General features: G+C 36.3%; 1 protein-coding gene, 1 non-coding gene and 1 pseudogene across 2 annotated transcripts; 2 read left to right on the forward strand and 1 right to left on the reverse strand.

Annotated features, from left to right (window-relative positions):
• Positions 1-6,180: 6,180 nt before the first annotated feature.
• Positions 6,181-6,299, forward strand: LOC132915392 (5S ribosomal RNA; annotated as a pseudogene).
• A 5,164-nt stretch (positions 6,300-11,463) lies between these two features.
• On the forward strand, positions 11,464-11,582 carry LOC132915393 (5S ribosomal RNA). The gene has a single exon (XR_009659846.1). It is a non-coding gene; the product is annotated as a 5S ribosomal RNA (ribosomal RNA).
• Positions 11,583-28,897: 17,315 nt separating this feature from the next.
• Positions 28,898-31,692, reverse strand: LOC132915301 (E3 ubiquitin-protein ligase XIAP-like). Its single transcript, XM_060975106.1, has 4 exons — positions 31,305-31,692; positions 29,375-29,607; positions 29,208-29,292; positions 28,898-29,088 (listed from the first exon to the last, which is right to left on the reverse strand). The coding sequence occupies exons 1-4, from the start codon at positions 31,690-31,692 to the stop codon at positions 28,898-28,900; spliced, it is 897 nt and encodes a 298-aa protein (XP_060831089.1).
• Between the last annotated feature and the right edge of the window lie 40,397 nt (positions 31,693-72,089).

Consider the following 72,089-nt stretch of genomic DNA (forward strand, 5'->3'; position numbering starts at 1 on the left):
ATTAGAAACTGGCTAGACAATGAAAGCACACACTACAAAAGAAACCTTTACAGCTCCGAGCTATCCTCTGACCCAAAAGGATGCTCATACCTGGACATATGCCTAGCAGACGCGAAGACCTAGCAGAAGACTTGGTTTTCCAGAAAATCATTTATGAAGTTCCGTCCACTTGACACGCTATTCTTTTTAAGTATACGCGTATCTACATGACGGAACATCACAATCCATTATCTGGGAAACGAAGACAGGAAAAATATTATACATTTGAATACACATCTAAAAATACCATTTATCCTCGTACATACATGCACGTTTTTTTATATTTTTGTCTATTCAATAACATGAAATAACAAAACTGACTACCTCAGCCAACGCCCATACCGCGTTGAGAATACAGTCGACTGCGAACCTCCGAGCCAAACGGACCTCTCAGCCCTAAAAAAAAAAAAAGGGACAGCTGACCCAGACCCGAACAGTGCGCGCGCCAACTAGACAATCTTTCGCGTAGAGAAAGTCTAAGTGGAAAAAAAAAAAAAAGAGAAAAAAGTGACAGAAAGTGGAAAATTGATTAGTGACACCATCGCTATAAATAGGGAAAAAAAATAATAACAACAAAATAAATAAAAAAATAGGCGACATCGATAATGAAGCAGAAAGCAAAAAAACGGAACCCTCCGTAATCCCAACAAAAAAAACAAGTAAAAGAAAAGCAATCTCGCCAAAAACGGACAAAGAAAACAACATTAGCATAAGACTTTCCGCGCAAAAAACGCGGAAACTCAACCCACAACCAAACCTAGTGGGAAGGTCCAAAAGACTACCAGACAACCCGGAAAACACAGAAGAAGATCTCGTTCTAATCCAAAAAGAGAACAATACACAAGATCCCACCATCAAAGAAAGCAAAACCATGAAAACTACAAGAAGCCCTCCCTCACCAGTGATACCAACAAAAAACAGATTTGAAGTGTTACAAACACAGGAAACCACCATACCGCAACAACAGAATCACACTCAAACAACATCAACAAAAGAATCAACAATACAAAATGCGATCGTGGAAGCCATAAGAAAGAAGAACAATGAAATGCGAATCAAAGCAAACAGGAGGACGACGTCCACATTGGGAACACCACACACCCAAGAAAAATCAAACAACACACGAACAAACAGCCCCCTCGCCCCACCTAGGAGGCCGCCGACACCACAAAATCAACACACTCATCTGATCAAACCAAAAGAGCAACCCCCACCGACAAAGACACCGATGGAACAAGCACAACAGGTACAGCCCACCAACCACCCCACACAGGAACAACAGGACGCCCCCTCACCCACAAAAGGTAACAGGCCCCCGCCAATCAACATAACTCATCAAGACCCAAAAGACACCATTGCTCTCTTACAAGACGCGCTCAAAATCAAAAACTTTCACATTAACAGAATACACGCGAACAAACACGCTCTATACCTACATAATCTAAGCGACTACGTTAAAGCAAAAGAATTACTGATATCAACAAACACAACGTTCTACACATACACACCAAAAGCACAAAAACATCACACGTTCCTATTAAAAGGACTAGACATTAACCTTACAGAGACAGAAATACTAGAAGACTTACAAGCATTAAAAATAGACGACATACAGTTTACGAAAGTATCGCGCTTCTCGACAAGAAAGTCAAGGGAAAGTAACAGACTGCTCCCAATATACATAGTACAGGTATCCCCCAATAGCAACGTCGTGAAATTACAAAAAATAAATAGACTAAGCTACTATAAAATAACTTGGGAAAAAATAAGAAAAAATGACATTACCCAATGCCACAAATGCCAACGATTAGGCCACACAGCACAAAACTGCAACCTAATCTACCGCTGTGTAAAATGCACCGAGCCCCATGGCCCAGGCGAGTGCAAAATAAAAAAAGACGATACAATCACAAAGGATAAAATATTCTGCGTCAACTGCAAAAGCTACGGACACCCCGCGTCATACAAAGGGTGCCCCAAAATCATAGAGCTGCGACAAAAACTTTCAGAAAAAATTAAAAAAGACAAAGAAACAAAAATCAAACGACTAGAACAGATAAGCCGAAAATACACCCCAGAACTAAAGTTCTCGGACGCAGTGAAACAACAAGCAAGACCAAAGCAGGAAATCGAAAACCCCCCTCACACAATAAACCCAAAACTAGATTCGCGGGCAAACCAAATCCCAATTACAACCGAGATCATCCCTCAACAAATAATATTAAACGCCTTCGAAGATTTTAAAAAATGTATCATCCAAGCACTAAATCAACAACAAATACAACTCAACGAATTAAAAAATGCAATATCATCGCACGAAGACAGGTTCAACACCATCTTCAACTCCTTAGATATCGAAGTCGACAATTAACCAAAACACACCAAACCAACAAACACAACATAAAACATCCAAATTAGATTTAAAACACCTGAAAATAATTGCAATAAATGCAAACTCTCTAATCTCAAACCAAAAAAGATACAGTATGCTAACCCTAATAAACAAAGAAACCCCCGACATCGTACTCATCTCAGAAACAAAACTGAACAAAAGACACAAAGTATCCTTCAAAAACTACTCCATAATAAGACACGACAGACCAAACGCTATCCAAGGAGGAGGAACGGCAATCCTCATAAAAAACCCCCTGAAATTCAAAGAAATCCAAAACGACAAAATAACAAATTTTAAAACCCTGGAGACGACAACCATAAAAATAAAAATAAACAAAAAGGAAAACTTACTCATCACCGCAGCCTACGCATCCTACGGAAACGAAAAAGAATTTAACGACGAATTCAATAACCTCTTCGAACTTTTACAGCTCGACAAACAAGAAAACTTCCACATAATAGCCGGCGACCTTAACGCAAAACACACAAGCTGGAAAAACCCACTAAACAATACGAGAGGAAACTTCATCAGAAACTGGCTAGACAATAAAAGCATACACTATAAAACAAACCTTTACAGCTCCGAGCTACCCTCCTACCCAAAAGGAGGCTCATACCTCGACATATGCCTAACAGATGCGCGACTAAAAATCCAAAACTTACGACCAAATAACACGCTCAAAACCCTAGACTACGACAGCGACCATAAAGCCATACTCTTACAGATAAACAAAAACACATCCGACTACCTAACACTTGAAACACAAACCGAAACCCCCAAGTACAACTACAAAAAGACAAACTGGAAAAAATTCCAAAAACTACTCGATCAGAAATGCGACCTAAATATCTACAACAACGTCAACCTAACAAACAGACAAATCGACACATACATAGACGAAATCGAAAAACACATACAAAGCGCACTCCAAAAATCCGTCCCAACCTACAAACAAAAAAACTCCTGCGATCTATATATCAACAACAAAATAAAAGAACTACAACGAGACAAAAGCTACATACTCTCCAAAATAAACAATATAAAACACAACTACTCTTACGACAAAAGAGAGGAATTAGAATACCTAAAATACCTACTACACAAAATAAAATTACAACAGAAACAAGAATTCGCAAACTCTATAAACCTCTACTGGTCAAACAAAATAAAAAATATCTCCAAAAACGACTCAGCCAACATGTTCCCACAAATAAATCAAATCTTCAGACCGAAAGAACAAAACCCCAGCACCCCGCTCAAATTGCCCCCAGAGAAAGCTCCCCTCATCCAAGAAGCAGGTATAGAGATACACAACACCAGCAAAGACACCGAGAATAACTTCATAATAACTAAAACAACAGAAAAACTAGACATCATAGGCACCCACTTCTCCAAAACACATACCCAAAACGAACACATGGGCCGAGAAGAATTAAACAGAATCATCATCGCAGAAACGAACAAACTCAAAAACGAAATAGAACAAGACATAACGCTAAACAAAACAGTCTGCACGTTCTCAAACGAAAACACCTCAGACAATCCCAAACAACCAGAAACAGAAATAAATTACTTTACAAATTATAACCAACTAAACAAAATCTTCGCCAAGCTAAATAATAAAAAATCCTCCGGCTTCGACGGCATCCCGAACATCTCACTTAAGCACCTACCAAACAAAATAAAATGGTACTACACAGTAATATTCAACAATGCGCTAAACAACGCATACTTCCCGAAAAAGTGGAAAAAAGCCAAAATAATAGCAATCACAAAAAAAAATAAAGACGGCTCATCACTCACAAACCTACGACCAATAAGTCTCCTCCCCAACATAAGCAAAGTATTTGAAGTAGTCATCAATAACCCCCTAACTACATTCTGCAAAAAAAAAAACATTATACCAGAAAACCAATTTGGCTTCCGACACAAACACTCCACACTACACGCGACAAACAAACTCACGTCAGACATCTGCTGGGCACTAAACGCAAAACAACGAGTAGCCGCCTGCTTAATAGATCTCGAAAAAGCCTTCGACACAGTCTGGACCACAGGCCTCATTTATAAATTAATAAAAAAAAACTTCCCGAGATACTTAATCAAAATAATATGGGACATGATTACAAACAGAACATTCCTAATGACCGAGGACTCCCATACATCGAACAAAGAATACACCATAAAAAACGGACTCCAACAAGGAACTGTAAACTCCCCGCTACTCTTCAACATATACAACAGTGACATATTAAACCTGTTCGACATGAACAAATCTACCCACAAACGCTCCATAGCCTTCGCAGACGACCTAATCATCTACGTAACAGGCCGCAAAACTAAAACAATAAACACAGACCTCCAAGAACTATTCGACAAAATCAATGATTACTACCACACATGGAAACTAAGAATTAACGCAAACAAATGCGAAAGCATACTGTTCAAACCCAAAACCAGCGAAATCGGCCCAGCAGAAAGAAAACACTGCAAAAATTTCCAATTAAAAGAAAAGTCATCCGAAGAGACAATCATACCACACAAAAACTGCGTAAAGTACCTAGGCATAAACATAGATGACAAACTAAATTACAAACAACACATAGAAACCCAACTCGCCAAGGCCAATAAAGCATTCTGGAGATCAAAGAGACTATTTTACTCGAAACAGCTCAAGAATAATGTAAAAACATTATGCTACCAAGCTCTAATTAGACCAATTATAACATACGGTTGCCCAATCTGGTACAACATACCAGCATCGCTAATGGAGAGAATCCGCGTTTTCGAAAGAAAATGCATTAGAGCTTGCCAAAATGCGTACAGATCCGAACAGAGCGGATACAAAAAATATATAAAAAACAAAAAAATCTACGACCTAGCCAACATTCACCGCATTGACTGTCACATACTAAAACTAGCAAGAAATCATTTCGCACAAGCGTCAAAAATAAAAGAAAACAGCCTAATCTTCAGCGGCTTATACCCAAACGTACAATATTACAAAAACACAATGAAAACAGGCTACATCCCCCCAGAAGCGTTCCTATACCTAGACGAAAAAAATTACCTCCAAGACCAAAACAATATCCCGATAATTTTCCACATAAAAAGAAAAATAGGGATAAAAACGATACTCTACGAGGAAAACCTAAACGGACTGACTGCAGACACCAGGTGGAGGTACAACATGGCCCTCCCCCAAAAAGACACTAAAGACAAACACAGAAGAAACACAAAAAAATATTGGTGGATTCCAAACCCATAAGAAAATATAAGTGAAAACTACCAATTTGACAAAAAAAAAAAAAAAAAAAAAACCATTCTACCACCGTATAACCTAGATGTAAATACTGTAAATATGTAAATACTATAAACAATTGTAAATAATATAATTTAACACCCCCCTCCCCTTCCCACTCATCCCCCCCCCCAAAATCCCACAACGCATAAAAGTAATACACCGAGGAGTCCTGTTTTGCGGCCAAGTTTCAGGACAAAATACAACACACACAAGAATACACAAAAATCACGCACCAATGCGACTTAAACCAAAAAAAAAAAAACAAAAAAATAAACGCAAAAACCTAAAACCCACGACACATATTAGACCATGGCTACGTCGTACCGACGCGTATCGGTACTTTTGCCTAATCCACCCTACAACCGAAATTCATTGTTTATTGTGAATAACATACACATGTAATACTCATCTTCTTGGACAATAAACGTTATAAAAAAAAAAAAAAAAAAAAAAAACCGCGTTGAGAATACTCGTTCTCGTCCGATCACGAAAGTCAAGCAGCGCCGGGCACGGGTAGTACTTAGATGGGTGACCGCTTGGGAACTCCGTGTGGTGTTGGCTTTTTTACTTTTTTTAACACTTATCCATCAGAACGGGCAGATCTCTCTGCGAAGAGAACATCGCTGAATGACCGAAGGGAGTGATCTCCCTTTTTGACTTTAGCAACGCGTTTTCTTTTTTGTTGTTATCGTTATTATCAGCTATTGTTTACCTGGAATTATTCCCAATTGATTGCAACTCTACTTCCGCTTTTATAAAGTACAATATGTAATAAAATACACCAATTTAGTGGTCATACAGTTAATTAAAAAGTTACACTATCAGTTATGACTAAATAAAGTTACAGTGCAACGATATCACACTGTAAAAAAATATTAAAATGCATTATGAATTTTTAACTTCACGTTCAAGTCGTGTCATTTATCTTTAGTCAAGTTTAATGTTTTTAATTTTACCTATATCTTTTTTATACTTTTAATACATACTTTTAATTTGGTATTTTGTATAAACAATATGTGAAATCGTTAAAAAAAATCATTACCGTAAAATGTAATTGACCAGTTGAATAATTTCTAGACTCCTTTATTTTTCAAGTATTAGTGAATATTAATCCTTGTTACTTGCAAAAATGCACGGTGAACAGTGTACTGGTTGGCTTGTGCGGGTGCGGTAGACAAAGAAGCGTATACCTCGCTCTGGTGCGCGCGGTTGACTAAGTGTTAATAAGCTATGATGGTATACACGAAGAAAGTATCTTTTTAGCATCAAACGATAGTCACCATACGTTGTTTCATTCTCTCATATGTACTTACTTATATATTGCTTTGTTTATATTTTTCGATAATGTTACATGTATTCAATATTCGCAATTAGAGAATGTACAAGTATTATACATACGTATGTCGTTTGAAAGAATGCAAAAATACATGTGCCGAAAATTGTGACACAAACCGAAGAGCGATGATTCCCTGCGCGCGGTGAAAATGAAGTAGAAAATGTATAATGACATTTTCCGCTTTGTTTTCGTGAAAATCAATTATGAAATTCTCTTTACTCAACTTCACAATCCATTTTCTTCAAAACGAAGCCAGGCAAGATTTTACATATCTTTTTTATCCTCCTACATAATTGTATGTCAATTTATATTGTAATATTCAATAACGAAAAGTGCTAAATAAATAATAAACTGATAAATGCTCACCATAAAAACAATCAAGGAAATAAGAGAAGGAAAGAAGATAGACACAGTGAAAGGAGAAACGAAAAGAAAAATACTATTACTAAAATCGACCACGGACCTTCTTAGCTACACAATCCTGGTTTCATGCTATATTATTTTTTATTTATATTTTTTTTTTCTTCACCAACAAGATATAACACTTTACCAAATGTTCGCAAGGACAAATTGTAAAATAACCAAAATAAAATAAAAAAAAAAAATATATTTTACGATGAAAAAAAAAAAAAAAACAATCCTGGTCTCCTTAAAGACGCAGAAACGTGACTCTCCGTCAGACCTGGCGAACAGAAACGAAAGGGCAGATAGTAGTAAAGAAAGTAAAAGCATAGAAGAGAACACACCAGGAGACACAACAGTCAGTTTCCAGTAACAAAAATGCCAACAAGAAATGGATTCGATGTGCTGCTATTACAATGGACCTCACTCTCGCAGGCAACATTCTCAAATAATAGATATAAAAGAACCCACAAGTTCAAACTGTACCTTGAAATTTCCTTTAATGTCTTTTAACGTCAATTTTGTCCCGTCGTACCTAAAATTCCATCAAATTATTATTTACGATAGCTGAGATTATGCTAACCTACTATAAAACTGTGAAAACATCTGTCTTTAACAGATATCTCATAACAAGAAAATAAAGAATATAGATAAAACTTTAGATGGAAATTAAGAGTCTATAGTATGATATTGAATTTTAAAAAGTTATAAAGGTAATGGTAGATATCAGTTGATTGATCTCTTTAACATGTGTTTTTAAAGGAACGAATAAGTAGTAAGTGCTTCGTTTACTTTGAATATGTTAATATGTTAGTTAAACCTGCCAAACCAAAGAATTGTGTAAGGACAAAACTAATTGGTCCAACACGATGATTCATCTTTTTCTTCCAAGGTTGTTCTTTCTAAGAAAACCAGAGATGATAGCTATTACAGTCCAGTTTTTAAAAATTGTGATGTAAGAATTAATCGTTGCTAAAATGATTTTGGTTATAAGTAACCAATATTGATGACAGGAATTCTTTTTTGGTTATCGATAACCATTCCAGATGACGGAAGTCTTATTTTGATTACCAATAATCATTACCAATGGCGAAAATCTTTTTGATTTCATTCGACGATATGAATAATGATAACAATAACAATAACACATGTACAGTAAGTCTTACGAAATTACAATTGAAATGTTCTTATTCCAGTTGTTCTCTGATCCATGTTCAGTACTGCCTTTTTTATAAATAATGAGAGAACGCATCGATGGGAATACAAAAAAATATATAATCTCATTTAAAAAAATCCTGCTTACTAAACAGTGTTCAAAACATTGAAAGCTCGAAGAAAAATAATCTTCAAGTAGGAGAATCATCAAGGAGAAACATAATGTTGTATAATAAATATTGTATATTTTGAATACCATTCCCAAACAGTTATTCGCATATATGCTGAATTGTACAAACCGTCGCCGATTTAAAAGGCACTATAAAATGTAAAGAATGTTGAGAATTTTCAAATGTACATGTGGCGTACAGCTACCTGGTTAGGAAATGATGCTACAATACTGTTTATTGTGCAGCAACGCAAAATGAAGGTTCTTCTTTATTTGATCCCGTTCACAGTTGAGCAAATTTAATGATAAATTATATGTCCTTTTAAATGCTTATTTACGCGAAGAACGAGACTTGCTTACAGTCCGTGAAAGTAGCCGATAATATTACGAATAACCAGGCAATAAGTAAATATGATTGCAACAGCAAGCAGTAACACACCAACGGAATTCGAATTTCGATCGTGGAAATGATAAGAAGGAAGAACGAAGAAATGCGAAACAAAGCAAGCAGGAGGACTACGTCCCTGGTGGGAACACCACACACTCGAGATAAAGCAAACGACACACGGATAAACATCCCCCCGCCCCACCTAGGAAGCCGACGATACCCCAAGAACAATCTACTCATCCGGTCAAATCAGAAGAGCAACTCCCATCGACAATGTCACCAAGGGAACAAGCACATCATGAACAGCCCACCAGCCACCCTACAGAGGAACAACCGGACGCCCACTCACCCGCTAAAGGTAACAGGCTCCCACCAATCAACATAACTCTCCAGGACTCAAAAGACACCGTAGCTCTTATACAAGACACGACATCAATAGAATACACGCGGGCAAACACGCACTATACTTGCATAATCTAAACGACTACATCAAAGCAAAAGAAATACTGATCACAACCAACACAACATTTTACAGATACACACCCAAATCACAAAAACAACACACGTACCTATTAAAAGGACTAGACATTAACTTCACAGAGGCAGAAATACTAGACGACTTACAAGCATTACAAATAGACGACATACAGTTCACGAAAGTGTCGCGCTACTCGACAAGAAAATCAAGGGAAAATAACAGACTGCTCCCAATCTACATAGTACAAGTATTCCCCAATAGCAACGTCGGGAAATTACTAAAAATAAGTAGACTAAACTTCTACAAAATAACGTGGGAAAAAATAAGAAAAAACGGCGTTACTCAATGCCACAAACGCCGACGAATAGGCCACTCAGCGCAAAACTGCAACCTAATTTACCGCTGTGTAAAACGCACTGAGCCCCATGGCCCAGGCGAGTGCAAAATAAAAAAAGACGACGCAATCACCAAGGATAAAATATTCTGCGTCAACTGCAAAAACTACGAACACCCCGCGTCATACAAGGGGTGCCCCAAAATCATAGAGCTGCGCCAAAAACTATCAGAAAAAATTAATAAAGACAAAGAAACAAAAATTAAGCGATTGGACCAGATAAGCCGAAAATACACCCCAGAACTAAAGTTCTCGGACGTAGTCAAACAACAAGCAAGGCCAAAACAGAAAATCGAAAACTCTCCACACACAATAAACTCAAAACTAGATCCGCGGGCAAACCAAAGCCCAAGTACAACCGAGTTCATCCCCCAACAAATAATATTAAACGCTTTCGAAGACTTTAAAAAAAGTATCATCCAAGCACTAAACCAACAACAAAAACAACTTAACGAATTAAAAAATACAATATCATCGCACGAAGACAGGTTCAGCATCATCTTTAACTCCTTAGATATCGCAGATGTCAATTAACCAAAACCCACCAAACCAACAAACAAGATACAGATACCAAAAAAGATACAGTATACTAACTCTAATAAACAAAGTAACCCCCGACATCGTACTCATCTCAGAAACAAAATTGAACAAAAGACACAAAGTATTCTTCAAAAACTGTTCCATGATAAGACACGACAGACCGAACGCTAACCAAGGAAGAGGAACGGCAATCCTCATGAAAAACCCTCTCAAGTTCAAAAAAATTCAAAACGACAAAATAACAAGTTTCAAAATCCTGGAAACGGTGAACATAAAAATAAAAATAAACAATAGGGAAAACTTACTCATCGCCGCAACTTACGCAACCTACGGAAACCAGAAAGAATTTAGCGACGATAATATGTAATGTAATAAATAATATTTAATTTAGAATTACAGCTCAATAAACGGAGCAACTATTATATAATAGCGGGCGAGCTTAATGCAAAACATATCAATCTGGAAAAACCAACTAAACAACGCGAGAGGTAACTTCATTAGAAACTGGCTAGACAATGAAAGCACACACTACAAAAGAAACCTTTACAGCTCCGAGCTATCCTCTGACCCAAAAGGATGCTCATACCTGGACATATGCCTAGCAGACGCGAAGACCTAGCAGAAGACTTGGTTTTCCAGAAAATCATTTATGAAGTTCCGTCCACTTGACACGCTATTCTTTTTAAGTATACGCGTATCTACATGACGGAACATCACAATCCATTATCTGGGAAACGAAGACAGGAAAAATATTATACATTTGAATACACATCTAAAAATACCATTTATCCTCGTACATACATGCACGTTTTTTTATATTTTTGTCTATTCAATAACATGAAATAACAAAACTGACTACCTCAGCCAACGCCCATACCGCGTTGAGAATACTCGTTCTCGTCCGATCACGAAAGTCAAGCAGCGCCGGGCACGGGTAGTACTTAGATGGGTGACCGCTTGGGAACTCCGTGTGGTGTTGGCTTTTTTACTTTTTTTAACACTTATCCATCAGAACGGGCAGATCTCTCTGCGAAGAGAACATCGCTGAATGACCGAAGGGAGTGATCTCCCTTTTTGACTTTAGCAACGCGTTTTCTTTTTTGTTGTTATCGTTATTATCAGCTATTGTTTACCTGGAATTATTCCCAATTGATTGCAACTCTACTTCCGCTTTTATAAAGTACAATATGTAATAAAATACACCAATTTAGTGGTCATACAGTTAATTAAAAAGTTACACTATCAGTTATGACTAAATAAAGTTACAGTGCAACGATATCACACTGTAAAAAAATATTAAAATGCATTATGAATTTTTAACTTCACGTTCAAGTCGTGTCATTTATCTTTAGTCAAGTTTAATGTTTTTAATTTTACCTATATCTTTTTTATACTTTTAATACATACTTTTAATTTGGTATTTTGTATAAACAATATGTGAAATCGTTAAAAAAAATCATTACCGTAAAATGTAATTGACCAGTTGAATAATTTCTAGACTCCTTTATTTTTCAAGTATTAGTGAATATTAATCCTTGTTACTTGCAAAAATGCACGGTGAACAGTGTACTGGTTGGCTTGTGCGGGTGCGGTAGACAAAGAAGCGTATACCTCGCTCTGGTGCGCGCGGTTGACTAAGTGTTAATAAGCTATGATGGTATACACGAAGAAAGTATCTTTTTAGCATCAAACGATAGTCACCATACGTTGTTTCATTCTCTCATATGTACTTACTTATATATTGCTTTGTTTATATTTTTCGATAATGTTACATGTATTCAATATTCGCAATTAGAGAATGTACAAGTATTATACATACGTATGTCGTTTGAAAGAATGCAAAAATACATGTGCCGAAAATTGTGACACAAACCGAAGAGCGATGATTCCCTGCGCGCGGTGAAAATGAAGTAGAAAATGTATAATGACATTTTCCGCTTTGTTTTCGTGAAAATCAATTATGAAATTCTCTTTACTCAACTTCACAATCCATTTCCTTCAAAACGAAGCCAGGCAAGATTTTACATATCTTTTTTATCCTCCTACATAATTGTATGTCAATTTATATTGTAATATTCAATAACGAAAAGTGCTAAATAAATAATAAACTGATAAATGCTCACCATAAAAACAATCAAGGAAATAAGAGAAGGAAAGAAGATAGACACAGTGAAAGGAGAAACGAAAAGAAAAATACTATTACTAAAATCGACCACGGACCTTCTTAGCTACACAATCCTGGTTTCATGCTATATTATTTTTTATTTATATTTTTTTTTTCTTCACCAACAAGATATAACACTTTACCAAATGTTCGCAAGGACAAATTGTAAAATAACCAAAATAAAATAAAAAAAAAAAATATATTTTACGATGAAAAAAAAAAAAAAAACAATCCTGGTCTCCTTAAAGACGCAGAAACGTGACTCTCCGTCAGACCTGGCGAACAGAAACGAAAGGGCAGATAGTAGTAAAGAAAGTAAAAGCATAGAAGAGAACACACCAGGAGACACAACAGTCAGTTTCCAGTAACAAAAATGCCAACAAGAAATGGATTCGATGTGCTGCTATTACAATGGACCTCACTCTCGCAGGCAACATTCTCAAATAATAGATATAAAAGAACCCACAAGTTCAAACTGTACCTTGAAATTTCCTTTAATGTCTTTTAACGTCAATTTTGTCCCGTCGTACCTAAAATTCCATCAAATTATTATTTACGATAGCTGAGATTATGCTAACCTACTATAAAACTGTGAAAACATCTGTCTTTAACAGATATCTCATAACAAGAAAATAAAGAATATAGATAAAACTTTAGATGGAAATTAAGAGTCTATAGTATGATATTGAATTTTAAAAAGTTATAAAGGTAATGGTAGATATCAGTTGATTGATCTCTTTAACATGTGTTTTTAAAGGAACGAATAAGTAGTAAGTGCTTCGTTTACTTTGAATATGTTAATATGTTAGTTAAACCTGCCAAACCAAAGAATTGTGTAAGGACAAAACTAATTGGTCCAACACGATGATTCATCTTTTTCTTCCAAGGTTGTTCTTTCTAAGAAAACCAGAGATGATAGCTATTACAGTCCAGTTTTTAAAAATTGTGATGTAAGAATTAATCGTTGCTAAAATGATTTTGGTTATAAGTAACCAATATTGATGACAGGAATTCTTTTTTGGTTATCGATAACCATTCCAGATGACGGAAGTCTTATTTTGATTACCAATAATCATTACCAATGGCGAAAATCTTTTTGATTTCATTCGACGATATGAATAATGATAACAATAACAATAACACATGTACAGTAAGTCTTACGAAATTACAATTGAAATGTTCTTATTCCAGTTGTTCTCTGATCCATGTTCAGTACTGCCTTTTTTATAAATAATGAGAGAACGCATCGATGGGAATACAAAAAAATATATAATCTCATTTAAAAAAATCCTGCTTACTAAACAGTGTTCAAAACATTGAAAGCTCGAAGAAAAATAATCTTCAAGTAGGAGAATCATCAAGGAGAAACATAATGTTGTATAATAAATATTGTATATTTTGAATACCATTCCCAAACAGTTATTCGCATATATGCTGAATTGTACAAACCGTCGCCGATTTAAAAGGCACTATAAAATGTAAAGAATGTTGAGAATTTTCAAATGTACATGTGGCGTACAGCTACCTGGTTAGGAAATGATGCTACAATACTGTTTATTGTGCAGCAACGCAAAATGAAGGTTCTTCTTTATTTGATCCCGTTCACAGTTGAGCAAATTTAATGATAAATTATATGTCCTTTTAAATGCTTATTTACGCGAAGAACGAGACTTGCTTACAGTCCGTGAAAGTAGCCGATAATATTACGAATAACCAGGCAATAAGTAAATATGATTGCAACAGCAAGCAGTAACACACCAACGGAATTCGAATTTCGATCGTGGAAATGATAAGAAGGAAGAACGAAGAAATGCGAAACAAAGCAAGCAGGAGGACTACGTCCCTGGTGGGAACACCACACACTCGAGATAAAGCAAACGACACACGGATAAACATCCCCCCGCCCCACCTAGGAAGCCGACGATACCCCAAGAACAATCTACTCATCCGGTCAAATCAGAAGAGCAACTCCCATCGACAATGTCACCAAGGGAACAAGCACATCATGAACAGCCCACCAGCCACCCTACAGAGGAACAACCGGACGCCCACTCACCCGCTAAAGGTAACAGGCTCCCACCAATCAACATAACTCTCCAGGACTCAAAAGACACCGTAGCTCTTATACAAGACACGACATCAATAGAATACACGCGGGCAAACACGCACTATACTTGCATAATCTAAACGACTACATCAAAGCAAAAGAAATACTGATCACAACCAACACAACATTTTACAGATACACACCCAAATCACAAAAACAACACACGTACCTATTAAAAGGACTAGACATTAACTTCACAGAGGCAGAAATACTAGACGACTTACAAGCATTACAAATAGACGACATACAGTTCACGAAAGTGTCGCGCTACTCGACAAGAAAATCAAGGGAAAATAACAGACTGCTCCCAATCTACATAGTACAAGTATTCCCCAATAGCAACGTCGGGAAATTACTAAAAATAAGTAGACTAAACTTCTACAAAATAACGTGGGAAAAAATAAGAAAAAACGGCGTTACTCAATGCCACAAACGCCGACGAATAGGCCACTCAGCGCAAAACTGCAACCTAATTTACCGCTGTGTAAAACGCACTGAGCCCCATGGCCCAGGCGAGTGCAAAATAAAAAAAGACGACGCAATCACCAAGGATAAAATATTCTGCGTCAACTGCAAAAACTACGAACACCCCGCGTCATACAAGGGGTGCCCCAAAATCATAGAGCTGCGCCAAAAACTATCAGAAAAAATTAATAAAGACAAAGAAACAAAAATTAAGCGATTGGACCAGATAAGCCGAAAATACACCCCAGAACTAAAGTTCTCAGACGTAGTCAAACAACAAGCAAGGCCAAAACAGAAAATCGAAAACTCTCCACACACAATAAACTCAAAACTAGATCCGCGGGCAAACCAAAGCCCAAGTACAACCGAGTTCATCCCCCAACAAATAATATTAAACGCTTTCGAAGACTTTAAAAAAAGTATCATCCAAGCACTAAACCAACAACAAAAACAACTTAACGAATTAAAAAATACAATATCATCGCACGAAGACAGGTTCAGCATCATCTTTAACTCCTTAGATATCGCAGATGTCAATTAACCAAAACCCACCAAACCAACAAACAAGATACAGATACCAAAAAAGATACAGTATACTAACTCTAATAAACAAAGTAACCCCCGACATCGTACTCATCTCAGAAACAAAATTGAACAAAAGACACAAAGTATTCTTCAAAAACTGTTCCATGATAAGACACGACAGACCGAACGCTAACCAAGGAAGAGGAACGGCAATCCTCATGAAAAACCCTCTCAAGTTCAAAAAAATTCAAAACGACAAAATAACAAGTTTCAAAATCCTGGAAACGGTGAACATAAAAATAAAAATAAACAATAGGGAAAACTTACTCATCGCCGCAACTTACGCAACCTACGGAAACCAGAAAGAATTTAGCGACGATAATATGTAATGTAATAAATAATATTTAATTTAGAATTACAGCTCAATAAACGGAGCAACTATTATATAATAGCGGGCGAGCTTAATGCAAAACATATCAATCTGGAAAAACCAACTAAACAACGCGAGAGGTAACTTCATTAGAAACTGGCTAGACAATGAAAGCACACACTACAAAAGAAACCTTTACAGCTCCGAGCTATCCTCTGACCCAAAAGGATGCTCATACCTGGACATATGCCTAGCAGACGCGAAGACCTAGCAGAAGACTTGGTTTTCCAGAAAATCATTTATGAAGTTCCGTCCACTTGACACGCTATTCTTTTTAAGTATACGCGTATCTACATGACGGAACATCACAATCCATTATCTGGGAAACGAAGACAGGAAAAATATTATACATTTGAATACACATCTAAAAATACCATTTATCCTCGTACATACATGCACGTTTTTTTATATTTTTGTCTATTCAATAACATGAAATAACAAAACTGACTACCTCAGCCAACGCCCATACCGCGTTGAGAATACTCGTTCTCGTGAAAAGCAATCTCGCCAAAAACGGACAAAGAAAACAACATTAGCATAAGACTTTCCGCGCAAAAAACGCGGAAACTCAACCCACAACCAAACCTAGTGGGAAGGTCCAAAAGACTACCAGACAACCCGGAAAACACAGAAGAAGATCTCGTTCTAATCCAAAAAGAGAACAATACACAAGATCCCACCATCAAAGAAAGCAAAACCATGAAAACTACAAGAAGCCCTCCCTCACCAGTGATACCAACAAAAAACAGATTTGAAGTGTTACAAACACAGGAAACCACCAAACCGCAACAACAGAATCACACTCAAACAACATCAACAAAAGAATCAACAATACAAAATGCGATCGTGGAAGCCATAAGAAAGAAGAACAATGAAATGCGAATCAAAGCAAACAGGAGGACTACGTCCACATTGGGAACACCACACACCCAAGAAAAATCAAACAACACACGAACAAACAGCCCCCTCGCCCCACCTAGGAGGCCGCCGACACCACAAAATCAACACACTCATCTGATCAAACCAAAAGAGCAACCCCCACCGACAAAGACACTGATGGAACAAGCACAACAGGTACAGCCCACCAACCACCCCACACAGGAACAACAGGACGCCCCCTCACCCACAAAAGGTAACAGGCCCCCGCCAATCAACATAACTCATCAAGACCCAAAAGACACCATTGCTCTCTTACAAGACGCGCTCAAAATCAAAAACTTTCACATTAACAGAATACACGCGAACAAACACGCTCTATACCTACATAATCTAAGCGACTACGTTAAAGCAAAAGAATTACTGATATCAACAAACACAACGTTCTACACATACACACCAAAAGCACAAAAACATCACACGTTCCTATTAAAAGGACTAGACATTAACCTTACAGAGACAGAAATACTAGAAGACTTACAAGCATTAAAAATAGACGACATACAGTTTACGAAAGTATCGCGCTTCTCGACAAGAAAGTCAAGGGAAAGTAACAGACTGCTCCCAATATACATAGTACAGGTATCCCCCAATAGCAACGTCGTGAAATTACAAAAAATAAATAGACTAAGCTACTATAAAATAACTTGGGAAAAAATAAGAAAAAATGACATTACCCAATGCCACAAATGCCAACGATTAGGCCACACAGCACAAAACTGCAACCTAATCTACCGCTGTGTAAAATGCACCGAGCCCCATGGCCCAGGCGAGTGCAAAATAAAAAAAGACGATACAATCACAAAGGATAAAATATTCTGCGTCAACTGCAAAAGCTACGGACACCCCGCGTCATACAAAGGGTGCCCCAAAATCATAGAGCTGCGACAAAAACTTTCAGAAAAAATTAAAAAAGACAAAGAAACAAAAAACAAACGGCTAGAACAGATAAGCCGAAAATACACCCCAGAACTAAAGTTCTCGGACGCAGTGAAACAACAAGCAAGACCAAAGCAGGAAATCGAAAACCCCCCTCACACAATAAACCCAAAACTAGATTCGCGGGCAAACCAAATCCCAATTACAACCGAGATCATCCCTCAACAAATAATATTAAACGCCTTCGAAGATTTTAAAAAATGTATCATCCAAGCACTAAATCAACAACAAATACAACTCAACGAATTAAAAAATGCAATATCATCGCACGAAGACAGGTTCAACACCATCTTCAACTCCTTAGATATCGAAGTCGACAATTAACCAAAACACACCAAACCAACAAACACAACATAAAACATCCAAATTAGATTTAAAACACCTGAAAATAATTGCAATAAATGCAAACTCTCTAATCTCAAACCAAAAAAGATACAGTATGCTAACCCTAATAAACAAAGAAACCCCCGACATCGTACTCATCTCAGAAACAAAACTGAACAAAAGACACAAAGTATCCTTCAAAAACTACTCCATAATAAGACACGACAGACCAAACGCTATCCAAGGAGGAGGAACGGCAATCCTCATAAAAAACCCCCTGAAATTCAAAGAAATCCAAAACGACAAAATAACAAATTTTAAAACCCTGGAGACGACAACCATAAAAATAAAAATAAACAAAAAGGAAAACTTACTCATCACCGCAGCCTACGCATCCTACGGAAACGAAAAAGAATTTAACGACGAATTCAATAACCTCTTCGAACTTTTACAGCTCGACAAACAAGAAAACTTCCACATAATAGCCGGCGACCTTAACGCAAAACACACAAGCTGGAAAAACCCACTAAACAATACGAGAGGAAACTTCATCAGAAACTGGCTAGACAATAAAAGCATACACTACAAAACAAACCTTTACAGCTCCGAGCTACCCTCCTACCCAAAAGGAGGCTCATACCTCGACATATGCCTAACAGATGCGCGACTAAAAATCCAAAACTTACGACCAAATAACACGCTCAAAACCCTAGACTACGACAGCGACCATAAAGCCATACTCTTACAGATAAACAAAAACACATCCGACTACCTAACACTTGAAACACAAACCGAAACCCCCAAGTACAACTACAAAAAGACAAACTGGAAAAAATTCCAAAAACTACTCGATCAGAAATGCGACCTAAATATCTACAACAACGTCAACCTAACAAACAGACAAATCGACACATACATAGACGAAATCGAAAAACACATACAAAGCGCACTCCAAAAATCCGTCCCAACCTACAAACAAAAAAACTCCTGCGATCTATATATCAACAACAAAATAAAAGAACTACAACGAGACAAAAGCTACATACTCTCCAAAATAAACAATATAAAACACAACTACTCTTACGACAAAAGAGAGGAATTAGAATACCTAAAATACCTACTACACAAAATAAAATTACAACAGAAACAAGAATTCGCAAACTCTATAAACCTCTACTGGTCAAACAAAATAAAAAATATCTCCAAAAACGACTCAGCCAACATGTTCCCACAAATAAATCAAATCTTCAGACCGAAAGAACAAAACCCCAGCACTCCGCTCAAATTGCCCCCAGAGAAAGCTCCCCTCATCCAAGAAGCAGGTATAGAGATACACAACACCAGCAAAGACACCGAGAATAACTTCATAATAACTAAAACAACAGAAAAACTAGACATCATAGGCACCCACTTCTCCAAAACACATACCCAAAACGAACACATGGGCCGAGAAGAATTAAACAGAATCATCATCGCAGAAACGAACAAACTCAAAAACGAAATAGAACAAGACATAACGCTAAACAAAACAGTCTGCACGTTCTCAAACGAAAACACCTCAGACAATCCCAAACAACCAGAAACAGAAATAAATTACTTTACAAATTATAACCAACTAAACAAAATCTTCGCCAAGCTAAATAATAAAAAATCCTCCGGCTTCGACGGCATCCCGAACATCTCACTTAAGCACCTACCAAACAAAATAAAATGGTACTACACAGTAATATTCAACAATGCGCTAAACAACGCATACTTCCCGAAAAAGTGGAAAAAAGCCAAAATAATAGCAATCACAAAAAAAAATAAAGACGGCTCATCACTCACAAACCTACGACCAATAAGTCTCCTCCCCAACATAAGCAAAGTATTTGAAGTAGTCATCAATAACCCCCTAACTACATTCTGCAAAAAAAAAAACATTATACCAGAAAACCAATTTGGCTTCCGACACAAACACTCCACACTACACGCGACAAACAAACTCACGTCAGACATCTGCTGGGCACTAAACGCAAAACAACGAGTAGCCGCCTGCTTAATAGATCTCGAAAAAGCCTTCGACACAGTCTGGACCACAGGCCTCATTTATAAATTAATAAAAAAAAACTTCCCGAGATACTTAATCAAAATAATATGGGACATGATTACAAACAGAACATTCCTAATGACCGAGGACTCCCATACATCGAACAAAGAATTCACCATAAAAAACGGACTCCAACAAGGAACTGTAAACTCCCCGCTACTCTTCAACATATACAACAGTGACATATTAAAACCTGTTCGACATGAACAAATCTACCCACAAACGCTCCATAGCCTTCGCAGACGACCTAATCATCTACGTAACAGGCCGCAAAACTAAAACAATAAACACAGACCTCCAAGAACTATTCGACAAAATCAATGATTACTACCACACATGGAAACTAAGAATTAACGCAAACAAATGCGAAAGCATACTGTTCAAACCCAAAACCAGCGAAATCGGCCCAGCAGAAAGAAAACACTGCAAAAATTTCCAATTAAAAGAAAAGTCATCCGAAGAGACAATCATACCACACAAAAACTGCGTAAAGTACCTAGGCATAAACATAGATGACAAACTAAATTACAAACAACACATAGAAACCCAACTCGCCAAGGCCAATAAAGCATTCTGGAGAGCAAAGAGACTATTTTACTCGAAACAGCTCAAGAATAATGTAAAAACATTATGCTACCAAGCTCTAATTAGACCAATTATAACATACGGTTGCCCAATCTGGTACAACATACCAGCATCGCTAATGGAGAGAATCCGCGTTTTCGAAAGAAAATGCATTAGAGCTTGCCAAAATGCGTACAGATCCGAACAGAGCGGATACAAAAAATATATAAAAAACAAAAAAATCTACGACCTAGCCAACATTCACCGCATTGACTGTCACATACTAAAACTAGCAAGAAATCATTTCGCACAAGCGTCAAAAATAAAAGAAAACAGCCTAATCTTCAGCGGCTTATACCCAAACGTACAATATTACAAAAACACAATGAAAACAGGCTACATCCCCCCAGAAGCGTTCCTATACCTAGACGAAAAAAATTACCTCCAAGACCAAAACAATATCCCGATAATTTTCCACATAAAAAGAAAAATAGGGATAAAAACGATACTCTACGAGGAAAACCTAAACGGACTGACTGCAGACACCAGGTGGAGGTACAACATGGCCCTCCCCCAAAAAGACACTAAAGACAAACACAGAAGAAACACAAAAAAATATTGGTGGATTCCAAACCCATAAGAAAATATAAGTGAAAACTACCAATTTGACAAAAAAAAAAAAAAAAAAAAACCATTCTACCACCGTATAACCTAGATGTAAATACTGTAAATATGTAAATACTATAAACAATTGTAAATAATATAATTTAACACCCCCCTCCCCTTCCCACTCATCCCCCCCCCCCCAAAATCCCACAACGCATAAAAGTAATACACCGAGGAGTCCTGTTTTGCGGCCAAGTTTCAGGACAAAATACAACACACACAAGAATACACAAAAATCACGCACCAATGCGACTTAAACCCAAAAAAAACAAAAAAATAAACGCAAAAACCTAAAACCCACGACACATATTAGACCATGGCTACGTCGTACCGACGCGTATCGGTACTTTTGCCTAATCCACCCTACAACCGAAATTCATTGTTTATTGTGAATAACATACACATGTAATACTCATCTTCTTGGACAATAAACGTTATAAAAAAAAAAAAAAAAAAAAAAAAAAAAAAAAAAAAAAAAAAAATACTCGTTCTCGTCCGATCACGAAAGTCAAGCAGCGCCGGGCACGGGTAGTACTTAGATGGGTGACCGCTTGGGAACTCCGTGTGGTGTTGGCTTTTTTACTTTTTTTAACACTTATCCATCAGAACGGGCAGATCTCTCTGCGAAGAGAACATCGCTGAATGACCGAAGGGAGTGATCTCCCTTTTTGACTTTAGCAACGCGTTTTCTTTTTTGTTGTTATCGTTATTATCAGCTATTGTTTACCTGGAATTATTCCCAATTGATTGCAACTCTACTTCCGCTTTTATAAAGTACAATATGTAATAAAATACACCAATTTAGTGGTCATACAGTTAATTAAAAAGTTACACTATCAGTTATGACTAAATAAAGTTACAGTGCAACGATATCACACTGTAAAAAAATATTAAAATGCATTATGAATTTTTAACTTCACGTTCAAGTCGTGTCATTTATCTTTAGTCAAGTTTAATGTTTTTAATTTTACCTATATCTTTTTTATACTTTTAATACATACTTTTAATTTGGTATTTTGTATAAACAATATGTGAAATCGTTAAAAAAAATCATTACCGTAAAATGTAATTGACCAGTTGAATAATTTCTAGACTCCTTTATTTTTCAAGTATTAGTGAATATTAATCCTTGTTACTTGCAAAAATGCACGGTGAACAGTGTACTGGTTGGCTTGTGCGGGTGCGGTAGACAAAGAAGCGTATACCTCGCTCTGGTGCGCGCGGTTGACTAAGTGTTAATAAGCTATGATGGTATACACGAAGAAAGTATCTTTTTAGCATCAAACGATAGTCACCATACGTTGTTTCATTCTCTCATATGTACTTACTTATATATTGCTTTGTTTATATTTTTCGATAATGTTACATGTATTCAATATTCGCAATTAGAGAATGTACAAGTATTATACATACGTATGTCGTTTGAAAGAATGCAAAAATACATGTGCCGAAAATTGTGACACAAACCGAAGAGCGATGATTCCCTGCGCGCGGTGAAAATGAAGTAGAAAATGTATAATGACATTTTCCGCTTTGTTTTCGTGAAAATCAATTATGAAATTCTCTTTACTCAACTTCACAATCCATTTTCTTCAAAACGAAGCCAGGCAAGATTTTACATATCTTTTTTATCCTCCTACATAATTGTATGTCAATTTATATTGTAATATTCAATAACGAAAAGTGCTAAATAAATAATAAACTGATAAATGCTCACCATAAAAACAATCAAGGAAATAAGAGAAGGAAAGAAGATAGACACAGTGAAAGGAGAAACGAAAGAAAAATACTATTACTAAAATCGACCACGGACCTTCTTAGCTACACAATCCTGGTTTCATGCTATATTATTTTTTATTTATATTTTTTTTTTCTTCACCAACAAGATATAACACTTTACCAAATGTCCGCAAGGACAAATTGTAAAATAACCAAAATAAAATAAAAAAAAAAAATATATTTTACGATGAAAAAAAAAAAAAAAAACAATCCTGGTCTCCTTAAAGACGCAGAAACGTGACTCTCCGTCAGACCTGGCGAACAGAAACGAAAGGGCAGATAGTAGTAAAGAAAGTAAAAGCATAGAAGAGAACACACCAGGAGACACAACAGTCAGTTTCCAGTAACAAAAATGCCAACAAGAAATGGATTCGATGTGCTGCTATTACAATGGACCTCACTCTCGCAGGCAACATTCTCAAATAATAGATATAAAAGAACCCACAAGTTCAAACTGTACCTTGAAATTTCCTTTAATGTCTTTTAACGTCAATTTTGTCCCGTCGTACCTAAAATTCCATCAAATTATTATTTACGATAGCTGAGATTATGCTAACCTACTATAAAACTGTGAAAACATCTGTCTTTAACAGATATCTCATAACAAGAAAATAAAGAATATAGATAAAACTTTAGATGGAAATTAAGAGTCTATAGTATGATATTGAATTTTAAAAAGTTATAAAGGTAATGGTAGATATCAGTTGATTGATCTCTTTAACATGTGTTTTTAAAGGAACGAATAAGTAGTAAGTGCTTCGTTTACTTTGAATATGTTAATATGTTAGTTAAACCTGCCAAACCAAAGAATTGTGTAAGGACAAAACTAATTGGTCCAACACGATGATTCATCTTTTTCTTCCAAGGTTGTTCTTTCTAAGAAAACCAGAGATGATAGCTATTACAGTCCAATTTTTATCCATGATAAAATTATTTTTACAAATAAGTATACAATTTTTTCAACGTGTGAAACATCTCACACAGGGTTTCTGCAGGAAAATTCAACAGTTTGTAAGAATTTATTAATTTATTTTGAGATAAAGTTCTCTCGCGATGCGAATAATAAGACGCCGTAGCATTATGTTATATTATATTTTATCTATCATATCATGTCACTTGTCACTTTTCGCAAATGTTCCTTACCTTTGGCAACAATATACCATAGTTTGGCGCTAAAATTGTTAATTGCGTATGCACTAGATGATAGTAAAAACGAAGATTAAAGCTATTAATTATTAAAGCGATACACTTAGCTTGAAAAGCAATTAAATCTTGAAAAATATCGAGGAGATCGTTCTCGTTTGACAAATGCGAAAAAAAAGTATCGACGAAGTAAAACCATTGAAATAGACGATGCCTATGTTTTGTTACCAACAATCCTGAAATTGCTAAAATGAGTGATCATTCTCATTATTGAACGTCTGATATCTAGTGTTTATATTCGTGTTCAATGTAGCGGCGTATCTACGGTATCCGATTTCGCTTGTTTTTTCTTTAATTTTCTTTATTTTTCTCTAGCATTTTGCATTTTATGCATATTCGGTGGCAAAGATTCTTAGGGCCACAAGTGAACGTTCTAAATTTCCCATTTTTGTTGTATCTTGCTGTATGTTTCTAATTCCTAAGAAAACAGGTAGTAGAATTTCAAAAGAAAAATCTTTCCATATATAACGGTTCTATAATAACGGGTGCGTTTCTTATTCGCTTTATCTCTCCTAAGAAAATTCAGCTATTATGCTAAACATTCTATGATTGTATGGAATTTTCGTTAGCCTAAATGAGTTTTTCTCCAATACAATCGAGTGGAAAGATATGTTTTCTAAAGGTGACGAATGAGCAGATAATTTTATTCTCCTGCCTTTCCTGCCCGTATGTCTTGAAGGAAACCTCTTTATGATTAACGTCCAACGAGCCTCTATTGAATATTTGCATCAACTTCGAAGCGATACGAAGCTTTTACATTGTTGTACTTTGAAAAAATAAACTGTTATTATACTTTGAAAAATAAATTATACCGCATATCTCCTATTACTAATTATTAAATTTGATTTCCTTCACAGGACTTTTCAGATCTGTGTATACAACTATGCCTACGACTACGAAACAAGTTCTTCTGCTCTTTTCTTCTCTTATCAAAATGTAACTTTCCTAATCAAAATAATATATATCCATTAGAAATAGAAAAGGATACATCGAATATTCTTCTCCTTTTCTCTCTCTCTCTCTCTCTCTCTCTCTCTCTTTTATTTTCACTGTCTCTTATTAGAATTCTGTAATCCATACCAGGGTCGGTGTGACCTTTTGTGGGGCCAACTTCAAAAATTTATTATACATATATATAGATATCGCAATCATATATCGCCTTTGGTACTTTTCGCAAAAGTTCCTTGCAACAATATACCATCGTGTGGCACTAAAAGTGTTAATTGCGTATGCACTAGATGATAGTAAAAACGAAGATCGAAGCTATCAATTATTAAAGCGATACACTTAGCTTGAAAAGCAGTAAAATCTTGAAAAATATCGAGGGGAACGTTCTCGTTTGACAAATGTGAAAAAAAGTATCGACGAAGTAAAACCATTAAAATCGACGATGCCTATGTTTTGTTACTAACAATCCTGAAATTGCTAAAATGAATAATCGTTCTCATTGTTGAATGTCTTTATATTCGTGTTCAATGAAGCGGCGTATCTACGGTATCCCATTGCTCTCATTTCGCTTGTTTTTCGAATTTTTCATTATCTTTCTCTAGCATCTTGCATTTTATGCGCCTTAGGCACCAAAGATTCTGAGCTGGAAATCTAAACTGGCTTTTGTCGAGATAAATGTCATGTTGGTATCATCACTGGTTCCTAAATCCAGATTTGGTACAACTGCTTGCGATTCTCTTCTGTTTTCCCCCGTCCGTCACGTTTGTTTTTATCTGCGTAACCAATGTATCGTAAATGGTTGTGCAAGGTGGTGAAATACACAGCATACGAAACTAATTAGTTTATTAATCTGTATGAATCAATTAAATATCAAAAGCAAAACCAATGTAATAACAGCTTTAAACGGCATCTGAAAAACGATAACATCCAAGGAAACAACTTGCGATTTAAAGAGTCGTATATGGAAAAATTCAAAGGTTTATTATAAATTGATATAAAAGGATTACTCTGAACATTTGTCAATGATTTTCTATGCAATAATGTAATAATTCTATATAATAACGTTCTCTGTTAATGTTGTGCATTATGTTGTAAGCTTTTCTATATTTGCTTATCAATGAAATTTAAATTGACTTGTGTTGCAACTGTCTACCCTATTCTATAAATTATTTCAAGAAATGTAAGTATAGCAGCTGTTTCTTCCATGTTTATGTAAAAAGGTATTATATGAGTTTTCAAGTAACCGATACTTTGTGACCTCATTATTTTGTTTAACAAAACTTCAGCTGATTAATGTTTTTATAAATTAAAAATTTTAAAAATTTACAGCTATTGAAAATGTTTATTTTAGGATTTACTACCACTGCACATTTTTTCACGATATTGTACATCAATACAATCTGTTTGTCTTTTTGTACAGTTCCCCAGATCTAGCAACATGCAGACCTTCGTTAAGACCTTAAGAGGGAAAACTATTACTCTTGAAGTGGAAGTTTCTGACACAATAGGGAATGTGAAAGCTAAGATCCAAGAGAAAGAGAGTATTATTACCGCCAATGCCAGAAATCCACAATGGAAACATATACAAAATAACTAGGATATTTTAATTGAACTGTATGGCTTGCAAAGATTACAGTCCATTCGGTCACAAGATTTAAATATTAAAGTAAAGACAAAGAAGATCCTGATACTAGTCTTGAATATGTGCTTGAATTTAGTCCATTGCGCCAACAAAATGATCCTCCAACTATGAATTATGAAAATGTATTTGGGGAAAATAAACCAACGCCACCACGTTACAGGATACCTCCAAAAGCAATAATTTTCAATTCAGAAGAAGCAAAAATGTTTGTTTTACTGAAACATTATGGATTAGATCAATATGTGCCTATATTTCTTGAACAATGTATACATATATATATATATATATATATGTATGTATGTATGTATGTATGTATGTATGTATGTATGTATGTATGTATGTACGTATGTATGTATGTATGCATGTATGTGTAAAATTTTATTACAAATTAATATTGTAAATTTATTTTAGGTTGACATTGATTTGTTTATGACTTATAACTAATGAAGGTTTAATTGAAATTGGTATAAAAAATGAAGCTGACAGAAAAGCTATATTCGAAGTGATTAACAGATCATAAAAAATCAGCGACGCAAAAGGAATTTATTACCTTTTATTAATTATATCTAATTATATATCATTATTTTATTTGTTATATACTAAAGCTGTTTTAATGTATAAATTTAAAAACATAATATCTTATGTTATAGCATATTAGTGTTATTTCTTATGCCAGCTTAGTACACTTGAGAACACATATGATACATTTCTATCTTTGCTTATAAAGATACATTTACATACATTCAAATACGAAATGGCTGTAAAATTGTTGTATTCTTGATATGTGATAATACTTTATTAATAAGTACACTTTTTTTTGCTTTAGGATCATGCGGAATTGAACGCACATTTAGACAATCACTCAATTCGCTATTCTTCATTTGATCTAACTGATTTATCTTTTCCATTGTCACCGCAATATTGTTTTGATACTATTTAGTAAATTATATAATAATTGTATGTAATTTTAACTTAATCATACAGAAATTAGAAACATAAATATGTGTATACTGGATAAAGATGAGCTACTGTCTTTATCAGATTTAGCCCTTGATAGTTTCTCCTTTAGCGTTAAATGTTTTTGTCTTTGATCTTTTTCTTGCGGTAGCTATTTTTAAATGGAGAAGATTACAAGCGAAGCATAAAGAATGAAAGTACAATAAGAGAAAAAGTAAGCTATGACTTTTATGATTAGAAATATATATGTATAATACAGTTTCATTTTACTAACAATAAGGGGAATAAAACAAGGAACAATTAGTTAGATTACTAAAAAATAAGTTAACTTTATTCAGGTAAGAGAAGATACATGATTCAGATTAATGTTTAATTAAGTAACAGTTAAAATAAAAGAAAAGTCAAAAATATACAGAAAAAATGTATTTGATTAGATTAATAATATGTTTCTATTTGCATATTATCACACATTTTAATGTTACGTTTTAATGTTTTAATATTTGTTAAAAATTATTATTATTTGTACATAATTACATATATATATATACATGTGCATGCATTAAGCAGAAGCTATACGAACTACAGCTTTAACTTCTTCCCGGCAAATTATGCATTTCAGAAAAGCAGGGGCGCAATAATTACATGTTGCGAGATGTCCGCAAGGTAGGAATGCAATTGTTGCTTCTCGTCTCATGCAAACTTTACACGATCGAGCATCCTCCAATTCCTGATTTTCTTGTTCCAGAGCAGCTAAAATAGTAAACAGTATATTTAAATATAATATATAATACAAATTTATTATACGTATACGGATTTCATACAAATTAAAGAAAAAATGATCTATCTGTGTTTTTATTTTCACTACTTACCACATTTCTCAACGAGAGTCATCTCGTCAGTTTCATTTTCATCATGGGATCTCTCATGATTGTCAACTGTAGTTTCTATTCGTGCCTGTAATAAATATAATGTACATAAGTATATATTGGAATTGTTAATTATACATATGGTTCAGGGTGTAAGTTTTTCTACTTACTTCTGTAGGAGTTTCGTAAAAGTCTTGGCCTGTTACATTCTTAATATATTCCAAACCCCGTGCTTTGATTGTATAACAACATCCAGGAGACGAAATTGCATGTCGATTCCACGGGTCTTCTCTTGGACTCCAATTGTCCATAGCAATTCCACAATGGTGACAGACAACCGTATCATTTACTCCGTTGAAGTAGAAGCCTGCATCGGCTAATTCTTCACTTTTTATATACAGTGCTGGACAAAAGTATTGGCACAGCAAGATTGTTATGATACAAATGCTTATAACTATTAAACAAATTGATTTAAACAAAAAACTTTTTGACGTATTTATTTATTATCTATCCTAGTTTATTACATAACAAGAGCAACAATATAAATAAAATAATACGCAAAATAATAACAAAAATATATTTTTTGAACATTTTATGGGTGGACAAAAGTATTGGCACAGTAGAATATTTACGCTTATAACTAATTACATAATAAACTTCTAATATTTTGTTGGCAGTCCTTTTCTTTTAAGGACTTCCTTTAATCTTCTTAATTATAACACTCGATCAGTGAAACTGGAGACTTCAGTTATTAAACAACAAAAAACCAAGAAAGAGTAATAATGTCTAGAAAAACGAAAGAAACCACAATTGAAGAAAGAAAAATAATATTAAATTTATATAAGATGAATAAATCTTACAACGAAATTGCACAAATCATAAACAGAAGTCGTTTTACTGTGCGTTCAGTCATAAAACGCTTTAAAAGTGAAGAAAATCTAGAGAATCAAATTAGGAGTGGTCGCCCTTCTAAGGTAACAATTCGAGAAAAAAGGAAAATCGTAAATATTGTAAAGAAGGATCCAAAAACTAATTCGACTGAAATTGCTTCGATGTTAAAAGCTGAGTGTGAAAAAGAAGTAAGTACCAAAACTGTACGTAGGGTATTGAAGGATGCCGGTTATTCTGCCCGTGCAGCACGAAGAAAGCCCTACATCAGTAAAATAAACCAAAAGAAAAGAGTGGAATTCGCGAAAGAGTTTGTTACGAAAGATACTGATTTTTGGGAAAAGATCATGTTTTCAGATGAAAGTAAGTTTAATATTTTTAAATCTGACGGCAGAATATTAGTATGGCGAAAACCCAACACAGAGATGGACGAACTGAATCTGCAAGCCACCATGAAACATGGGGGTGGTGGTTTAATGGTGTGGGGATGTATGGCATCATCGGGTGTAGGAGAACTTATATTCATTGATGAGATAATGGATAAATATGTATATTTAAATATACTCAAGCAAAATCTTTTGAAAAGTACTCAAAAATTAAACCTCCCCAGGGATTTCTATTTTCAGCAGGATCGAGATCCTAAACATATGGCGTATATTGTTCGTCAGTGGATAATATATAATACTGCCCACACATTAAACACACCACCTCAAAGTCCCGATATGAATCCCATTGAGCACGTGTGGAACGAATTGGAAAAAAGAATTAGGAAACATAATATCACAAGCAAGTCTGAACTGAAGAAAGTTCTTCTGCAGGAATGGAGCAATATTGTACCTGAATTCACTAAAAAATTAGTCCACTCGATGCCCAGAAGATTAAAGGAAGTCCTTAAAAGAAAAGGACTGCCAACAAAATATTAGAAGTTTATTATGTAATTAGTTATAAGCGTAAATATTCTACTGTGCCAATAGTTTTGTCCACCCATAAAATGTTCAAAAAATATATTTTTGTTATTATTTTGCGTATTATTTTATTTATATTGTTGCTCTTGTTATGTAATAAACTAGAATAGATAATAAATAAATACGTCAAAAAGTTTTTTGTTTAAATCAATTTGTTTAGTAGTTATAAGCATTTCTATCATAACAATCATGCTGTGCCAATACTTTTGTCCAGCACTGTATGTATTAGGCCATGTTGCGAATGTGCCTAATCTGGATTCGTAAGTATGATATTTCGAAGTTGCTTCTTTGCTAACTGTTCTTGATCCCAAGCGGCTCTGTCTTTTCATTGGCACATTGCCGCAATTTTGATTGCGGACGAATCCGCACTCTGGTGAATATGCCTTGTGAATTTGCATGGGAGTATTAGGCTCTAAACGGTAATTTAACTTCACTTGACACACGAAACATTTGATTGTATTCGATGTGCCCGTATAAAAGAATCCTGCTGCTACAAGGGGAATGGCAACATATACAGGCCAGTTTCGAAAAGTCAAGAGTCTTGCTGTTTCAAAACGAAGATCACATCGTTCTTGAATGCCACGCGACGTCGATGGAACCGACGACATTGGATTAATCGTTTGCATCGGCAACATTTCTGATACTGACGACGTCGTACGAATGAACCACACGAACTATTCCACTCTTACAGTAATACTGAACCTTGAATCTTAAACCTTGCTGCTAGGACGTGCCTATTTTATACAGTGATCCCTTCATCCCACTATAGGGCACTGTGCAAAGTGCGCAAGTTGTCGACCAATCAAATGTCACTGATGCTCCACCCCTTACCGTACCGCAATGTACCGTACTATAGTAGTAGTAGAAGAGTAGAAGGAAAATATCTGTGCTAAAAATTATTAATCATCGCGGAACATGATAAAATTATTTTTACAAATAAGTATACAATTTTTTCAACGTGTGAAACATCTCACACAGGGTTTCTGCAGGAAAATTCAACAGTTTGTAAGAATTTATTAATTTATTTTGAGATAAAGTTCTCTCGCGATGCGAATAATAAGACGCCGTAGCATTATGTTATATTATATTTTATCTATCATATCATGTCACTTGTCACTTTTCGCAAATGTTCCTTACCTTTGGCAACAATATACCATAGTTTGGCGCTAAAATTGTTAATTGCGTATGCACTAGATGATAGTAAAAACGAAGATTAAAGCTATTAATTATTAAAGCGATACACTTAGCTTGAAAAGCAATTAAATCTTGAAAAATATCGAGGGGATCGTTCTCGTTTGACAAATGCGAAAAAAAAGTATCGACGAAGTAAAACCATTGAAATAGACGATGCCTATGTTTTGTTACCAACAATCCTGAAATTGCTAAAATGAGTGATCATTCTCATTATTGAACGTCTGATATCTAGTGTTTATATTCGTGTTCAATGTAGCGGCGTATCTACGGTATCCGATTTCGCTTGTTTTTTCTTTAATTTTCTTTATTTTTCTCTAGCATTTTGCATTTTATGCATATTCGGTGGCAAAGATTCTTAGGGCCACAAGTGAACGTTCTAAATTTCCCATTTTTGTTGTATCTTGCTGTATGTTTCTAATTCCTAAGAAAACAGGTAGTAGAATTTCAAAAGAAAAATCTTTCCATATATAACGGTTCTATAATAACGGGTGCGTTTCTTATTCGCTTTATCTCTCCTAAGAAAATTCAGCTATTATGCTAAACATTCTATGATTGTATGGAATTTTCGTTAGCCTAAATGAGTTTTTCTCCAATACAATCGAGTGGAAAGATATGTTTTCTAAAGGTGACGAATGAGCAGATAATTTTATTCTCCTGCCTTTCCTGCCCGTATGTCTTGAAGGAAACCTCTTTATGATTAACGTCCAACGAGCCTCTATTGAATATTTGCATCAACTTCGAAGCGATACGAAGCTTTTACATTGTTGTACTTTGAAAAAATAAACTGTTATTATACTTTGAAAAATAAATTATACCGCATATCTCCTATTACTAATTATTAAATTTGATTTCCTTCACAGGACTTTTCAGATCTGTGTATACAACTATGCCTACGACTACGAAACAAGTTCTTCTGCTCTTTTCTTCTCTTATCAAAATGTAACTTTCCTAATCAAAATAATATATATCCATTAGAAATAGAAAAGGATACATCGAATATTCTTCTCCTTTTCTCTCTCTCTCTCTCTCTCTCTCTCTCTCTTTTATTTTCACTGTCTCTTATTAGAATTCTGTAATCCATACCAGGGTCGGTGTGACCTTTTGTGGGGCCAACTTCAAAAATTTATTATACATATATATAGATATCGCAATCATATATCGCCTTTGGTACTTTTCGCAAAAGTTCCTTGCAACAATATACCATCGTGTGGCACTAAAAGTGTTAATTGCGTATGCACTAGATGATAGTAAAAACGAAGATCGAAGCTATCAATTATTAAAGCGATACACTTAGCTTGAAAAGCAGTAAAATCTTGAAAAATATCGAGGGGAACGTTCTCGTTTGACAAATGTGAAAAAAAGTATCGACGAAGTAAAACCATTAAAATCGACGATGCCTATGTTTTGTTACTAACAATCCTGAAATTGCTAAAATGAATAATCGTTCTCATTGTTGAATGTCTTTATATTCGTGTTCAATGAAGCGGCGTATCTACGGTATCCCATTGCTCTCATTTCGCTTGTTTTTCGAATTTTTCATTATCTTTCTCTAGCATCTTGCATTTTATGCGCCTTAGGCACCAAAGATTCTGAGCTGGAAATCTAAACTGGCTTTTGTCGAGATAAATGTCATGTTGGTATCATCACTGGTTCCTAAATCCAGATTTGGTACAACTGCTTGCGATTCTCTTCTGTTTTCCCCCGTCCGTCACGTTTGTTTTTATCTGCGTAACCAATGTATCGTAAATGGTTGTGCAAGGTGGTGAAATACACAGCATACGAAACTAATTAGTTTATTAATCTGTATGAATCAATTAAATATCAAAAGCAAAACCAATGTAATAACAGCTTTAAACGGCATCTGAAAAACGATAACATCCAAGGAAACAACTTGCGATTTAAAGAGTCGTATATGGAAAAATTCAAAGGTTTATTATAAATTGATATAAAAGGATTACTCTGAACATTTGTCAATGATTTTCTATGCAATAATGTAATAATTCTATATAATAACGTTCTCTGTTAATGTTGTGCATTATGTTGTAAGCTTTTCTATATTTGCTTATCAATGAAATTTAAATTGACTTGTGTTGCAACTGTCTACCCTATTCTATAAATTATTTCAAGAAATGTAAGTATAGCAGCTGTTTCTTCCATGTTTATGTAAAAAGGTATTATATGAGTTTTCAAGTAACCGATACTTTGTGACCTCATTATTTTGTTTAACAAAACTTCAGCTGATTAATGTTTTTATAAATTAAAAATTTTAAAAATTTACAGCTATTGAAAATGTTTATTTTAGGATTTACTACCACTGCACATTTTTTCACGATATTGTACATCAATACAATCTGTTTGTCTTTTTGTACAGTTCCCCAGATCTAGCAACATGCAGACCTTCGTTAAGACCTTAAGAGGGAAAACTATTACTCTTGAAGTGGAAGTTTCTGACACAATAGGGAATGTGAAAGCTAAGATCCAAGAGAAAGAGAGTATTATTACCGCCAATGCCAGAAATCCACAATGGAAACATATACAAAATAACTAGGATATTTTAATTGAACTGTATGGCTTGCAAAGATTACAGTCCATTCGGTCACAAGATTTAAATATTAAAGTAAAGACAAAGAAGATCCTGATACTAGTCTTGAATATGTGCTTGAATTTAGTCCATTGCGCCAACAAAATGTTCATCCAACTATGAATGATGAAAATGTATTTGGGGAAAATAAACCAACGCCACCACGTTACAGGATACCTCCAAAAGCAATAATTTTCAATTCAGAAGAAGCAAAAATGTTTGTTTTACTGAAACATTATGGATTAGATCAATATGTGCCTATATTTCTTGAACAATGTATACATATATATATATATATATATATATATGTATGTATGTATGTATGTATGTATGTATGTATGTATGTATGTATGTACGTATGTATGTATGTATGCATGTATGTGTAAAATTTTATTACAAATTAATATTGTAAATTTATTTTAGGTTGACATTGATTTGTTTATGACTTATAACTAATGAAGGTTTAATTGAAATTGGTATAAAAAATGAAGCTGACAGAAAAGCTATATTCGAAGTGATTAACAGATCATAAAAAATCAGCGACGCAAAAGGAATTTATTACCTTTTATTAATTATATCTAATTATATATCATTATTTTATTTGTTGTATACTAAAGCTGTTTTAATGTATAAATTTAAAAACATAATATCTTATGTTATAGCATATTAGTGTTATTTCTTATGCCAGCTTAGTACACTTGAGAACACATATGATACATTTCTATCTTTGCTTATAAAGATACATTTACATACATTCAAATACGAAATGGCTGTAAAATTGTTGTATTCTTGATATGTGATAATACTTTATTAATAAGTACACTTTTTTTTGCTTTAGGATCATGCGGAATTGAACGCACATTTAGACAATCACTCAATTCGCTATTCTTCATTTGATCTAACTGATTTATTTTTTCCATTGTCACCGCAATATTGTTTTGATACTATTTAGTAAATTATATAATAATTGTATGTAATTTTAACTTAATCATACAGAAATTAGAAACATAAATATGTGTATACTGGATAAAGATGAGCTACTGTCTTTATCAGATTTAGCCCTTGATAGTTTCTCCTTTAGCGTTAAATGTTTTTGTCTTTGATCTTTTTCTTGCGGTAGCTATTTTTAAATGGAGAAGATTACAAGCGAAGCATAAAGAATGAAAGTACAATAAGAGAAAAAGTAAGCTATGACTTTTATGATTAGAAATATATATGTATAATACAGTTTCATTTTACTAACAATAAGGGGAATAAAACAAGGAACAATTAGTTAGATTACTAAAAAATAAGTTAACTTTATTCAGGTAAGAGAAGATACATGATTCAGATTAATGTTTAATTAAGTAATTAAAATGTGTGATAATATGCAAATAGAAACATATTATTAATCTAATCAAATACATTTTTTCTGTATATTTTTGACTTTTCTTTTATTTTAACTGTTACTTAATTAACTAAAGATGAATTTTTTGAACTCTCGAGGAACCGACATAATGTCTATATAGCAAAAGCAAGAGAAATCACTGAATCAAACAAAAGGCGGTATCAAAGAGATCAGATTCGGAAAATTTAAAAACACGAACTATATTCCAAGTAAAAGACAAAGTATGGGTACATAACGATCACAAAACCAACAAACCAAGGCTAGGACCTGCAGAAATCCTCTCCTCTAATCCACCCACCTATCTTATCGAATATTCCAACGGTCATACGCAAAGAATCCACGGTAACAGGCTAAAACCCTACTTTTCAGGAAGAAGACCATAACGTGGATCATTATAACACTCGAATACATTAAAAGCGATCTAGTAGTATGACCACTAAATTACGCCAACATTTTCTTGGAATACAGCGACGATTGCTATCTGTACAACGAACAAATATATATCACCTTTATAGTAGGCCTTAACGATCCAATTGATCAAGTTGATAGATTACAACTCGTAACAGATTTAATAGACCGTCAATGTAAACCACCTTGCGATCACATACCAGAAATAAGCAGCCTAAAATTTAAATACAGAAATCTTCAAAACCTGACTCGGCGACTCAAATTATTATCGCGTTATAGAAGCAAACGCGGATTGGTCAATGTCATAGGCTCAGTATCCAAAACTTTATTCGGAACTCTCGACGAAAGGGACCTAGAACTCATTAACGAAAACATCGACACATTATTTGACTCCAACAACGAAATAGAAACAATCCTTAGTGACCAAGCCGCCCTTATCGAACGCGTGCTAGACGACACCAAAACAGATCAACTTGAAAACCTTGCCAACGATATACACAAGATTGAAAACCACAATGAAAAAAACGAAATATTAGTCTCCCTAGTAATTGAAACTGAATCTACCATATCGGAACTCCATGTTATCATCGACGAAATTTTTAACACTGTCACGTTAGGAAAACAAGGAATCATAAATCCACAAGTTGTAGAACCTGAACAACTCTTAAAAACACTTGACCAAATAACGAGACAAAACATTATGACTAATCATATCGAACCTTCAGCTCAAAATTTTCAACCAATTCTAGATCTAAGTAAACTAAAAATATATATACAATAACTGTGCCGGTATTGGAAAAGAATGAATGGAAAATAACTAAAATTTATCCGATACCTTCCAAACAAAACTCTGTATTCATTGCGCCTGTAATAGAAACTGACTTGATATTAACCAACTCGGAACAATACATCTTTGCCGATAGTCACTACTTAGACAAATATTGTAAACGAACAGCAATCATCCACATTTGTAAAAGAACTCAACCGAGCCGACCTCCATTAAATTACCAGAGATTCATTTGCCTACTTTTGATGGCACCATCGAGAATTCGTATTTCTTTTACGACCCTTTCTCGTCTACGATAGATCGGAATAAACAATTAACACCGATACAAAAATTCCACTATTTCCGATCATCCTTGACTGGACAGGCCGCGCGAAGCATTCAATCGTTAGACGTAACCACTTTTGAGGAATCCAGGAAACTCACCCATCCTCCGCAAATAATCCCTCCAATTGGCTGTCCGCATAGTGGGTGGGCGCGTAACCCTATACAAAAAGCCAACTTGTTTGCAAGTCACCTAACTAATGTCTGAAGTAACGGAATACTTGCACTCTCCTTTCCAGATGTCTCCTCCTATTGAACCTTTCTCATCTCTGGAAGTTATAGAACTAATCCGTCGTCTAAACTCCAGGAAAGCATCGGGACATGATCAGATAAGTAAGAAAGCTATCAAGGAGCTTCTCATAAAAGGGATTGCTCTCATTACCTCTATTTTTAATGCAATTCGTCGCCTTGAATACTATCCTAATCTTGGAAAATATCAGGAATTACTCTTATCCCTAAACTTGGAAAACCTCACAATCTGCTTACTAAAAGGCATCACTGCTTTCCCCACTCCGTAGCAAGATCCTTTAAACGAAGTCTACTCTTTATTCTTCTTCCCATTCGCGATCAGACGCGCGCAACCGCGATGTTAAGACACGACTCTGCGACTACAAAGTATATGGAACACATGCATATATTTGTATACGTACTATGCACGCGTGCGAAATAGTCGTGCGCGACTGAACGTCGATGATGGAACATCAGGAATCCTTACTGCAGATTTTTTATTTATTTATTTATTTATTTATCTAATGCATATCACTATTAACTTATAGTACTTGTTACGTCGCCCGACTCTCTACCTGGGCCGGACCTCACATCGCGGACGGATGGCAGCCAGATGTCCGCACATCCTTATCGCGTACTCTTGAAAACACTCGCAGCCCGACTATAAATCACAGAAAATTCTGGCGAAAGTCTTTCATTGCAAACAAGGGCTTTTCCACGAAAGCGTTTTCCAAGGTTTCTGGTTAGCATCTGGAAAACACGTGAACGCTAAGTGTTCACACGTGCGATGCCTCCTACTCCCAACTTTCCATCGAGGGTGGCTAATACCCTTCCTAGTCCATCGATAGTCTTACTAACCAATAGAAACAATTTCTATTACCCTCACTTCTCCAACCAAAAACTGTCATCAACAAATCAGATGACTCCGTGGGTTAGACACACCCTTCCTTAGCTCACCTCCGACACAGCATCGTCACGATCAAGTTCAGTTCGTCTTCGTCGTCAATTCAGTCAACACGTCTACAACGATCGCTCAGTCCAACGAACTCACTGAGAAGCATCGTAAAGTCGCTGCTCTTCGACTAAGCAAACAGTCAAGTATCTGCTCATTATTCGGCAAGTCATTCAAATATAATTCTAGCCATCGTGGCATTAACTTCAATTCACGCGAACGAGACATTCGATTCTTCGCGTCAACATACTTCGGACGGTTCTTGCATTCATTCGGCAAGCTAGTCTAATAATCTCACACGATATCGGGATTCATCGCGTTAACCGATATCCATTATACCATATTTATATATACGTTCCAAGTGTTGTGAAAAGTGGCAAAATAAATACAAATAGATAACTGGAGACTACAGTTATTTCAATTTAACCACCCCTATTGTCGTAACTGAAATCAGGGGATCGCCCTGCTCGCGGTGTCGATCATTAGATCGTAACGGGAATTTACGACTCCCGTTGACGCTCCTAACGGAGACTCGTCTCCCCGCGACTGGACGAACAAACAGTACTAATAATATATACGTATATTATTGTATGCATTATATAACGATATATAGGGTGAAACTGTAGAAATGTTATCAACCCGCGGATTTCTATGATTTTCGGATATGTTGTAGAAATATTTTGAACAACTTTTACCTATATATTACACTGTATATAAGGAGTGAACTTGTTTAATTTTCAATATATTGTTAAGAAACTACCGGCACGATTATATTATATTTCTGCCTACGATTATTCATCCGTGACAGCGTATGCGTCGGTCTGGTTGCCAGTCGTCGGTCACTTATCTTCTGTGTATTAACATTTATTTAATTATTTCATATTTGAACCCCATACATTGATGATATTCACTTTTAATCGAGTTATAAGTTACCAGTTATAACAGACTCTTGCAGCCTCGCATGTTACGTTGTGCACGAAGCCTTTAAACCCGCCCGACCCTCGTTTTCAAAGAGAAGATAAGTGACCGGTAATCGGTAACCACTAACTAAAACTAACACATACGCTGTCACAGTTGCAGAACTGCGAATGCAGAATTCACTGTAGTGATATCGATAGTTTTTCGCGAATATCCCGAAAAGTAAGCGAATTCACTTCTTATATAGGAAATGGTTATTTGAAATATCGATTTCTACAACATATTCGAAAACATCGAAATCATGGAGTAATTAACGTTTCTGTAATTCCACCTACCAAATCGTATTCTCTTCAACGCTATTCAATTTTTATGCGAAAGATTTTTCCATGAAGTAAGTCATTTTGTAATGATGTTTGAGATGATGAAGTTAGATGCTTCATTCTATTTAGCGTAGATTATCATATATTCAAAGAAATACCTTTCTGTTTGTTCTTTAATATGACATTACTTAGTTTTGATCTAACTGGGAAATGTAAACATTTTCTAATGTAATTTCAATATAAGAGCCAATGGAACTTTAAGATCATTTTCGAAAAGAACGATCCATTTGCGATCCATGGTTCCTTGCAGATATTACGTGACCCATTAGATATTCATTACACGATGAATACAAAAAATTTGGCTTTGAAATTCTATTATACGGTATCTTTCTTTAATAAATCTCCACCGATCTGAAGGTGTAGGATTAGCTACCAAAGTCATGAGATATACCCTGAACAACCAATAACCCTATAACCAAACTGCACAACATTTAATAACTTTTCTTTAATGCAATATAATTGTAATACCTTCTTACTCTTCTCATTTCCTATACTCTGTTGCTTTTGACGACATATCTTTTGTTTATCAGTTTATAACCTTAATCGAAGATAATTAAAATTAAGAATTATCGATACCTAATGAATTACACAAAAACATGTTACGAAAATCAACGTAATCACATCGAATATGTATTTACAATAACGACAACGATAAAAATTCAGGACGTCGATAAACTGGGAATGTAGTTGGATTTCACTTTTGGAGGAAGGACTTTCCATAATGTATCACTGGGTCAAGGTCAGGAACCCATAGCGGAAGAAGCCATAGAACTTTCGGCGAACGAAGGCCATTGGGTAATTTTGCAAAATGTCCATTTGGTGAAGAAATGGTTGCCTATATTAGAAAAAAAGATGGAACAATGCTCGGAGAATCCACACGATGATTATCGATTGTTCATTAGTGCGGAACCCAGTCCTGATCCTCATGAATCAATAATACCTCAGGTTATAAACAATTGTGTAATTTGAAAAAGCAAAAGACAATATGCAGGTTTAATGAAGCTTACGTATTCTTTACTCCTTTTTCTGCCCTTCCTTCTTTTTTATTTGTGTTTTTACTTATTCCTTCGTATACAAATTACATTCGTACTCGAATGATTCACGAAAATCAGTAAATGGAATACAAATACAGTTATCAGTTTGCTCTGTAGTTGCTGTTTTAACCAGAGTACCGGCTTCTTCGTTATCGTTCAGTTGACCTATATGTGATGGAATCCAGCAAAATTCTAAATTACTATTGTATTATTTGCGGCCTTTTGTTATAGTTCTGTTAATTCTTATAATTCTATTAATTTGCGTATTATTATTAAAGAGGACCTTGACCAGGGAAATATTGCACAAAAATGTAGCTCGATCCCTGATAGGAGGCAGTTTTGAGTATGCTAATAAAATGATCTTTTTCGTTAAAAATATTTTTCTGTAATCAATACGTGAACGTAAACTTCACAGTAGTTAGGACCTTTATACACTTTTTTAATACATGATGTAAATGAGGTATAAAAGCCATTGTATAAACAAAATTTATACCTAATAGTCGAGTGGAGTCAATAGATTTAATGAAGTGCTCCTTGATTTTGATTTCAATTTAGCTAGTATTAACATTAACTCTTTATGAGGAATTTTTAGAGCTGAATAAAAAAAAAAGTAGTTTAATTGCTAACTTTTATATTACCAACTTAAAGGGCCAAGTGGACTTTTATCTATACTTTCTTATTAAATTAAAATTATAAAAAGATAAAGAAGTAAATAATCTTGCAAATGTAAATCAAATTCATTTCTTACGTGTATTATATAACAGAAAATAATAATATAATAAAAATGGCCAGTTCATGCAAAACATTATATTCTGTTGCCAGAAAATACTTATATATTCGTACAAATGCATCATATAGTTTTAAGACTATATCCATTGAGAAAGAAAGAAACAATTGGAAACATTTAATAATGCTACCAATTTTATACAATAATATAATTTTATATAATAACATATTATTGAATTCAAATATTTCTTTTATGATTAATTACTATATTTTCGATGTTTATTTTTCCAAAAATCAAATGATTATTGACAGTTTATGTACTATTTATGACTTATTATACATATACATACCTATAAAGATATTAGTTATAATATATTATACGTTAGACGAATATATTTGTCAAAATGAAAAAATTTAAACATTGATAATTATGTAAAAGGTTAGTTGTATAAATACTGTTGTATAATTAATAAATAAGTAATGTTGGATAATTGTATCAAAGTATTTATAATTGATAAGGGTATAATTAGGTAATTACCAATTATGTAAATAATTAATTTTCATAGTACAATTTGCTAATTGGATAATTACATAATAAAGTTTGTTCGTAATACAATTCGTAGAGCAATTCATGTGTTTAATTATATTATACGATGCTTACCATATCACAGAGCAGAAATCCATGCCATATCCTTGCTTTGCATTTTTATAAATGTTTCTAGGTGATTTCGCAGTAGCTTAACTTCTTTTTATATGTAAAAACTGTTTTTCAAGAGATAGAGCTTCTGGAGCAACCTCGGTCAATCTTTCGAAGCTAAAGCAGAACCGCTCATTTACATGAACCCTGCTTATTTTCATCTAAGTGAAATTCTCTGATTATGTTCTACGAAACATCTGCATCAACAGTTTCTTCTCTTACATAATCAGTAATATTTATCTATTTATGTATTCTTACTTTATAGTATTTCATTTTATTACATGTTTTCTTACAGCATCTCTTAATTGTAGAAAAAAGGTATAAAAAATAAATATGTACTACATAGATCTATCTATCATTTCCCTTTCATATGATAGTTCTTCCATCATTTTATGTATTTTCAGGGAGTTAGCTTTACGATAGTTACTTTTATTGATTTAATTTTATAGCTGTTAATAATAATATTTATAAAAATGTATTTAATAATTAAAGTGATTAAATGAACTGTTAAATTAATGATACAAGAATGAGATAAACTGTGTATAAACGGATATATTTCTTCTATTATATGGGAATACGTGATATTCTGTTGAAAGGTATAAAAAGCTCACTTACAATTCACTCGACTATCGTGGATTAAGATTTAGGATATTGCGCAGGAAATCAACAGATTCAATTACTAGATTGAAAAACTTGATTTCCTGATTTATCTGATACTTGCTTCGATAAAATGAAATCGATCGATTAAGAAATTTAAGATACCCAGATACCTACTACGTCATTTATATTAATACTATATTACTTATTTAATTACATCTTTATAAAAAACTAAAAGAATCATGTTTCATATGTTTACTTTGAAATTACGTTTCTTCGCCTGAAATATTTCGAAAATATTTAACATTATTATTTACATTATATAATTATTCTTATCATTATATAAAAATTATTACGGTACAGTCAAAACGTCGCTTCTAAGAATCCTATACCCTATGAATAACATTGTCTTAAAACTTGTAATAAGAACGTTTAATGTAAGTTTCATCTTGTCTTGCCCTAGATATCTTACTAAAATCCAGCGAGATGTTCCTCAGGTGATTTTGGTATAGGATGTGTAGGGTGCCAGAATAATACTCGGTGGTGTTCAACTGTATATTTATCAACAATCTTCGCTTTTCGACTCTTTCGTATAATTCTCGATTCCTAGTGACCATTCTTCCTTCTGGGAAAACAATTCAACTGTTTTCTTGATCCGATTCGTTTCTTTTGTTCCTCGGTATCCCCACTACGCACGCGTTCGTTAGGCGTCCGCGACCGTTGCCACCTACGCCTTCTTCCAAATATTCCGCGGAAGGACCGTAAGGATATCGATGACTCATTAGCCCTGTCGGCACTTATGCTTCGGTGATACTTGTACTGACCGTTGGATCCGCTGGAAAATTTTATTGTTGAGTGCCGTTACATTACTAAAAGAAGATAACTACTTATTCTAAATTCTGCAGTATCGCCAAGAAACCCCGCCTATAATAATCTTTTTATCGCCTTAAATTTAAAATCTCACGATTCGCACTCTTCTGCCTAATAACCCCTGTATTATAAATTAAATTAAACGTAAAGCAAATGAAATATCATTTTCCCGACGATTTACCCTGGAATTTTAAAATTATTTCTCTGTAAAACATCGAAAATATGATTTATTATGTTTTTATTCTGTGACTTTTAAATGTTAATGGTAGAAACTGTAAAAATCTACGTCGATTTACCACAAATAGGTTCTTTGACAGACGCGGTTTCTTTTCATAGTTGAACAGCATTGTAAGCAACGAAGAAACAAATTCGCCATGATCAGTGATTCCAGTCGACGAAAACACAAAAGGGAATTGAAAGAGTGCAGATAAAATCCGCCCAAAAAGAAGAGAAAGCAAAAACCCTAGAGCGGTCCAATTAAATTAATTGCTATGTCAATTACAAGCCCTTGTCTCACCAAAGTCGTCATCAGCTCGTATTTCGTGCTACGCCGTGCATCTATTTTATCTTTTTCCTGCTCTGTTTTTTCCTGCTCCGCCCATTTTTTTACTTTTTTCTTTTTGTGCGAAAAGTCATTTGTACATAGCTAGATTGCTGTGAAATGTCACGATGATTAAATTGTGATCGCAAGTTTCTTTCACCCGATGATCCCGTGCGTTAGACACACCCTTCTTTAGCCCTCCTCCGACACAGCATCGTCACTTTCAAGTCAGTTCGTTTTCATCGTCAGAGCAATCAACAAGTCGAACAACGACTCTACCCTTAAATCAATCCGTCTGTAAGGTCTAACTGCATACATCGAGAATTCTGACGAATAAAGTCGCTTAATCCAACGAATTCATTGAGAGATATCGTAAAGTCGGATCTAATTTCTCTGACACATTAACTGTACTCATCGCCAAATACTTTGTGACGCTCATATTATTGCATGATTGCTTGTTAAATATACACGATATATTAACCTGTTAACACAGTGTTAAATTCATTGAACTACCCCTGTTATCTTAATCGAAACAAGTGAAACGAGTATTTCGCGGCGTCGATTAGCCGCATCGTAGCGAGAATTTACGCCTTTCGCTGACGCGTTTTCCTCGCGACCGCGTCACTCCGCGAACGGTCGTAACATCCGTTACAATTCATTTTTGCTACTTTTACTTTCCTTCCTTTTAAATTATCGTTGATTCTTCTAACGTATACATATGGAGTTAAATACTTGGAAAACCGGTGTCATTTTAAAGCATATAAATGAAATGAATTTCTATTTGACGAAGATGAGGAAGGAATAAAGTATTAGCTTACCGAAAAGAAAAATAGTTTATTTGCCGATGGATACTATGTTATTTGAATTGTAAAATAACTGTTACTCAATATAGTAACTGCTTAAAAAATTCTTTCTTTAAACTGCACTCAACTCTGATTCTTTTGGTCATTTCGAAGCCAATTGTATTCTTCTCGCGTTAAAATATACCTCAGGATTGAGTAAAATATGAAAAAATTACTATTGTTCTGCATAATTTTTCGTTTTAATTTGGTAGATAACAATTTCCTGAAATACGAAAAATCTTTTTCGTTAGTTAAAATAAGAACAGAATAAATTCGAGGATCTGCAGGATTTAGCAAAATTTTTAGCAATCGAAGACTATGGATAATTTACATCGAAACAATTTACAATGCGTTTTACCAAGTGCACAATTAAATATCGCGGACAAACTAGAATGTGTATGCACACAATGCAATAAGAGACGTTTAATCCATTGAACTGTTATCAACGTATTTTTTTTCAATCGAATTCTCGTCCCCATTTTTGTATGAAATGAAGTTAAAAGAAGTTGAAAGAACAAAGCGTTACATGGAAACGATTTGATTTCGTCGTTGAAATTATTTTATACAAAATCAAATTCTTTATGCCGACGCTGAAGGACAGTCGACTGTGTAGGTGTATGTCAATAGCAAAGAAACATCGTTTCTACCGAAACTTTGGAAACCGTTGTTGCGAACGAGGCGAATGAAGACAAATTGCGGTCACGATTTGAGAACAGTCATATGGAGTTAGGATTGCTTTAAAGTTCTTCATGAACTTTGGGTGCAATAGACTCTGGATCAGAATCATTTGAGCCGGTTGTATCCGGCATTCTCGTCAGACATTTTGCTTCTTTTTTTTTTTGCGTTCACGGGGAAGTCGGTTCGAAATTTTGTTCGGTCACGTCTCGTCTTTCTCGTTTCCCTTTTCATCGATCGTCCAAACTCCGTATGAACTACTTGATATGCTCCTTTTTCTTGCGCAATTAATCCTCGGACAGTGTAACTTGTGTAGAAATTCATTCGAGAAGAAGAACAATTTTTGAGATGCGGATTACAATTTAAAGTAATTGCGTTATGAATCATAAAATGTTCACAGATCAATATTTTGGGAAAGAGTAATTATCCTGATCAATTGAATAATTCCTCTTTGAATTCTCCATTGGTCTTTCCAATTCCTTTTAAATATCCTTTATATCTACCGTTCGACTGTTCGCGGAGAGATGCGTTCGCGGTAGATCGCGTCAACGAAAGTCGTAAATTCTCATTACGATTCGATAATCGACGTCACGAATTGGTCGATCCCCTGTTTCATTTAGGACAATAGAGGTGGTTGACTTATTATAACACTGAAGTAACAGGTTATAATATATCAGGTCTGTAAGTATGAAACCGGAATTTGCCTATGGATGGCCCTAGCTGATAATGTAGTTATCACTAAACTGCGTCATTCATGCCCAAAGTCTTTGTTGACATCTCACAAACATTTTCGACTTACAACAATACAAGTTTCATACAATAGCATAGTTTGTAATAGCGTTGAACATGTCGAATTTTGTGCCTGGAACCTACGATTTGCGGACAGCATTGATTTTCTGTTACCATTTGAAGAAAACTGCTGCAGAATCGCATCGAATGCTTGTCGAAGCTTACGGTGAGCATGCTCTTGGTTAATCACAGTGTTTTGAGTGGTTTAAAAAATTCAGAAGTAGCAATTTTGACGTGAGGAACGAAGGACGTGGAAGACTACCGAAAAAATTTCAAGACAGCGAATTGCAAGCATCGTTGGATGAGGATGACGCTCAAACGCAACAACAACTCGCTGATCGATTAAACGCGACACGAGAAGCCGTCTCCATACGTTTGAAAGCCATGGGAAAGATCCAGAAGGTGGGAAAATGGGTTCCACATGAACCGAATGAAAGACAGCAGGAAAACCGTAAATACTTCTTCATCTTTATAAAATCGCAATTCCTAAATGGAACAAGAAATAGTGACGAGAAAATATTGAACATATTCTCGGAATCCCCTTGCATAATCACAATATCAAGAAGCAAAGTTTGAAAATATAAGTTAACTGAGAAAAATATTATAAATGAAATACTTATTAGTTTAATTATGAATTACCAAAGTATAGAACGAATAAATACTCGAATCCGCTGTTTTCTTTTTTGAACTATTTTCGATCCAATCTTTTTTTTCCGTCCCTAACAAATTTCTTACAATTTTTTGTTAGAAACCTTCTTCAAACATTAAACGTCCTTTTGTTTCTTAAAACCAAAGCATGATTCGCACATAAAAATTCGAGGACAGTAGCGGGGCTAAGAAGGCGAAATCTTTAGTAGGAGCGAATGATGTCGTCAATATCTCATAAAGCGGATCGAATAATGTCTGGAATAAAACATATCTGGATTCGACAAAATATTGTCGCGATATTTTATGTTGAAGGCGCTTGAATGCACATTTAACTCCATTCGACGGGATAGTTTTAATTTTATTGTCGACACGTTATTTGACGCCACGCTGTTGTCAGTAATAGCATCTAAGTGCATTGCCAAGAAAATGTCGACAGAAAAGCGGGAACATGAAAGAGCACGATATTCAAGTACCAAAGGGGATAATGTCACGAGTAATGCTGTTATAACGAAGGTGTCTCCACTTGAAAATTTTCTGGCAATTTCATTTGAGAAATATCATCCGATATGTGTTAAAGGAATATGTACGATAATTGTTGCAGAAATAACTGTGAGGTTAAAAACATCGAGAGACAAGAAATTGTAGAGATAATAAAAGAAAATTGTTTGGAATAATCGTAATGAATGGGTGTTAGTAATAATTAATAGTAAGTAAATAAATAGACATCTCGATTATATATATCTCGAAAATAATTTTCTCGTCACTATTTCTTGTTCCATTTAGAAATTGCGATTTTATAAAAACGAAAAAGTATTTACGGTATTATGATAAGGAAACCATTTCTTTTAAGCCATACAAATTTTGCTTATGTCTTTGATTCGTGCAGTGAGTTTCTTTGGGTTTTGCACAATTTCTAATAATAAATAGTTAGTAGTAAGTAAAAATAAATACACGACAATGTTAAAAATGGACGAATGTTGTATTAACTTAACTGTATAATTTAGAACATAATTCATTTACCCGAAGACATACAATCTCTTTTCATCTTTTTATATATTACATTTATATTTATATATTATATAGTTCATCTTTTTTATGAACTATACCTGGTTATAGAGTCCAATTCCAAAAAAAAAGGGCAAAATGTAAATTACAAGATATTATAAGACAACAAGACGACTAAAGTTAGGAGAATTTTTGTTATTGGGAACGAAAACTGTTTTACAATATGATTCTTACCTTTTAATGAATAAAAGATGAGAGCGATAAATTATAGTCGAATGAGTTACAATCACGATCATGATTTTGTACTAAACCACATTTTTTATAACTTCCACATCATTTTTCAGATAAATGACTATTTCATTTATCTCTTACAATCCCATTGTTTAATAGAACCTTTCGCTCGCGACGAGTACTAAAATTTACCCATTTTTAAAATAAAGAAAAAGTCCTTTCGTTTTAATTTACACTTTATTTTTGAGATTGGAGTCTAATCAGGAATTGATAATATTGCATCGAGTAATTCACAAATTATTAAACTCTTATCTTAGAAAATTTTTATGGATATATTATGTAATAATATATTATATATATATATATATATATATATATATATGTCGGAGATGAAAGGACACCGGGTCCCCGTTGGAGTTGCTTGGAAAACCTCAATACCGTAACATTTAAGAAATAACCCAACACAGTAATTCGAAATTTGTGACAATGAGCCTTTGGGCTCGAGGCGACCATCGATCGCCGAAGCGTGGCCACGGTCGCGGGATGAACGTTCCGCTTAACAGAGATATGAAGTTACATAGCTTTCCTTTAAAGAATTGGCAGTACCGACACTTGACAATAAAACATTGTAACAGTTCCGCGGCTCGTCACACACAGACCGTATTCTTTGAGTAAGATGATCGCCAGATGCCGATGCATCATTCACAGTTTATGCTCAGATAGTCTGAGGAGCCGCTACAAATCTTAGGACTTAGTCCTTCCGATTGACAAACAGTCTTCGTTCTATCCGCCCGTAAATCTGTCACCTATTGCGGAAAGATATGGGAGATCAGATTTCCTCACGTGCGACGCTTCCCGCCAGGAACTCTCTCTCAAGGGCGACTAGCATCTTTTGCTAACCGCCGATATAGAAATTAACCAATTAACAGCAACGCCCATTTCCCTCACCCTCCGTGTGGACGCTTTCTTTGACGAATCCGATGATTTCGTGCCCTTAGGCACATCCCATCATAGTCTTCCTCTGCAGAGTCGTCGTGACGGAAAGTCATTCCCTTTCTGGCAGTCTCATTAGCTATACACCTAGTGTGCTTGTACGATTGGCTAATAATCTACGTCTTAACAAAGAGCTAATCAAGCGATCCTTGTATCACGAGTAGTAAGTCGAGTCCGACTTAGACTTCGAAGCAAAGTATATTCGTTATCCCGTGGACCGTGGATTCGCTATATCGAACCTAGGGTCATTGTCATTAACGTCTAGTTACCGCGTCCGCTTGTCAATCTTGTATCAACCATATTTGTGTAATAAACGTCTGTGCGACAACAATGAACAACACCGGTGAAGATTCATTAAACGCCCTTAACGCCAACCCGACATATATATATGTATGTATCATTATGTATGTTACATAAAACTTGCTGCAATTTCATTAATGTTGTGATGAGGGACAATTATCATGATTATTTCAGTAAAATTTGGAATGAATTTAAAAATGTACATAAATGTTATTGCAAACGTTTTCCATCTGTCCAAAAAAGTCATTGATAAAATTTCATTCTATTTATTATTTATTTAAACAAAGAATTTAATAATCAATAAATTCGATTTGTTCAATTGAATCCAAGTTGTATACTTGAATGCGCTTAAAATTGCGTTAGATCAAGATCAATGTCGAGTCGGCGGACTTTCAACGTGGAGGGGGTTAGTGAGTATGCTAGAGCGGTCCCATGGCCCCTCCGCAACGAGCTTGGCGGCCACCGTGGGGTTTCAGTCGATAAATCCGACACTCCATGAGGATTTCCCCAGGTAAAGAAAAACAATGGTCCTTGCGTTACTTGAACCAATCTATAAACCACTGACATTATATGGAGCATTTTAGAGTTGTGCCTCCGAATATTTATTTTCCAATAAACGTGTTTATTTCATATTATTTTTCCACATAAAGGCATTTAAATTTGAAAAACATTTAGTAATCAGATATAATAACCTTGCAAGTATAATAAATAATTGCATCATGTTATTTACAATATTTTGTATAAAGCTGAAAATTTATGAATGACTGAAATGAATTTTCATTTTATACAAGAATGATATTGATTATTAAATTCTAAATATTGTCATTTTATTTTGCAGCACACTTCATTTTATACCTTACAATAGATATTAAAATTTGAAAGCTTTGTGAATAGTATTCTGTAACTAGCGAATTAATTATTTATAAAATTAACTAATTTACATAATTCCATAAAGATATAACAAGTATGTGTATGTACACTCTTGTGAAACATTTAATAGCTTTTTACCCCTTTCTTAATAAATATAATAAATGGAACATATTATTTCTTGAAACTAGTGTTTGAATTAAATTATTACAAAATTTGGTTTCAAAAATATTTCTAGAGCTAACATCTTTGGTCTAATACGTATATCAAATTGAACCCTTGAAGACTATGATGAGTGAGATTTCATCTCATGTAAATTTTGTTTTAATATTATTATCCAGTAATGTTATCCGCAAATGATAATTTATTTGATTCTTTCTGTTCATGCGATTTCCTTTGATGATAATTTCTAACAAGGATTAAGGAGTACGTGTAGAATTTTGTGACTGTAAGTTTTCTAATCAAAATGCTCTCACAAAGTATCTTCCAAAGAGCTTTACATTCTCGTTTGTAAGATGCCCTATCCCATTCTTTATATAATTTAAGCGCATAAAAAAGACGAACTTTGATAAACTGTGTTATTTCTTCAAATATGTATTTAAATTAGATTAATACAAAATTTGCTGACAAAAGTATTACACTCTCTGTTATAATATTACGAATTTGAGAGATTTTTATAGATTGTTATGGTTAAGTATATACTCACACAATACATTTTCTAATCAAAGTACTCTCGCAAACAATTTGTTAAAATGCTTTTGCACCCTATCTTCTGAAACACTCCGTATATTCCTGTTTGTTGTAATATGACAAACTTAATAGATATACAGGGTGCGGCCGAATAACATGAACAAGTGGTCATGAGGTGATTCCTTATGAAAAAATAAGAACAAAATATGCAATCAAATTTTTTCATTATGGTTTAGTTTTTGAGAAAATTGAGTTTGAAAATTTGTCAAGTATACCTAAATATGGCTAATTACCGACTGACTAAACGATCAATAGGATATTATTGTACAAGCGAGAGTAAATAAAAAATATAAAATAAAATTTTTCCACATTAAGGCTTTATTTTCAAGAAAACAGAGTTTGAACATGTTTAGTTTAAGAATCGATCTAGTATTTACATGCGTATGATAAATTTTCAAATTTATTGCTTTGGAAACAAAGTTGAGAAAAGATTTTATTCTGTATTTTCGATTTATTGAAAAGATTGAGAAGATGAAAAAATGTTATTCCATATCTTGTTCTTATCTTTTCATAAGCAATCACCTCATGCTCGCTTGTACATGTTATTCGGCCGCACCCTGTATATAAACTCTTGTGGCTGACTGTAAATTTATACAACACATTATATTTCAATCAAGATGCTCTCACAAATAATTTTCCAATATGCTTTACGTTTTAATTTACACAAGTTACTAGTGTACAAAACACTCTGTATATTTCCGTATATACCTACCCTATCTTGTATAGCTCACGTGAATAAAAAAACCCAACTTTTCTTTAATAAACTTTCCCGTCTGTCATGCACATTTACTATAGTCGTCTATAAATGTTAAGAAATATTTGGATCCATCAAACCCAGTATTTTTATGAGGTCCATTTAAATCGGTATGTACTAATTCTAAAATCTCGCGTGCTCTATTACGGTTATCTTGGAATGGTAAATTATGCATTTTATTTTGGATACATGTACCACATTTTATTTTTACTTGCTCAAAATTTTCTGGCATTCCCTCAACTAGTTTTTTTTTACACATTGTATCTAAATAATTAAAGTTTACATGCCCTAAGATCCTATGAAATTTTTCCTTATCTGTCATTCTTCCTACATTTTTAGCGTGAGATTCTTGCCTTTCAATGTAACTACTTATTTTATATAAGCCATGGTCTTTGAATGCGATCCCTATCAACTTTCCGTATTTGTTATATATTTTTGAAGTATTTCCTGCTGAGACTATCTTATTTTCATTCGTTACTCTCGCATAGCTAATCAAGTTATTATCCATTTCTTTCACATAAAATACATTAGACATTGTGATTTTAATCCTCCTTTTGTTTACTTCGAAGTAAGTTATAATTTTTCCGACTTTTGTTCCTTTTAGAATTCTACCGTCTCCTAACTTTACATTTATCGGATTTTTTAAATTTTCGTATTCAACAAAATAAGAGTCGTTATTTACAATGTGATCTGAACATCCACTATCTAATATCCAATCTATTTTTCGCGTATCGCTAGTATATACCGTAATTTCATTCTTACTATTTTCTCGCTCTACTCTCGTTAGGAAAGATTCAATTTCATGGTTGTCGTAGCCTTCGTTGTGTGAATAATTTGCGTCGTGTTGACTTGCCCCATTGTAGCGTTGTTGCCAGCCTCTGCCTTGTCCTCGTTGACCATATTCCCTCGTGCTGGCTGTTGATTGACGACGGATATTTCCACGTCCCCTGCTCGTGTTGCTTCTGTTTTCTTTTCCACTGCTGCGACCACGTGTTGACCCACGCCAATAGCTGTTACTGCTTCCCGCTTGGACGCCATTTTGACACTCTCTCGCAAAGTGTCCTTCTCTTCCGCATCTGAAGCATCCTTCCCTTTTTGCAGAAAAGGCGTTGGTTTGCATTCCTCCTCGATTGGGTTTTCTTTTCTTCTCTGCTATTTCTATTTTATTTTTCACATATGCTACCGTTTGATTTTCTTCTTTCAATGCATCTATTATGTCCGCTATGTAGCTATATTCTTCGGGTAACGTATTCAGCATGTAATTTAGCTTTTCCTTCTCACTTACTTGTGCGCCCGCACCCTTTAATTCATTTATTAATTTTTCGAAGTCGCTAAAGAACGATGCTGAATTACTATAGTCCTCAAGTCTTATCCTTTCCAATCTCCTTCTGCATACGAGCTGTAGTGCCGTCGACTCTTTCAAGTACATTTCGTCGAGCTTTTTCACTATTCCATATGCCGTTTTTTCTTCCCTGATATATTCCAATTGTCTATTTGTGATGGCACTGTAAATTATATTTACTGCCTTCAGATCCCTTTTGTCCCAATCTTCATTATCTGTTTCGGCCTTCACTCTAGTTATAACAATCTCGCATTCTTTATACCTCAGAAGCATCGTGATTCTTTGTTTCCACATACAATAATTCTCACCATCGAATATGGGTATCGTGATTTCCGATCTCTCCATTTTGATTGATTCCTTATCACTTACTCAAGCGTTCCTACGTGCTCGAAGTATATTTTCCTCTTTTTTTTTTTTTCTTTTGAACGTTTCTTCCCTTACTAACACTTATTCAAACTGTTTCGCAAGATTGATGAACCACGCTCTGCTACCATGTTAAGAATTGTGGATCTTTGGTGCCGAAATAATGTTGAATGAACATTGACTATACACTAGGATGTAATATTTAAATAATAATATATTTATTACTAGATGGATTTCTCACATATTCTTCGATACATACTTGGACGCGTCTCCTCACTTTCTCTACACTCGACTGCTAACCGACTCTTCTTTCTAGATGCTTCCAAACTCTCGCCGATCGTCGTTTGTCCTGACAAAAGCCTGGACGCTCATCGACGCTTACACACATGTATCCACACACTGATACTCACATACAAGTAACTCTAACACGCATTTAACCCAGTCCAGCACGAAAGATTATACATATCTCAACATGCGCGAAATGCCTCCAATTCTTTCCTGAACCCTTCTCGTTTTAGTATCAATTGTTTCGTGCGCTCTTCCAGATTGGGGGCCATGGCTGATATCGATACTTGAATGAGCTTACCTTGTGGTTGCATTTCTCGACCAACGGGTTATAATTCTTCAAAGGTGACGCACCTGACGTCACTGATTTCGCTGGAATGGTAACGCTTCCGCCACTTATGTTGGATTCACGTGGCACTGTATGGAGGTTTTTCAATATTTTGCCATTGATTAGATCGATTCCTGGTGCTTTGTTGTTTTTTCGATTATGTTTCTAATTTCTTGTGCTGTTGTTTTGGGTATGGTGTATTGCTTGTCGATTGCAGTGCTAGTGGCTATCGCGTCGTCGTCCGTATGGCTATTGTGGTTGCTGTTATTGATGTTGTGTGGTGTAAATGTGTTGCATAGGTGGATGGAAAATTCTTTGGCTTGCTCTTCGTTGCTTCTTGCCCATGTGTTGTCTGCTTTTCTGATTGCTGGGGCTGGTTTTATCGCCTTCTTTATTTTTTTTGTGGCTTTCCATAGTGAGTAGTTGTAGTTCTCGTGTGCAGATAGTGACTCTATGAACTTTGTGAATTCGTTGTTGTTGTGCTCTTTTATTTCGTTTTTTATTTCCTTTGCGAGTTTGTTTAGGTGTTTTTTGTTTTCTTTTGTTCTATGTTTTTGCCATTTTGCTTTCGCTTTTCTTTTATCTCTAATTTTTTCGAGGATGTCTGATGGGATTTGTTTTGTTTGTCTAGTGGTAGTTGCTGGTTTTGTGGTTGCCCGTGCTGCCTCTTGTATAGTTTTTGTAAGTGTTGTTACAGCTTGTTCGATGTGTTGGGGCGTTTTCAGTGGGATATTGCAGTTGATTTTGCTTTCAATTATTTCTTTGAAGGTTTGCCAATTAGTGGATTTGTTGCATAGCGTCTCTGAGTTGTTGTAGAGTATTGGCTTGTTTCTGTATGTTATTATTATGGGTGTATGGTCGGAGCTAAGCTCGAGGCTGGATGCTATGTTTATTTTATTTCCGTTTAATCCCTTTGTGACTGCAAAGTCGAGTAGGTCAGGGATTTTGCTCAGGTCTGTCGGCCAGTATGTCGGTCTTCCTGTGGATAATATATTGAGATTGTTTTTCCTGATGTGTTTTTCCAGGGTTCTGCCTCGAGGTGTAGTGACTCTTGATCCCCATGTTGTGTGCTTTGAGTTGTAGTCTCATGCTGCGATAAACTTGTCGCCTAGTTGTTGGAAGTATTCTTCCCACATTTGTGCTGTAATTTTGTGTCGCGGTGGTGCATATACTGCTGACAGCTGTAGACGGTTGCTGCTAGTTTGTACGGTAACGGTAGTTGCTTGTATGTGTTCTTTACTAACTTGGCTGTGTAGGTGGTGTTTAATGTCGTTTCTTATTATCACTGCGGTTCCTCCGTGTGCTTTTCCTGAGGGGTGCTTGGTATCGTATATGGTATAGTGCGGTATTTTTGTGTAGCTTTTTGTTGTGAAATGCGTCTCTGATACGAGTAGTATGTCTATGTTGTTGTGGTATAGGAATGCTTTGGTTTCAATGGCCCTTTGTTGTAGGCCGTTAGAGTTCCAGGCAGCTATTTTTAGTATGTCCGTTTTTACTTTTTGCTTAGCATGGTTTTTATCAGTTGTATCATAGCTGTGATTTGTAATGATTGCTGTTTGAATGCTTCGTTTAGTTCGCTTATCGTTCTTGTTAACATGTCGGTGCTTTTGATGGATTGTTTTAATAGTTCTTTTATTTCTGTAGCGTCGTTGGTGTTATTGTTGTGGTTTTGGTTGGCTACGGGTGTTACTTCCTTGGTTGCTTGCGCGTAGCTTCGACTGCCAGTGGTGTTGATATTGTTGTGGTTGTTGTTCGTTACGTACTGTACTTTTATTGGTGTCTCAGCTTCTGCCCTGTCTTGTTGTGTGTGGTGGTAGTTATATGTCCTGCTTCTAAGCGGCGGAAACAATTTACGTTGGAGTATTTTTCTGGCTGGGCAGCCTTTGTAGCTGGCTGGGTGGTTTCCGTTGCAGTTGTAGCACTTTACCTCGTTTATTTTTCCCGTATATGGGCAGTAAGTTGTCAGGTGCTTTTCTGCGCATTTGACGCACACCGGGTTTCTGTTGCAGTAATTTTTTGTGTGCCCATATTGTTGGCACCGCATGCATTGAGGTATGTCTTTTTTTTGTCTGGGTGGTTCAACTGTGATTATTGTGTTTAAGATTTGTTTAATGTCATAGATTTCCTTGTTGTTTTTGTTCGGTTCTAGTTCTATTAGGAACAGCGGTAGTGGTTGTTTGGTATCAAATCTCGTTATGTTGTTTATTGCTCTTACCTGGTGTCCGATTTTGGCTAGTTCGTCGCATATGTTGCTTGTGTTTGTTCTTGGGTGTAGCCCTCTGATAACTGCTTTATAGCTTTTGTCAGTTTTGAGCTGGTAGGTGTGGTACCCGGCGTTTTTTTCTTTTAGCACTTTTACCACTTTTCTGTAGGTTTCTGGGGCGTTGGTTTGCACTTTTACCTGGTCCAGTTTTAATTGTTTTATTGAGTAGTTTTCTTTGCCTGCCGTATTGTTTAGCAGTTCGAGGAGGGGGTCTATTATTTGCGCATCGATGTATATTGGTGGTGGTTTGGCGTTGTGTTTTGGTTTTTCCGTTGTTTCTGGTTCCTTCTCTTGTGGTAGTATGCTGAAGGGGTTTTGTAGAGGGATTTCTTGGAGCCACTGCTTACTTTCTGTTTCTGCAGCCCTCCTAGTATTTGCGTTTGTTGTTAGTTTTCTTCTTTTGCTGGGAGTTACGACCTTCCAGCTTCCGTCTTGTTGTGTCATTTCGTTGTTGTTGGCGTTTGTATCGTCGCTCATTCGAGTAATATCCATTTTGGTTTCTGTAGATTCTTGGATTTCCATGTTTTTGTGTACGGCGTGTATGTTTCGCCGTTGTTTGATATCCTGAGCGGCAGCACTCGTTGCATTGCTTTGTGTTCCCCGCTTTTCGCACTTTCGGGGGCACTATTTTTTTTTTCCACTTTCGGCCTCGACGGAGAGACCTCGCCGGGCACCCGGCACGTCTGCACTCTTCGGCAGTCGAAAGGGAAACGCTTTTGTGTAAGTGTATGCTTCAATTGTCTAGCCAGTTTCTAATGAAGTTACCTCTCGCGTTGTTTAGTTCGTTTTTACAGCTTGTGTGCTTTGCGTTAATGTCGCCGGCTATTATATAGTAGTTTTCCTGTTTGTCGAGCTGTAAAAGTTCGAAGAGTTTATTGAATTCGTCGTTAAATTCTTTTTGGTTTCCGTAGGTTGCGTAAGTTGCGGCGATGAGTAAGTTTTCCCTATTGTTTATTTTTATTTTTATGTTCACCGTTTCCAGGATTTTGAAACTTGTTATTTTGTCGTTTTGAATTTTTTTGAACTTGAGAGGGTTTTTCATGAGGATTGCCGTTCCTCTTCCTTGGTTAGCGTTCGGTCTGTCGTGTCTTATCATGGAACAGTTTTTGAAGAATACTTTGTGTCTTTTGTTCAATTTTGTTTCTGAGATGAGTACGATGTCGGGGGTTACTTTGTTTATTAGAGTTAGTATACTGTATCTTTTTTGGTATCTGTATCTTGTTTGTTGGTTTGGTGGGTTTTGGTTAATTGACATCTGCGATATCTAAGGAGTTAAAGATGATGCTGAACCTGTCTTCGTGCGATGATATTGTATTTTTTAATTCGTTAAGTTGTTTTTGTTGTTGGTTTAGTGCTTGGATGATACTTTTTTTAAAGTCTTCGAAAGCGTTTAATATTATTTGTTGGGGGATGAACTCGGTTGTACTTGGGCTTTGGTTTGCCCGCGGATCTAGTTTTGAGTTTATTGTGTGTGGAGAGTTTTCGATTTTCTGTTTTGGCCTTGCTTGTTGTTTGACTACGTCCGAGAACTTTAGTTCTGGGGTGTATTTTCGGCTTATCTGGTCCAATCGCTTAATTTTTGTTTCTTTGTCTTTATTAATTTTTTCTGATAGTTTTTGGCGCAGCTCTATGATTTTGGGGCACCCCTTGTATGACGCGGGGTGTTCGTAGTTTTTGCAGTTGACGCAGAATATTTTATCCTTGGTGATTGCGTCGTCTTTTTTTATTTTGCACTCGCCTGGGCCATGGGGCTCAGTGCATTTTACACAGCGGTAAATTAGGTTGCAGTTTTGCGCTGAGTGGCCTATTCGTCGGCGTTTGTGGCATTGAGTAACGCCGTTTTTTCTTATTTTTTCCCACGTTATTTTGTAGAAGTTTAGTCTACTTATTTTTAGTAATTTCCCGACGTTGCTATTGGGGAATACTTGTACTATGTAGATTGGGAGCAGTCTGTTATTTTCCCTTGATTTTCTTGTCGAGTAGCGCGACACTTTCGTGAACTGTATGTCGTCTATTTGTAATGCTTGTAAGTCGTCTAGTATTTCTGCCTCTGTGAAGTTAATGTCTAGTCCTTTTAATAGGTACGTGTGTTGTTTTTGTGATTTGGGTGTGTATCTGTAAAATGTTGTGTTGGTTGTGATCAGTATTTCTTTTGCTTTGATGTAGTCGTTTAGATTATGTAAGTATAGTGCGTGTTTGCCCGCGTGTATTCCATTGATGTCGTGTCTTGTATAAGAGCTACGGTGTCTTTTGAGTCCTGGAGAGTTATGTTGATTGGTGGGGGCCTGTTACCTTTAGCGGGTGAGTGGGCGTTCGGTTGTTCCTCTGTAGGGTGGCTGGTGGGCTGTTCATGATGTGCTTGTTCCCTTGGTGACATTGTCGATGGGAGTTGCTCTTCTGATTTGACCGGATGAGTAGGTTGTTCTTGGGGTATCGTCGGCTTCCTAGGTGGGGCGGGGGGATGTTTATCCGTGTGTCGTTTGCTTTATCTCGAGTGTGTGGTGTTCCCACCAGGGACGTAGTCCTCCTGCTTGCTTTGTTTCGCATTTCTTCGTTCTTCCTTCTTATCATTTCCACGATCGAATTTCGTATTGTTGGTTCCTTTCTTGCAATTGATCGTGGGTGATCCTGCTGTTGTGATAAGCTAGTTTCCTGTGGTTGTAGTACTTCGAATCTGTTTTCTGTTGGAATTGCTGGTGGGGGAGAGCTTCTTGTTTTTTTCATATTTTCTCTGTAATTTGTAAGAACTTGCAATAAACCTACGGACTTCTAGAAGTGGACATCCTTCAGAACAAACAGATTGAGTTAAAGAACGTGTGTTAGCAATTAATTTAAAAAGTTACAGATTCATGGTGGTGACTTGGGTTTATTGAGGGTCTGTGTAACGGTGCGTGGGCCTGGGCGGCCAGATCATAAGGGACGTCGCACAGGCCATCTCAGGCGACGTAACAAGCATACTAAATCAATTGCAGACAAAATACCAATAAAAAGAAGTCAAGCGTATTAGCTAACTAATCGACTTTCTAAAGTCAGCATGAAAAATAAGCTAAAAATTTACAAAACGATAATAAAATTAATTTGGACGTACGGAATACCATTATGGGGGACAGCTGCAACGAGACAGGTAAATAAACCAGAGTCGTTTCTAGAAAATACTCAGAACAGTACTCAACGCCGCATGGAATATCAGAAACGAGGACATACACAAAAACCTAAAAACACCAATGGTCAAAGAAGAAATCGACTGGTACTCAAAAAAAAAATTCCTCAGCCCAAAAAGGGACGTCAGGCTTAGGTCCGAACAGTGCGCGCGCGTCAAACTAGACAATCATTCACTGCAAGAGAAAGAAAAAGGGACAAAAAGTGGAAAATATAGCACTGACACCATAGCTATAAATAAAAACAAAATAAATAAAATAAAATAAAACAAAATAAATAAAAAAATAGGTGACATCGATAATTGTGACAACAAAAGAACCAACAATACGAAATTCGATCGTGGAAATGATAAGAAGGAAGAACGAAGAAATGCGAAACAAAGCAAGCAGGAGGACTACGTCCCTGGTGGGAACACCACACACTCGAGATAAAGCAAACGACACACGGATAAACATCCCCCCGCCCCACCTAGGAAGCCGACGATACCCCAAGAACAATCTACTCATCCGGTCAAATCAGAAGAGCAACTCCCATCGACAATGTCACCAAGGGAACAAGCACATCATGAACAGCCCACCAGCCACCCTACAGAGGAACAACCGGACGCCCACTCACCCGCTAAAGGTAACAGGCTCCCACCAATCAACATAACTCTCCAGGACTCAAAAGACACCGTAGCTCTTATACAAGACACGACATCAATAGAATACACGCGGGCAAACACGCACTATACTTGCATAATCTAAACGACTACATCAAAGCAAAAGAAATACTGATCACAACCAACACAACATTTTACAGATACACACCCAAATCACAAAAACAACACACGTACCTATTAAAAGGACTAGACATTAACTTCACAGAGGCAGAAATACTAGACGACTTACAAGCATTACAAATAGACGACATACAGTTCACGAAAGTGTCGCGCTACTCGACAAGAAAATCAAGGGAAAATAACAGACTGCTCCCAATCTACATAGTACAAGTATTCCCCAATAGCAACGTCGGGAAATTACTAAAAATAAGTAGACTAAACTTCTACAAAATAACGTGGGAAAAAATAAGAAAAAACGGCGTTACTCAATGCCACAAACGCCGACGAATAGGCCACTCAGCGCAAAACTGCAACCTAATTTACCGCTGTGTAAAACGCACTGAGCCCCATGGCCCAGGCGAGTGCAAAATAAAAAAAGACGACGCAATCACCAAGGATAAAATATTCTGCGTCAACTGCAAAAACTACGAACACCCCGCGTCATACAAGGGGTGCCCCAAAATCATAGAGCTGCGCCAAAAACTATCAGAAAAAATTAATAAAGACAAAGAAACAAAAATTAAGCGATTGGACCAGATAAGCCGAAAATACACCCCAGAACTAAAGTTCTCGGACGTAGTCAAACAACAAGCAAGGCCAAAACAGAAAATCGAAAACTCTCCACACACAATAAACTCAAAACTAGATCCGCGGGCAAACCAAAGCCCAAGTACAACCGAGTTCATCCCCCAACAAATAATATTAAACGCTTTCGAAGACTTTAAAAAAAGTATCATCCAAGCACTAAACCAACAACAAAAACAACTTAACGAATTAAAAAATACAATATCATCGCACGAAGACAGGTTCAGCATCATCTTTAACTCCTTAGATATCGCAGATGTCAATTAACCAAAACCCACCAAACCAACAAACAAGATACAGATACCAAAAAAGATACAGTATACTAACTCTAATAAACAAAGTAACCCCCGACATCGTACTCATCTCAGAAACAAAATTGAACAAAAGACACAAAGTATTCTTCAAAAACTGTTCCATGATAAGACACGACAGACCGAACGCTAACCAAGGAAGAGGAACGGCAATCCTCATGAAAAACCCTCTCAAGTTCAAAAAAATTCAAAACGACAAAATAACAAGTTTCAAAATCCTGGAAACGGTGAACATAAAAATAAAAATAAACAATAGGGAAAACTTACTCATCGCCGCAACTTACGCAACCTACGGAAACCAAAAAGAATTTAACGACGAATTCAATAAACTCTTCGAACTTTTACAGCTCGACAAACAGGAAAACTACTATATAATAGCCGGCGACATTAACGCAAAGCACACAAGCTGTAAAAACGAACTAAACAACGCGAGAGGTAACTTCATTAGAAACTGGCTAGACAATTGAAGCATACACTTACACAAAAGCGTTTCCCTTTCGACTGCCGAAGAGTGCAGACGTGCCGGGTGCCCGGCGAGGTCTCTCCGTCGAGGCCGAAAGTGGAAAAAAAAAATAGTGCCCCCGAAAGTGCGAAAAGCGGGGAACACAAAGCAATGCAACGAGTGCTGCCGCTCAGGATATCAAACAACGGCGAAACATACACGCCGTACACAAAAACATGGAAATCCAAGAATCTACAGAAACCAAAATGGATATTACTCGAATGAGCGACGATACAAACGCCAACAACAACGAAATGACACAACAAGACGGAAGCTGGAAGGTCGTAACTCCCAGCAAAAGAAGAAAACTAACAACAAACGCAAATACTAGGAGGGCTGCAGAAACAGAAAGTAAGCAGTGGCTCCAAGAAATCCCTCTACAAAACCCCTTCAGCATACTACCACAAGAGAAGGAACCAGAAACAACTGAAAAACCAAAACACAACGCCAAACCACCACCAATATACATCGATGCGCAAGTAATAGACCCCCTCCTCGAACTGCTAAACAATACGGCAGGCAAAGAAAACTACTCAATAAAACAATTAAAACTGGACCAGGTAAAAGTGCAAACCAACGCCCCAGAAACCTACAGAAAAGTGGTAAAAGTGCTAAAAGAAAAAAACGCCGGGTACCACACCTACCAGCTCAAAACTGACAAAAGCTATAAAGCAGTTATCAGAGGGCTACACCCAAGAACAAACACAAGCAACATATGCGACGAACTAGCCAAAATCGGACACCAGGTAAGAGCAATAAACAACATAACGAGATTTGATACCAAACAACCACTACCGCTGTTCCTAATAGAACTAGAACCGAACAAAAACAACAAGGAAATCTATGACATTAAACAAATCTTAAACACAATAATCACAGTTGAACCACCCAGACAAAAAAAAGACATACCTCAATGCATGCGGTGCCAACAATATGGGCACACAAAAAATTACTGCAACAGAAACCCGGTGTGCGTCAAATGCGCAGAAAAGCACCTGACAACTTACTGCCCATATACGGGAAAAATAAACGAGGTAAAGTGCTACAACTGCAACGGAAACCACCCAGCCAGCTACAAAGGCTGCCCAGCCAGAAAAATACTCCAACGTAAATTGTTTCCGCCGCTTAGAAGCAGGACATATAACTACCACCACACACAACAAGACAGGGCAGAAGCTGAGACACCAATAAAAGTACAGTACGTAACGAACAACAACCACAACAATATCAACACCACTGGCAGTCGAAGCTACGCACAAGCAACCAAGGAAGTAACACCCGTAGCCAACCAAAACCACAACAATAACACCAACGACGCTACAGAAATAAAAGAACTATTAAAACAATCCATCAAAAGCACCGACATGTTAACAAGAACGATAAGCGAACTAAACGAAGCATTCAAACAGCAATCATTACAAATCACAGCTATGATACAACCGATAAAAACCATGCCAAGCAAAAAGTAAAAACGGACATACTAAAAATAGCTGCCTGGAACTCTAACGGCCTACAACAAAGGGCCATTGAAACCAAAGCATTCCTATACCACAACAACATAGACATACTACTCGTATCAGAGACGCATTTCACAACAAAAAGCTACACAAAAATACCGCACTATACCATATACGATACCAAGCACCCCTCAGGAAAAGCACACGGAGGAACCGCAGTGATAATAAGAAACGACATTAAACACCACCTACACAGCCAAGTTAGTAAAGAACACATACAAGCAACTACCGTTACCGTACAAACTAGCAGCAACCGTCTACAGCTGTCAGCAGTATATGCACCACCGCGACACAAAATTACAGCACAAATGTGGGAAGAATACTTCCAACAACTAGGCGACAAGTTTATCGCAGCATGAGACTACAACTCAAAGCACACAACATGGGGATCAAGAGTCACTACACCTCGAGGCAGAACCCTGGAAAAACACATCAGGAAAAACAATCTCAATATATTATCCACAGGAAGACCGACATACTGGCCGACAGACCTGAGCAAAATCCCTGACCTACTCGACTTTGCAGTCACAAAGGGATTAAACGGAAATAAAATAAACATAGCATCCAGCCTCGAGCTTAGCTCCGACCATACACCCATAATAATAACATACAGAAACAAGCCAATACTCTACAACAACTCAGAGACGCTATGCAACAAATCCACTAATTGGCAAACCTTCAAAGAAATAATTGAAAGCAAAATCAACTGCAATATCCCACTGAAAACGCCCCAACACATCGAACAAGCTGTAACAACACTTACAAAAACTATACAAGAGGCAGCACGGGCAACCACAAAACCAGCAACTACCACTAGACAAACAAAACAAATCCCATCAGACATCCTCGAAAAAATTAGAGATAAAAGAAAAGCGAAAGCAAAATGGCAAAAACATAGAACAAAAGAAAACAAAAAACACCTAAACAAACTCGCAAAGGAAATAAAAAACGAAATAAAAGAGCACAACAACAACGAATTCACAAAGTTCATAGAGTCACTATCTGCACACGAGAACTACAACTACTCACTATGGAAAGCCACAAAAAAAATAAAGAAGGCGATAAAACCAGCCCCAGCAATCAGAAAAGCAGACAACACATGGGCAAGAAGCAACGAAGAGCAAGCCAAAGAATTTTCCATCCACCTATGCAACACATTTACACCACACAACATCAATAACAGCAACCACAATAGCCATACGGACGACGACGCGATAGCCACTAGCACTGCAATCGACAAGCAATACACCATACCCAAAACAACAGCACAAGAAATTAGAAACATAATCGAAAAAACAACAAAGCACCAGGAATCGATCTAATCAATGGCAAAATATTGAAAAACCTCCATACAGTGCCACGTGAATCCAACATAAGTGGCGGAAGCGTTACCATTCCAGCGAAATCAGTGACGTCAGGTGCGTCACCTTTGAAGAATTATAACCCGTTGGTCGAGAAATGCAACCACAAGGTAAGCTCATTCAAGTATCGATATCAGCCATGGCCCCCAATCTGGAAGAGCGCACGAAACAATTGATACTAAAACGAGAAGGGTTCAGGAAAGAATTGGAGGCATTTCGCGCATGTTGAGATATGTATAATCTTTCGTGCTGGACTGGGTTAAATGCGTGTTAGAGTTACTTGTATGTGAGTATCAGTGTGTGGATACATGTGTGTAAGCGTCGATGAGCGTCCAGGCTTTTGTCAGGACAAACGACGATCGGCGAGAGTTTGGAAGCATCTAGAAAGAAGAGTCGGTTAGCGGTCGAGTGTAGAGAGGGTACTGAGACGCGTGCTAGTGTGTATCGATGAATATGTGAGAGATCCTTCTTGTAATAAATGTATTATTATTTTAATATTACATCCCAGTGTATAGTCAATGTTCCTTCAACATTACTTCGGCACCAAAGATCCACAATTCTTAACAGCGCAATACTCAACAATTATAAGGAAGGGACACCTATATACGCCATCCAACGTAATTTGAAGGAATTAGAGGTAGAATTCACATTGTTCAAAAAGAATCAATGTGACTGAGACGATAGGGAAGAGGGCCCAACACAGCAGGACTGCGTAGATTTACAACAGATGTTCCATGCTATCTCCGGACACGCGTCTGCCATCATTAACAATGCAACCAACCAATCAGAGCCGGCAATCCGAAGTCTTACCTCAAATTTCTCGAACATATCATCGCCCCGGAGTCCGTCGAGTTGCCGAGAATTCAGTTACCCACATTTTCGGAAGCTTACGAGGACTGGCCAGGTTATGCGGATCAATTTCGCTATACGGTTCACGGCAACCCTCGAATTGACGACTGCAAGCGTTTAACGTATCTCCGCTCTTGTTTAACGGGCGCAGCGGCGCTCACTATATCCTCGTTAAGTAACGTGGCAACCAACTACTCAGCCGCGTGGGAAATATTAGAGGAAAGATACAACAGACCAGCGAAAATGGTAGAGAGACACCTGCAGGAAATAATCAACACAGGCTTCTTATCGTGTACAGCACACCTAGATTTGCAATCCTATACGACCAAGCTAGACTCGCATTACAAGGCCTTAGAATCTCTCGGACAACTGACCGCAGATTCCGTACTATTGTATCTATGCACCTCTAAATTAGATCGGGAAACCGATCTCATTTGGAAGGATAAAATAAAATACACACCATTCCCTACATTCAAGGAATTCCTTAAATTCTTGAACGAGTGGTGTCGAGTCATCGAACCTCCTAGAACGACGCGCCAGACACGCGGGCACGCATTTGTCACGTCGCAACCGTTGTGTCACTTTGTCCAATTTGTCGTGGACCACACAAGATTTGGACTTGCAGAGCTTTCAGAGCGAAAACCATCGAGGAACGTTTCAGGGCCGCCGAAAAAATATCAGCGTGCACCGATTGCCTGATGACAGGACATACACTTTCACAGTGTACCGCCGGATCCTGTCGTATATGCGGACAACGCCACCATACCCTTCTACATAGATCCGACGCTCAAATTACGGATCGAACCATTTCCAGCAACCGGGCACCCGCGACGACCCCCCAGGCATAAGTAGAAATCCCTTGAAACATCCAAATAATACATCACCAACTCAATCATGTCCTAGTCCATTACCCAATATTCAACAACAAATCACACAATGACAACGACAGACAGACGCAACAAAGAAAACCGAGTCACTGACCATAGACTCGTCCACCACATTACCCAACGACCTGTTAATAACTGCGTGCATCAACATATTAAACGATGGAGTTCAACCAGTGCGCTGCCGAGCATTGTTAGACACCGGTTCCAGTATGAATTTCATTACCGAACGGCTTGCAAATTCTTTAAGACTTCCTCAACAGAAATGTTCCATCTCAATCGGAGCCCTTGATGCCTTATCAATGACGTCAAATCGTTTTATTACAGCCACGATCACATCCACTAACAAAACCTATCAACGCACCTTAACATTCCTCATCATACCAACAATTTCGACATCCATCCCGGATCAACCCATAAACCGAACAACAATCCCGATCCCTAAGAATGTCCAGCTAGCCGATCCAACATTCTATGTACCGGCCCCAATCGATATTTTGCTGAGCTCAGGGCCCACAGTTGCGTCATTATGTGTCGGTCAAATCAATCTTAATCCACCAACAGGCCCCGATCTCCGCTTGCAAAAAACACAATTCGGATGGGTCATCGGGAGGAGCCCATTCTTCCCATTGACTGCAAGGGTATTTCACACCTCCACGGCAGATCTTGAAACGAATCTCACACGCTTTTGGGAACTCGACGAGGGACCACAAACAAAACACGTGTCAGAAGCGGATAGACGATGCGAGGAACACTTTCAAAGGCACGTCCAACGCACCAGCGAAGGGCGATGCATCGTCGCACTCCCTTTTAACGAGAAACTTTCTTCACTCGGATCATCTAAAACAATGGCGATGAAACGACTCGCCTCTCTCCAGCGCCGATTCCAACGAGATCAGAAATTCGAAACAGCGTATCGGGCGGTCATTCAGGAATATTTGGAATTGGGGCACATGACGACAATCACATCACATCACCAATCAGCCGATGAATACTATCTGCCATGTGACTCACCCACCGCCGGTAGATTACATATTGGGTAATTTACCGGAGGCGCGAGTGACCGAATCACGCCCATTCACGAACGTCGGCGTCGACCATTGCGGACCATTCCATATTAAAGAAAAGAGAGATCGCAACCGCCGTCAGGTCAAGGCATATGTTGCTATCTTTGTATGCTTAGCGGTTAAGGCGGTGCATATCGAGCTCGTCGGCGATCACAAGAAATCACTTCCCCAACGCTGCAAAGATAAAAGAAAATAGCTTAATTTTCAATTGTCTATTTCCAAACGAATTATACCAAAAAAATACGCTCAAGACAGGCTACTAAATGTACAGTCCGTAGATACTAGGTGGAGATACAATACGGCTCTTCCGCAAAAAAACACAAAAGACAATCACAGGAAAAACATAAAAAAGTATTATTGGATACCGAAATCAAAAAGGAAAGGAGAACCCCGAAACGTCACCAGCGTTCAATCTCTCCAATTGTAAGATAAATGCAAATATTGTAACATATTTAAATGACATTCTTTCTCCATCCCTTCCCTACCCTGTCCACTTCAACCTCTTTTCACAAAGAGTCAACCTCACAGAAACTAAAAATAAACTACCGATTTGTTCACTTTTATCACCAAACTCTCATGGCAAAAGAAGAAAAAAGGCCAGTATTCTATAAAAGTACCGCTTATGAGCAGCTTTAATACAATCAATTACCGTAATGTAAAAAACACGTAAATCCTATTCCAAATATTTTATAAGTATGTCATGCCGTCACGTTTAACGATACTTTTGCCAGAGCCACTTCTCAACTGAATTTCCTCGTTTATTGAGTATATAACATATGTAATCTGTATTTTCTTGGGCAATAAAGGTTGTAATTAAGAATTAAAAAAGCACTCGTTCTCGTCCGATAACGAAAGTTAAGATAAAGAAAGTACTAAATCGGGTGACCGCTTGGGAGCTCCGCGTGGTGTTGACATTTTAATTTTTCCAATCTTTTTTACTTTCTTAATAATTTTTTTTTAATAACCAATAATCTAAACATGACGAAATTGAAATGCTTTAGTATTACGCGACTAATACCATATACCACTCATTTTTGCACACATTTATATTTTTACAAATATTCGTTTTTTGTACATTAAAAGCAAATAAGAAAATCACTAATTTCAGCTAACGCTCGTACCGCGCTGAATGGACTCGTTCGCGTCTGAAGGCAGTTTGAGAGATGGCATAGAGTTTGGTTCTTTTGATGTAAAAATTTGATTGCTCTGTAGGACATACTAGCAGAGTCCTTTTTAGAGATATGTTTATTTTGTTTGCTCTGTGTTGATTTACAGAGTGCGAATTCTTGTTTTAGACACAACTATATTTTCTGCAAAAGGTACCTTAATTGTTCAAAATCTTCTGTTTTATCGTAGGAATAATTTCATTTTAGATTGTTTATTTTGGACGATATCCAGCTTTTGTCTCGTAATTTTCTTTTTTTATTATAGATATAGGGCTGGAAAGTCGACTTTTGTTTTATTTTTAGTACGGACTCTTGAAGGGCGCTTTATATACGTTTTTCTATTTCCTCTATAAATGAGTCGACTTGCCTCTTTGTTAGGTTGACATTGTTGTAGACATTTAGGTCGCAGTTCTTTTCGAGCTGATTTTGTAATTTTTTCTAGTTTGTTTCTTTGTACTTGTACCTGGGTCCGTCACTCTGTGTTTCTAAGGTTAGGAAGTCAAATGTATTTTTGTTTATCTGGAATACCAGAGCGTTATAGTCGCAATCGTGGTCTATGGTTTTGAATGTGTTATTTGCCCGTAAATTAAGGAATTATAATTGTGTGTCTCCAACGTATATGGCTAGACATGAGATTCCTTTTGGGCAAGAGTCAATCCTTTCTTCATGCGTTTTTAATGATTGTTACAGTTCGTTTAATTGTGTTTGTTGTTCATTTAGGGCTTTGAATATGCTTTTTTTAAAGTCTTCGATAATTTTATTACGTTCAGCTAGGGTATGGTTTTCGAATACTTGGTTTCGGCGTGTTCCTTGTCTTAGGATGTCCGACAACTTCAACGAGTTCAACGAGTATTAGGCATCCTTTATACAAAGCAAAATATCCGTAGTTTCTACAGTTCATGCAGTGCACTTTGTCTTTGTTTACCGCGTCTTCTTTTTTGATTTTGCACTCGCTTGGTCCGTCCGGCTCATGTCACTTTTTCTGATTTTTTCCCATTTTACCCTAACGTAATTTAGACGATTCATTTTTAGTAGGTTACTAATATTGCTTTGTGGGGATACTTGGATTATGTAAATTACGAGCAATACATTGTTCTCTATTGATCTTTTTGTCGAAAAACGCCAATCTTTTGTCAATTGGACGTCCGACATCTGTAGTGCTTGCAACTCTGCGGCTATCTTTGTCTCGGAGAAGCTATTGTATAGAACCTTTCGTGAGACAGTGTGGTACTTCTCCGATTTGGATGTATATGCGTAAAGGCTGTCTTAACTGCAATTATGATTTCTTTCGTTTTGTTAAAGTCTGGTATACTTTGTAGGAATAGCACGTGTTTATGTGCGTGTATTCGTTTAACATGCAATGACTTTGTGTTTAGAATTTCTCACTGAATTTCATAGTCTACTTCGAGACCTGGTGGATGATGTATATTGGAAGCGGTTTGACTGTATTTGTGGGTCCTCTGGTGTCAGCGTTCTTCCTTCTAGAGACTAGTGGCCTGTCCGGCTTGTGTCTCGCTTCTCGGTAGCGTTGTCGCTGGAGATGGTCCCCTTGCGCTGCCCATTTCGCTGGGATACGCCTGGTACATTGAGGGTTTCGTTGATGATGGTATACCACCTCTCGGTCCATTTATTATTCTCTTTCGGACTTGTGACATTCCGTCATGAGAGGCCGTATGCCTACTTGCTTTATTTCCTAGGTTTTCCTTCTCTTTCCTTCTTATTCTGGATTCTATTATTGTTATTATTTAAGGGTTTTGCTGTGTCCGAGATAGGCCGGACTCTTGCGATTGCAATACGCTAAACCCATTTTTCGTTTGTATTGCTGATAAAGGCTATCATTGAATTTATGATTTCGTTTTTTTCGCGTTCCGCGACTTCTGCTGTGCTTTTCTCTTTGCTTACACTCTACTGGCAACTTTCTGCCCTTTTATTCCTGTTCACCAGGATTGGAGAACGGTTGAGTTTTCACGTCCTTTGGGTGCCAAAGCTTGTGTTGCTAAGAAAGGTCATGATCCATTTTTGCTGTACTTTTCTTTTACTTGCTTCTTTCGCTCTATCCATCTTCTTTCCTTCACTTATTTTCTGGATTGTTTTTATAGTGAGCATTATTTATCACTTTTCGTTATTGAATATTACTGTATAAATTGACAAACTCACTAACAATTCTTACGCCTGGTATTTTTGGCCAGTGAGGTCCGACCTGCTGATGAGATTCACAGTATTCTGACGACAAAGAACGCATTCAGCTCGGTATGAGCGTTAGTTGAAGTAATCGATTTTGTAATTTAATATTGTTGAATAAAAATTTTTTACGACATAGAATTATGTAGGAGGATAAAAAAGATATGTAAAATCTTGCCTGGCTTCGTTTTCAAGAAAATGAATTGTGAAGTTGTGTAAATGGAATTTCATAATTGATTCTCGCGAAAACACATCATTTTACATTTTCGATTTCATTTTCACCGCGCGCAGGGAATTATCGCCCTTCGGTTTGCGCCATAATTTTCGGCACATGTATTTTCGCATTCTTTCAAACAACATACGTATGTATAATTCTTTTACATTCTCTAATTCCGAATATCGAATACATGTAACATTATCGGAAAATATAAACAATGCAATATATAAGTAAGTATGTATGAGAGAATGATACAACGTATGGTGACAATCGTTTAATGCTAAAAAGATACTTTCTTCATGTATACGACCATAGCTTATTAACACTTAATCAACCGCGCGCACCAGAATGAGCTAT

Source organism: Bombus pascuorum, chromosome 16 (genome assembly GCF_905332965.1).
Source record: "Bombus pascuorum chromosome 16, iyBomPasc1.1, whole genome shotgun sequence".
In the NCBI taxonomy this organism is placed as follows: domain Eukaryota; kingdom Metazoa; phylum Arthropoda; class Insecta; order Hymenoptera; family Apidae; genus Bombus; species Bombus pascuorum.

Excerpts from the sequence above, each read along its gene's own strand:
- LOC132915301 (XM_060975106.1), bottom strand. The coding sequence starts at position 31,692 with ATGTTGCCGATGCAAACGATTAATCCAATGTCGTCGGTTCCATCGACG. Across the intron at positions 29,608-31,304 it reads TACTTACGAATCCAGATTAG|CACTGTATATAAAAAGTGAA; the intron begins GCACATTCGCAA and ends ACTTTTGTCCAG. Across the intron at positions 29,293-29,374 it reads TTTACGAAACTCCTACAGAA|GCACGAATAGAAACTACAGT; the intron begins GTAAGTAGAAAA and ends TATTTATTACAG.